This window comes from Scomber scombrus, chromosome 16, assembly GCF_963691925.1.
Source record: "Scomber scombrus chromosome 16, fScoSco1.1, whole genome shotgun sequence".
In the NCBI taxonomy this organism is placed as follows: Eukaryota; Metazoa; Chordata; class Actinopteri; order Scombriformes; family Scombridae; genus Scomber; species Scomber scombrus.
The window spans coordinates 16,450,754-16,512,926 of NC_084985.1; the positions used below are offsets into that span (position 1 = coordinate 16,450,754).

General features: G+C 41.5%; 3 protein-coding genes across 10 annotated transcripts; all 3 read left to right on the forward strand.

Annotated features, from left to right (window-relative positions):
• The first annotated feature begins 19,019 nt into the window (after positions 1-19,019).
• matn1 (matrilin 1) lies at positions 19,020-23,767 on the forward strand. 2 transcript variants are annotated; one of them, XM_062435912.1, is made up of 10 exons: positions 19,020-19,153; positions 20,662-20,846; positions 20,925-21,089; positions 21,180-21,402; positions 22,319-22,447; positions 22,573-22,745; positions 22,838-23,069; positions 23,177-23,329; positions 23,420-23,500; positions 23,609-23,767. In XM_062435912.1, the coding sequence occupies exons 1-10, from the start codon at positions 19,066-19,068 to the stop codon at positions 23,656-23,658; spliced, it is 1,479 nt and encodes a 492-aa protein (XP_062291896.1). In that variant the 5' UTR covers positions 19,020-19,065; the 3' UTR covers positions 23,659-23,767. The 2 variants fall into 2 exon arrangements, with proteins under 2 accessions (XP_062291896.1, XP_062291897.1); XM_062435913.1 differs by having other exon boundaries at positions 22,325-22,447.
• Positions 23,768-24,978: 1,211 nt separating this feature from the next.
• On the forward strand, positions 24,979-37,380 carry sesn2 (sestrin 2). Of its 3 annotated transcripts, none has more exons than XM_062436598.1 (11): positions 24,985-26,262; positions 27,908-27,973; positions 28,921-29,109; positions 32,074-32,256; positions 33,239-33,457; positions 33,639-33,771; positions 33,865-33,980; positions 34,115-34,198; positions 36,127-36,233; positions 36,317-36,461; positions 36,711-37,380. In XM_062436598.1, the coding sequence occupies exons 1-11, from the start codon at positions 25,921-25,923 to the stop codon at positions 36,795-36,797; spliced, it is 1,671 nt and encodes a 556-aa protein (XP_062292582.1). In that variant the 5' UTR covers positions 24,985-25,920; the 3' UTR covers positions 36,798-37,380. The 3 variants fall into 3 exon arrangements, with proteins under 3 accessions (XP_062292581.1, XP_062292582.1, XP_062292583.1); XM_062436599.1 differs by lacking the exon at positions 36,711-37,380 and adding an exon at positions 26,528-26,769 and having other exon boundaries at positions 26,133-26,262; positions 36,317-36,635; XM_062436597.1 differs by lacking the exon at positions 36,711-37,380 and having other exon boundaries at positions 24,979-26,262; positions 36,317-36,635.
• Positions 37,381-38,415: 1,035 nt separating this feature from the next.
• Positions 38,416-54,190, forward strand: yrk (Yes-related kinase). Of its 5 annotated transcripts, XM_062435345.1 has the most exons (14): positions 38,416-38,541; positions 44,217-44,260; positions 45,201-45,444; positions 46,119-46,221; positions 47,018-47,116; positions 47,398-47,501; positions 47,626-47,775; positions 48,380-48,544; positions 49,231-49,386; positions 50,071-50,250; positions 51,081-51,157; positions 51,290-51,443; positions 51,627-51,758; positions 52,877-54,190. In XM_062435345.1, the coding sequence occupies exons 3-14, from the start codon at positions 45,207-45,209 to the stop codon at positions 53,083-53,085; spliced, it is 1,767 nt and encodes a 588-aa protein (XP_062291329.1). In that variant the 5' UTR covers positions 38,416-38,541; positions 44,217-44,260; positions 45,201-45,206; the 3' UTR covers positions 53,086-54,190. The 5 variants fall into 5 exon arrangements, with proteins under 5 accessions (XP_062291329.1, XP_062291325.1, XP_062291327.1 ...); XM_062435341.1 differs by lacking the exon at positions 49,231-49,386; XM_062435343.1 differs by lacking the exon at positions 48,380-48,544.
• The last annotated feature ends 7,983 nt before the right edge of the window (positions 54,191-62,173 follow it).

Genomic DNA, 62,173 nt, shown 5'->3' on the forward strand with positions numbered 1-62,173 from the left:
GGATCCAGAGAGCACAACAAGCCCTCCCTGGCCTTGTATAGTGGGGCTGCTGATATGGATAATATGCCTCACACCGAGGCTGAAGGGGAAATTGTATATGAGCCGTCTTCTGTTCGGGAGGGGTGGGACATACAAGTAAAAGCTCCAGCAGCTGAACAGCAGAGTTGAGGTAGACAGAAGAAGGTTTTAGTGCCTGGGGTCCAGCCAGTACCCCATCTGGTGGGTGACAAAGGAACAACTGCAATTAAGATAAACTGACTGAAGACCTGCAGGCAATAAGCAGGTTTGGGAGCTCCATATAGTATATATATAACTGAATAAAAGATAGTGAGCTGGTATATATTTATTTCAATTTACTGAAGACTTTTTCACTTTTTTCGACCAACACCTGAACAGATAAAGAAGCTCAACGTCAGCATTTTTCACATTCCATAATTTCCATCACTTTTCTGCATGGTCATAGCAACCACTGAGGACACTAAGGTCATGTCCTCAGAGCTTCAGTGTATTTTATATGAATCTGAGCTTGTTTTACAATTAAAAACTCATCTGTACTTTATAGGCTCATTCCAGCATTTTGCAGACTAAATATGTTTATAATTGGACTACTTAGAGTGCTGGAATTAAATATATTTCTGAAAAATGTATTGTGTCTTTGTATGATTCAGTTTTCTAGCTTTTTAGCTCCTTATTTCTACTATTCCTTAATATCAGACATTGCATGTAGGGTTGCAACTAACAATAATCAAATTATTGATTAATATGTCCATTATTTTCTAGATTAATCGATTATTTGTTTGGTCTATAAAGGGACAAAAAAAAGTGAAAGATTGCAATTTCACAGAGCTCAAGGTGATATCTTTGAATGTCTTGCTTAGTCTGAGCTACAGAATAAACACTCAAAACAATGTTAATTATATATTTTATAGTCAATGATGATATAAAACAGAAACAGAGAGAGAAAAGAATAATCGACAACCTGGAGAAGCTGGATCCAGCAAATGTTTGATGATCGATTATCAAAACAGCTTCCAATTAATTTTCTGTTGATAGACTATTGTAAAATCAATTAATTGCTCTAATTTTATGTCAACCTCTTGACACAGGCTCTTGAACCAGGGACAATTAAGGAAATAAGTTTAGGACTTAATAATTGTCTGACAAAGTGTGGTATGTTATATTTGATTTAATGTACAAGAATATTTCCAACAAACCAAATATTAAACTCAACAGTTAACTAAGTAAATAAAATATGAAGGTCATCAATTTCAGGGGGAAGATACATCGAGAGAATTTGGACTCATGATCTGAGTATTTCTACTTAGCAGTTCGGCTTCTCTAATGTTTTAGGATATTAGGAAATATTAATTTCAGTATTGCAAAGAATAATCTGGAAACACTGCATCAGATTAGTGTTTAAAGGCTGAGTCATCCATCTCTGAAAACTCAAAACACATTATAATGGATCGAAAGCACTCAAGTTTTATAATAATTTGGTCTTTTAATAACCTTCAAATGTGATATTATGATAATAAGATTTACAAGAGTATGGTCATTTTTAATCAGAGTCCATACAGATTTTTCCTTTGCATACCCATCTTTAATGAAATAACTGCAATAATACAACAGATAGTGACAGATACTACACATATCATCAGGATTATTACCACTATTGCACAAATAGTTATGTCACAGAAGTTATGAAAAGATCATTTAGATTCACTTCTGACCATCACAGATGCACCATGAATATATATATTACAGTACGTGCTCTTCTTGCTTCGTACGGCATCTCTTATTTCTCTTATACACCACTGAATAAAATATGACAAGTTTACTGCAAGTAACCAACATTATAACTTGTATTTATAAACGTAACAGGCCTGCAAATGTTGTTTTTAACAGCCTTTTTGTTGGTAGATCCAAATATAGATTAAATCATTGTTTGACATAGATGATCAGCACAGACAAGTGTGTCTTCTTGCTTTTACATTTTGAATTATGAAAAACAAATAAGGTCAAAATAACACAAATTCATCAGGCAAAACAGCATTTTATATACAGTCTATGGGCAAAACTGAGAGACACAGAGTCAGGATTCAAAATCCAAACACATTTTTCCCCCTAAATGAATTAAACTGAAGGTACAGACGATAATCAATAAGTGGTGCCAGTGTGTCTGCGCCTTCAATCTGTATCTGGTCACTGATTGGCTGTTTCAGTCTCACCCTTCACGCGATAATTCTCATACTCTTCATACTGCAGAGGGAGGTTAATCAATCAATCAACCCCATGAGCAATTCGCCTCGTGACAGTGCTTGGCTTAATTGATTATTATCGCAAATTTGTTGGTTTTGACGACGGGCCGAGTCGCTATGGATGGAGATTGTGATTTAGCTGCAGATTTTGGTAAGGTCGTGTTGTCATGTAATTATTTGGCTTGTTATTGGCTTGTTTTGACTAATGAACAATGAATGGTAATTGTCACCTAGCAGCTCAACTAATGTGTCATTTGATAAACTTTGAAATACTTCTTAAAGTTTTTTTCTTTTTAATTATTTTTATTATTTTATTATTTTAAGCTCATAATCTTCCATGTGAGGTGCAGTTCCCTGTGCTGCGGGGCTCCACAGAGACCCTTGAAGAATTTAAAACTTGGTTATTAAAATTCACGACCCGGTGTTTGTACATGGGGGCAGGTTGGCTAGTCTTAGCTGCAGCTAGCCGGCCTGTGTTAATTAACAGCCAGATGAGTTGGCAAGAGGCGCTGCACAGCTGGGACACTAATTAAGTCACTGCAGGCAGCAGGTCCTCCTGAGCATGACTCTTATCAAGTTTTATTCAACCTGCAGGTCACCAGATGATTCATGAAATAGGAAAGAAATACTGTCATTCTTCTAATATTATGAAGTTATTTCTTAAAAATATTGACACTATTCTGGTAAAATAGAAAACCTCCAGAGGCCTTAATTTAGTCATTAAATTGAAATGGACAGTTATGAAATAAGATAACTATTATCCTGAAATATCAATATGTATAAAAACAGTTGCCAACAGACCCATAGCCAAGAGTCCAGATACTACTATACACCAAAGTCGTGGACCCCCTCAACATATAAACTACCACCACTCAGGAAATGTTGATCCATGAACGTTATGTCATCTGTCTAATATGGCTACTCCACTATGGCAAAAATCATCATCACAATTATTCTAGTCAATGTCATGTAGTCAAACATTATTTTTAAAAAAAAAAGTCAGTTCAAAAGTGGATTTTCTTGAAATTCAACTGAAAAACAAATTTAAAAATCTAATAATAATTATAATAATATAATAACTATAAAGACTTGCTTAATATATAAACTGTATTATAATGTTGTTTATATTTGGTATATAAAATGAGAGAAAGGATGGCTAAATGTGAATCTTTCATTGTTTTTGGCCACTCCAAGCACCAGTAGGCCTACTGTAACGGCACAGATAGACATTCACTTGACAGTAGTGAGCAGAACTGAATATCTAAGCAAGCTGCTGCCTGGCTGAGAGTGAGTTTGGGCTTTTAGGGATGAGACTAAAGGGATGGGGTGCTCTGGATTTATAATACAAGACAAAACCAAGGCCTAATGTCTAATGATATTTTCTGAATATGTTTAACAGTTGGACCCAACATTGTCTAAGTAGTAGTTCAGTGTAGAGCTGAACTTATTCTTGTTCAACCAATTTGTAACCAATATCTCCACACTAATATAATAAAATACTAATCCTTTATTTATTTATTTTGGTCTGTCTAAAACATATTAAATATTAAAAATATAGTCTTAACATATTCAGATGTGTCTTCCATAGTAATATATGATTACCCCAAGTTGTTTAAAAAAAATGCATTGAGTTGGTGCCACGTGATTGGCTTGCGTTAACGAGCAGATGAACAGGTGTATCTCCCAATAAAGTGGCCCCTGAGTATATACCTGTGCCACATTTTATCTTGGTGGTGGTGCAGACCTAAAGCGACCTGCACGAAAATAAAACTCAACTCAAACTCAATATGCTCTGTTGCAGACTGCCCAAGTCTACTGTGTGAGGAACTGGAAGATATGGAAACAAAAAAAGATCAAGGGAGGATGCAGATGAGGAGGAGTGATGGAGAGGAGGAAATGTTTAGTCAGGGTGAGGATGAAGAGCCAGGAGAAGAGACAGAGCGAGAAGGGAAGGAGGAGGAAGCGGAGGAAGAAAAGAAAGTTGTTGCGTCAGAAAGGGAAGTGATAGCGACAGAGGGAGAAGAGGAGGAGCAGGTGAAGCCCAAGAGTGGGCTGGAGGTGGAGGAGGTGCACATGGAAAGCAACACAGTCGGAAACAAGAATGAATCAATCGCTGATAAGCAAGAGGATAAAGAAATACGGAGTTTCGAAGAGAAAGATGAGCAGAAGAAGAACAGGAAAAGACGAGTTAAGAAGCAAACCGAGCGAGTGAGAAACAAGAGAGGTTTAAAATACGTGAGTGACAGGTTTGAGGAGGAGAAGAAGAGTCAGACACAGGAGGTGTCAGTGATGAGCTCAGAGGAGAGCTTGGCTCTGTCGGAGCCTCACATTGGACTGATGAACAGCTGCGACCTGTCTGACCCAATCTACCTGGGCTGTGGTGGGACAGGGCTGTGTTGCCCCCAAGTTCCCATCCCTCTGCTGTACTCTTCACAGCCCCCAGGCCCGATCCAACCTGCACCTCCTCAGCCCCGTGGGACAAAAAGGCCTCACAGCCCCCTTCTACCTCACAGTGTCCCCCAGCAGGGCCCACAGCCTCTCGAGGTGAGAATAGACTCTGTCATGGTTTACCATTCACTCGCTCACTTAATCACACTTGATGAGCTTCATTAGTAACTCCTCAATTCACACTGTTCTACTACTTCTTAAGTAGTTTCAAGGTTAGAAAAATCATTGTATTCCGCACTGTCTGGATGTGTAATATATGTTTTGCAGCTTAATTTGAGCTCCATGATTACACACTCATATTAAGTGAAATATTCACACCAAAGACTTCATGTTGTTTTGGCCGCACAATCCAATCTAATGACAATATTCCGCCTGTTTACTACTTAATTTTAGACAGGAAATCAAAAGTGAACTGAAGTGCGAGTTTGTTGCATTATGTTCGTCTACACTCTCTGGCTGATCAACCACTGGCTGATGCGAAAACGCGTCACTAACTGCGCTGCCTCTGTTTGAATGCATGGCAGGAGAGTACCCACCCTGACTCCCTGTTCATAATAATCATAATACTACAAATGTAAAGATTTCATCAGCGCGCCATGGGCTAAATCACCACTGTGTTTCCTCATTTGGAGATAGGTAGTGATTTAACAGACATTTATTTGAATGAAAATCTTCAAGATTATAAAGCAAATATATCAGTTTCAGTTCCTCAGATGTGATGATTTAATGCTTTTCTTTGTCGTACATGATAGCAAACATAATATCTTGTGGTTTTGGATTGTTTGTCAGACAAATCAAGACTTAAAGGACCAGTGTGAAAGATTTAGTGGCATCAAGCAGTGAGTTTTCAGATTGCAATCAACTGAAGACCCCTCCCTTCAAACCCTCCCTTTCAAGTGTGTAGGAGAAGTTACAGTGGCTGCAAAACTTGCAAAAAACATGAATGTCTCTCTCCTGAAGCAGTGTTCAGTTTGTCTGCTCTGGGCTAGCTTAGAAACATGGCAGTGCAAAATGGAGGAGGTCCTGCTCCCAATGTAGATATAAAGGGCTCATTCTAATGTAACTAAAACGCAACAATTGTTATTTTCAGGTGATTATACACTAATTAAGTCATTCTAACATACATTAGTTGAAGCCTTAAAATAAAGTTGTATGGATTCGAATCATTTTTGGTGGCAGATGAAGTTTAATCTTTTCAGCCCAATGGACACTTTTGCATGTTGTTATGAAGACCTCCAGGTTTCTAATAATAACTAATCTGTCATGTGTAATTACAGTCTAATGGGTATGAAATTATGAATACCTACACTTTTCTGCAATATTAATGATGCAACTGTGAAAATAGCATTCTGGGCCCTGTTCATCAAATGTGGCTTGACTAATTCAGGCTATCAGGCTCAAATAAACCTGTCAATTCACATCCAGCTAATTTGGCTCTTTGAAGGAAGTTTGAAGATTGATTTGTTGATCCTGGATGAAGTTGTCTTGAATAATGAGGGCAGAATGAGTAGAGTTGAAACCATGATCAGCATTCATGTGATTGCTGTTAAATGAGGTAAGTGTGTTGGTAACCCTCCCAGCATGCACTGGGGCAATAGTATTTAGAAGTCTGATTTTATCAACAACAGTCCAATCCGGAAAATGGTTACCCACCCCGTTTGGCAACTCATTTAATTGAACTGTTAAGCTATGTAATAGGAAATGGGGAAAATGTATTATTTCTCTCATTGATTTCCATAATGACATACTGTACCTAGACCATGATATTTGTTAATTATTTATACTTTTGAAGTGAAACCCTGTTTACTACCACAAGTTATTGAACTGCTGATAAAATCATGGGTCTAGCAATAGCATATTTCAGTTTCTGTGATTTCAGGCCTCAGTACCTCCAATAATTGTTTTCACAAGATAAAAGTGACTTTGAAACCAGGAAGGAAACCTAAACTTTAAATCACACAAAAAGCTTGCTTTTGCTTCAAGTACACCTGTGAGTGCATTATTTTGAATTTGAAGTGGTGAATAGTGATTGTCGATTGCTACTGATTAATTGTTTGTTAATTCTGTTTGAAAAATTACAAACATTTGATGCTTCTGTCTTCTCAAATAGAAAGATAGCTGTTTTTTTCTTATGGTAAATTGGTTGCTTTGATTTGAGACTGTTGGCAAGACAAAAGGAGCAATTTGAAGGCAACATTATGGGTTCTGGGAAATTGCGATTCTCATTGCAACTGTGGCAGAGCTTCTGACCTTCTATCACACAAACGATAAACCAATTAAGTATTTATCACAAAAATAAATTATTATTTAATGAAAATTATCATAGTTGCAGACCTGAAGTATAGATCAACACATCGGTATCACATATTATAATAAATACTGTAGATAAAACTGGAAATTAATTTATTTTCCTTGAAATTGACCAAACTAATAAATAAATAAAGTATAGTTTGATGCATTTTTTAAAGTTGGCCTTAAAACAATAGTCATGTTATTATGTGCAATAAATAGTCTTTACTTTCTATAATAACATCTCCTATTCATACTGGCCAGTGCTTTGCTGTGATGTGGGACTCAGCAGTCTTTGTTCTGCACAAAATGTCTTCCCATGTTTATTTACACCTGATAAGAAGTTTTAGCAGTCTGAGTAAGAGTGTATCATTTAGAGATGTCTTTTTTGTAAAAAAATGTGCAGTTTTTGTTTCTGTGCTAAGCTGCAGTGGAGGAATAGTAACACAATGAAGGATTTTCATTTTTAAAAGGCTGTCATTTTGATTTGTCTAACTCAGACTGGTGAGGGCTCATTTTAATTTCAGATCATGTTTTGAATGGATTTTTACACATTGATTGAGGATTGTGGATTGTTGTCCTCTGCTTAAAGAAAGAATCTTTTTTCAGGCCAGTAATAACCATACTAAATATTACAGCAAATAAAACCTGTTTCAATGTTCATATGGTAACTTATACAAAGTTGAAAAAAATGTGAACCTATCCTCAAACTTACCCATCTCTGTAAACCTCAGAGGTGTTTTGGCAAACATGCATCCCTTTTGGCTTTTAAAATGATGTTCACCTTGAACAAATTTGATCATTGACAACGTTTGGCCTTTTTAAAGGGAAATACAATCAAATAAATAATTGAATTAGACTGAGATGAATGCTGAGGCAATGTTTGACTGGTTCATGGCAGATGGAGATAACCCAGGTCTACTCCACCCGACGCTCTATCCGCTACAGCACCAGAGGCCGAGGCCAGGCCCTGAGCTTCCCTCTACTATCAGGGTTAGAGACTGTGGACAGCTGCCTGCTGCCACCTGCTCGCAAGAAGAAAGCACGGACACTCTACAGCACTGGTGAGGGACTTGTCTGTTTGTTCAGGTGTGCTGAGATTGAAATATTATGCAAATATTTGACCTGCATTGTGTGTTTGTGCACGTATGCATGCAGATCAGTTAGAGCACTTAGAGGCCCTGTTCCAGGAGGACCACTATCCTGATGCAGAGAAGAGGAAAGTCATTGCTGCATCAGTTGGTGTTACGCCTCAGAGAATCATGGTTAGACATCCATCTTCCTCATTTAACCCTATGACAAATTCCTCTTATGATGCATCGTTTGATGATCTATCTCCCTAGAAGAAGAATAACCTATTAGCAAACCGTGTGTGAATAAACTCTTCTCTTGCTTTTCTCCCGAATCACCTTCATCATCTCTCCTGATCTCTATTTATTGTCTCCCTCAATATGTGTCTTTCTCCCAGGTCTGGTTTCAGAACCGCAGGGCAAAGTGGAGAAAAGTGGAGCGCTCCACCACAGCCAAGGTTGAACACAGGCATATTAGAGCTGGATGCAGTATGAGCCCCCCACACCATCAAATCAACCCCACGCTGCCAAACCTGGCATCCAGCAAGTCAGTAAACTCTGCCTCTGTCTTTTTGTTGTTTATGTCCTGACATGGTGTCTTAATTTGATGTACTACCTGCTCTTAGTGGATGTTGGATAAAGTCTAAACTTTTTTCTTGGTTTTCAGTAAAGGAGCTCCCTCTTTTTCTGCTCACTTTGCAACCAAGCTGCCCGAGCTCACCCCTGCAGCACCGTCTTTCCCTCCCCTGTCCGGTCACACACCACCCTCGTACGGCAACCTGCTGGCCAGCCTCAACAGTCCAGGTTTTAAAATCCACATTGATGCGCACAATTTTCCAATATACTGCTCGAACTGCAGGTTAGATTATTATTATTATTATTATTGTTTAATTAATGAATGCCTATGTGATCAAATAGTAGGGAAATGGCCCCTTCTCCACAACCAAGAGTTTAATACTTTTTGCTTAGAAACCAAGCATTAACAATTTAACATTTTATAGTACAAAGTCCTAATAGTTACGCTATCTAATGGCTGTGAATGCTGTGGTGAATGGTCTCATTGCTTTGTTTTTGTTTGTATACAGCCAAAGACTACGTCCACACTAACATGTTTTCATTTTAAAACAGCATTTTATATTGAAGATGATCTCCATCCACACTAGCGCTGTTTCAGAAATAATATCCATCCATAATAACACGCATATCACATTAGTGCTGGACATGGGAACTGTTGCAGTAGTTACATTATAAAATGCAGAATTTAACTGCACCACAGCTGCTAGCATAGACAACAAGGTCAGCAACGTAATTTGTTATCCATGTGGAATAGTAGCCTTGACTACCTTGACTGGTAGGCAAGGCTGATATCATTTGTAATCTTCCAGAGAGAGGTCACGTAATAGGAGTATGACGAATCAGGGAAGGACATATTGTGACTGATAGGTTCTAATCAGGAAGCGAATGTGTGTGTCTGGGTATGCATTTTCAAAAGTCCCAGTTTTGGCCTGTCCAGACTACAACGTAATCCCAGAGTTTTCAAACTAAAATGAGATCTGCAGCGTTTTCAGATATCTGCATTTTGGGGGTTCAAAAACACTGGAGTAGTGTGGACGCTAGGCATAAACATAGTAAAAGTTATGCATTCTAAGACCAAAATGCACTAGTGTGGATGTAGCTGGCTGTTTAGCAAAAGACATGAGAATAAACGTCATATTAATTTGCAGCTTTAGCAAAAATAATTAAATAAAAAATGTTAACTCAATTTTTGCCCCACTAGCATAATGAGAAGTTGCTATATTGGCCAAACAAATATGTGTAATCACACATTCTTTGTAGATTTTATTCCGTGAAAACTGTTACTCCTATTTACCTGCCCTCCATCGCAAGAGAGAATAATCTTCCAGAGATATAAATTCAGTTTCATGGTATTATAATCTGTTAAAAATGGGGCTCCTTTTGTTCTGAGTGCCTATAAAAGGGGAAGTGATTATTGAGAGCCCCTACCAAGGGCTCAAAAGTCCCCTAAATATCATGTGTTTTTGCATAGTTACACCAAAAAGTTGCAAAGTTTGATTTCATTTTATGGTTAATACAGAAATTAGAGGCTTCATGACTACATGCCTTATAGATCATTGTGAGACCAGCCAGTCTTTTGTGTAGCTTTATATTTACATGAGGAGCTGTATCATGATGCTGCAGAAATCCATGAATTTAGTTGAGCTTGGTTCAGGTTCATTGCTCAGTAAACCTTTAAAGATCAAGATAGACTTTATTTTTCGCGATGGGAGATTTGTTTTGGACTCCGCACTGCAGATTAACAAATAAACAACACAGAGTAACAACACAGCACTCATCGTAAAAAAAAGATAAGAGATGCATGCAAGTCGAGACAGTAAAATTCCCTAGAAACCAAACGGCACTATCGCTTTAATCTCAGTGTTTAATCTGTATTTTATCTCCAAGGTCAATCCAGAGTGAGAGACGGGGGCCAGCACCAGCTTTCATCTCAGGGGGGGTTGGCAGAGTACCATCCTCGCCCCATGCACAGCCCTCCCCCACTGCGGAGAGCCAGCCTCCCCCTCTTCACAACGACCTACAACAACGCCAATCCCACTCCACCTCTCCTCAACACCCCGGCCCACACCCCACCTCTCTTCTTGGATGCTCTCGAGGGCAGCTCCTCCTTGGCCCACCGGGACACGCAGTCTCTTCAGACTGACACCAGGTCAGCACAGCTCACAGCCGACTGTTACATGAATACTAGAAGATGATTTTAACAGGGACAAAGAGAGTAAGGGACTGAGCAGAGCTGAGAAGGGAACATGTGAAATACTGATATTATATGATGGCTCGAACTGTGCCTGTGATAGTAGAAAGTCACTTACAGCTGACTCTGCTTTGTACAAAATTATGATTATTTGACAACAAAACTATGTATCACACCACTCAAAAATACAGCTATTAAGAAACTTTAAAAGGTCAATTTTCACAAATTACAAAAAAACATGTTTTCAGTGGAGCTACTTTCTACGATATTAATCCCTTTTGAATTGGCTGACAATATGTTGGAGTAATTGGGACTTTTCCCCCTCAAAATTATGCTTTTGAATGACTTAAATGTCACTTTAAATTGCTTTATTGAATGGCTAAAGACCAGTAAAATGAAAAAAAAGCTTGTTTTTTTTTGGTAATTTGGGTGAACCGACCTTTTAAGAGGGTGCCGCTATGACAGCAAGTTGATGTTAGTGATTTTAAAATATAATCAATCAGTGTTTATGTCAGTGGTTCCCAAACTTTTTCTGTCAAGGCTCCTCTTTCAGGAAATTGTTTTTTTTTTAGATATTTACAGTCCTTTTTACAAACTTTCACAAACCAAAATAAATATAGTAACTCTGCTCCCGTCAGTTTGGGAAAAGATAAATAAAAAGACAAATGCACAAGATCAGAGATGCTGTATGTGGAAGACTCTAGTCTTCAGTTTAAGAGATTATGTCCCTGGAGTTAACTGTATATGTGTCTGTTTGTGACTAAATTCATGTATTTTGCTTAGTTCTCTCTTTGATTTTGGGGAGAAGCTCGATTTCCTGACGTCCAGCCAGCAGAACAACACGGTCTCCTACCAGCTCCAGACCTCCTACCCCACCAGCCAGCCACAGCACCAACCTCAGGCATCCCTGCCCCACATGGCCTACCTCACTCCGTCTCCCTACCTCACTCCCAACCCTCCAGATTCCAACCCCACCTCCTACCTGACCTTTGGCCCCGGAGGAAACTCCACCGGTATGGTGACCTATTCCACTGGAGGCCACACCTACTTCCAGTCCCAGAGCTCAGGACAGATCCTGCTGCAGTCCACTGGACACCACAGTGAGTCACTGGGAGGAGAGGGAGAGTGATAGAGCTGTGAAGTATTTTTCACTGTAGATGTACATGTGAATGTTTTGTAATGGTAACATCATGTCCTTGAACATAGAAACACCGGAACCTACTGGATCATTTAACAGTAACATAGAATCATGTTCTGGCCCTAACTTTGAAATATTTCAGTTTAGTTTCTATGAAATCATGTTTTTTCTGTCTAAATACTAAACAAAATGTGCAAAGAAGCCAGTCAAAGGTGAGAATTGGAAATGTAGCAAATTCGGAAGCTTCAGTGTTTCAGTTGAGAACAAAATACTACTCCACCATCACCAAATTCATTTGGTGATGGTGGAGTAGGTGAGTTTGAAAGTGAATTAATATGCATATATTTATATTTAATCAGAATTTTAAGTTGGAACTTGTCTTTATCAGCGTGGGCAACATCATTTTTTAACAGTGATTTGAAAGGTGTTTTTTTATTTTTATACAGCCCCTTAGGAGCTGTAGTTGACTTACTCTGCAGGTTGTCATGTACAGAAAAGGTGCTGCTTGATTCTGTTCGTACCCATCCACAATGTCTACGCAGAAAATTAGGACTTTTACTTCTGGATGCCTTGAATTACTTGTCATACATCTACTTAATTATCAGTACAAAGACAAGGACAACATCAGCTGAGATGCAAATATAAGTGTCTACTTATTTTATTTATTTATTGATAGTTACATTAAAGCTGGACAGGAGACATGATTAGAAAAGGGGGGTGACCTTCAACAAAGGTCATTTGCCTGCATCAAATCAGGATCATTGCAATAACATTTAACCATAACATCTAACCAATTATCGTCTAGGACGCCCCAATAAATAATATCAATAAGTGTTTAAATATAAAAATGTATGAGTATGAGAGGGGATGGTGGTGGAGCAGGATGACAGCTGTGAGGTGGGAAATGCTTTGGAGAGGATTTACTATAGCCTGGGCTCAGTGGATGCCTCTGGGACCAATGAGAGATAAGGGATGAGAGCGAAAAAGACGTTAGGGAGGGTGGGGCACAAAAAAGAGAACAAACAGGCGCATATGGCAGGAAGGCATTTATAGATGTCTGATAAGAAGAGGAGCGTTATCTCAATCTCAACTGTCACACCTCTGTTTGAATCTGTGTGTTTCCATTCAGGTGGCATTACAGCGTACCAGTCTTACCCATGGGGTAACATGTACAGTCAGCCAACCATGCACCAGCGTGCTCAGTGTCCTGCGAATTACCCCCCAAACATGGGGGCTGCTCGAGACCACCAGCCACCTTCCTCCACCACCTTACCTCCCCCTCCTTCATTCTTCCCCCGGGGAGACCACGCACCCTCACATGCAAACCCACAGCGTTCATCACACACCCTGACACACACCACCACCAGCACCACCACCGTCCTCCCACCTGTGTCCACCCTGCGGCCCTCTCGCCTCAGAGCGGAGAGCGCTCCTACAAAGGTTGCACCTCTGCTGCCTTCTCAGGTCAGTCCTGCCTCTCCAGAAAGCCCTCCAGTGCCCCCTTGTGTCAAGATTGAGTATGACAGCCCCCAAGAGATTCACAGTCACTTCCACTGTGACTTCTCCCCCATACAATTTTGACTACATGTTTGAACTATATTATATGTAAGTGTGAATATTTCTATGTTTTCTATTTGAATAATTATGAGCATGTTTGCCAGTTCTCATTAGAAATATTATTGTCAGCAGGCTTGGCTGTGCTGCATTAACAAGGCTGTAATAAATGCTCATTGTTCTGTTCATCTTTATTTCTGCATTTAACTTGCTCAGTCAGCTTTTTCCACTCTGCCGAGTGTTTTCATTGAGAGAAAATTGAGACCAGAGGGAGAGGATTCTGGGATAATTCCCAAGTGTAATTGTTTTCCACGTCTGCATCAGCATATGCATGCACGTTCAAAAACCACTATGTTTTGGTTTAGGCGTGATCACCTCCCAACACACAAATAAGCCTTGACAGGAAATTAGAAAATGATAAAGAGACATGCAGAAGACACAGAGTAGGCAGGCATAAAAATTAAGCTAAATAGATATTCTTTCGTCTGTATTGTGTTTTTTTTACTTAATTAGAACAGTATATCAACCTATCAGGGGGTTGTAGCTTCACGCAGAGTTTCATGTTCTGCTGAATGTTGAACATCTGTGTTTATGTAATTATTATTCAGCCCTTTTTGCCAACGCACATGGTTCCTCACAGTTTGGTAGCAAATGTTCTGATTTAAATGAGATGTATTTCTTGCCTGGTTTATTTCAGATCTGTGTTTTGGCCACTAGGGGGTGATGTTCCTTTGTGCGAGGCGACCACATACTGGGATCTATTTAGCAGTGTGATATGTCTGACATCCCTCCATCAGAGGGGACATGTGACAGGCGCTAATCCAATGGAGGAGAATAAGGACACTGATGTCTGGGGTAGAGGTATCCCAGACAATCACTGTGACACCCCAAATCCTTAATCTGTGTTGCCATCTGCTGTGTTCTCACACTTACTGCACTTTCCGCTCTGTTTGTTCTTAGTATGCCAGTCAGTTGCTGGAGCTTGTGGAAACCAAATCCCTATATGAAACTCCGCCTATCAGAGCTGGAGGCATTTTCCTGAGACTAGAAAAGACATTTTGGACCAGCATGTCGTCGTCTTTTACTCTCAGCAGTGAAAGTAAAACAAAAAGTTTCTTGTTTTAACTCTAGTTAATATTCCTGGTTCGTAGTCCTGCTGTATGTAAAGTTTGAAGTGAAGCTCGGATGACGTGGGAGTAAGAGAAGGAAGTGTTTGATGAAGAGAGGAGGAGGTGGCAGGGACCAGGGGAGCAGATAAAGGAGAGGTGGGGGGAGAGAGATAGAGGAGTGAGGCAGTGTGATGGACTGGGAACAAGGGAGGTGAGCTGAAATGAGCTGTTGCTATGGGAGGAGAAGAGGATGATGGGTGGGCTCTGCCAGTAGGCGTGGGAGGGAGAAAAAGACGGGGATGAAGGAGGAGTGTGTTTGTAGTGCAGGGGGTTGTGGGATGAACAGAACTGTTGGTTATGCAACTGCTGTATTTGGGTTTTTAATGAACCTCTCTCTTCCTGCTAACTGGCTACTGAGCTGTTACTGTTGGCAGGAGGTGCGCAGCATAAATACACACACATACACACTCAAATACACATACATACACACACACACTTAATTTGCAGTGCAGAAAATTCTCCTCAAACTCTCTTGCATAAAGACGCACACACAACACCCTCATTTTAGGAATGAAGCCCAAAGTTTGAGAAGTCTATTCAAACTTTGTGCAGTCAGGTTTTAACTCTTAAACTTTTTTTATTTAGTGTATAGGTGAATCCTGCCAGTCTGTAAGTCTCTGTCTCTGTATAGTCCATGTGTCAGTGCAGATGGTTTCCTCGTATTTATGAGGCAGTGAGCCTGCATGTGTGACTGAGGAGGACTTCATGTAGGTTTAAGATTGTAATTATTTTTTCCATGACTTCCTTGGTGTGAACAGAGAGTGCTCAGAGCACAGCTGGAGGGCGTGTGTGTGTGTGTGTGTGTGTGTGTGTGTGTGTGTGTGTGTGTGTGTGTGTGTGTGTGTGTGTGTGTGTGTGTGTGTGTGTGTGTGTGTGTGTGTGTGTGTGTGTGTGTGTGTGTGTGTGTGTGTGTGTGTGTGTGTGTGTGTGTGTGTGAGCACAGGTATGGGATGCTCAGTCCACCCCGATCCCACCATGTCAATATTTACACAGTATTCTGAGATTGGAAGAAAGGGAACTTGTTTCAATATTTATGGATGTGGTCAAACACGAGATCCTCGCAGTCTTTCCAAACGCAGTGTCAGTACACACACACACCACACACACACTGACTGAAAACTGTGGACTTCTTGGATAAAGTCGTGTAATGTAGTTTATTGATATTACTGGATAGGGTTTATTGATATAACTGATTGAAAGTAATAACGTTAGTTGTGGAACAAAGCTGAAACCTGGTTTTGGAGATCCTCCAGTCCTGTGGCTCTCTGGTTCAAAGTACATCGGGGTGTTGATATTTAGTTTGTTTTGAAAAGATAGAACAAATAGACTTGTGTTGGACTTGGAAAAGGAGAGAACATGGGGCAAAGTGGTCTGAGAAAACAACAATAAAAAAAAGATTTGCATATTCAAATGTTGTACAAAAACAAAGATAAACTGTGGAAGATAAAATATATCTCACCCCACCATGTTTACAGTAAATAGTCACTAAAAGTAGTGTTATTTGATCGTGGTCTTGTATAAAAATGCCTAATGGTATGCAGAGTGGCTGAGATGGAGGAATTTGTTTATTTTAGACTTGTTTTCATTTACTCTATGGGTTTGGCAGTAGTATTGTGTTCAATATTGTCTAGATTTAACTTCCCATTGTGGTTGGGCTGTTGGCAGTGAAAAGGGACTTACAGGAACATTTCCTTTTTCAGTAAAAAAGCAAATATACTTTGTCTTTATAATAGATTTCTATTTTATTACTCGAAAGAAAATGGACGAGGAGGGAACGGGAAACAGGGTTACGTTAAATTTGGTTTGTGAATGTCATTACACAAACATGCCCTTGGAGTGATTGCTAATTATTAGAGTCAATCAATCAATACACTGACTCTCAACAAATCAACAAATTTGATGATTAATGAAGGGCTGCAATAAAGGATTATTTTTTCAATTAATATGCTAGTTATTTTCCTGATAAGTTTATGAAATGAGAGTGCCAGTCAGAATTTCTCACAGCCCAAAGATGTATTGAAAATTACTAATGTTCTCCAATCAACAGTTTTCAGTGAATTTTTGCCATTTTTACATTACATTACAATTTACATGACTGTGGCGAATAATATAGAGCAATAACAATTAATAATGATAAATAAGCCCATCGACAGAAAAGCTTGATAATGATTTGTCATCTTTAAAGCAACATGTCCAAATTCACTGGTTTCAGCTTCGCAAATGTGATGATTTGCTGCTTTTCTTAGTCCTCTAGGAAACGTTGGATACCTTTGGGAATTGATTGTAGATTGGAAAAAAGATGTCATTTTAGGACTTCATCTTCATCTTTGGGCTCTGGGAAATTCATTTTCACTCACTTCTTCCAAGATGTCTCCTTGGACTCTGGAAAAATGATAAATATTTCTAACTAGTTTGTAGTTTCAAGAGATTATGTGAATAATGGTTATTTGCAGTAATACTTTAAATGAACAAAGTGAAGTTTAAAGGTTTAAAAACATATATGTTTTAATTGGCAATATATCATGGTTATTTTTTTATATTAAGACCAATTTCAGGGCTTTTTTACTGTCCAAGTCTCAACAGTCCACGTCTTTTTTCTGTGTAACTTTACTCATGTTTAAACACAATGATAAATTACACGTAGTTTTGAAATACTGTAGTTCAGAAATGCTGAAGGATCCAGCTAGCTCCATCTACCTGCTTATGTTTGTTTGTGTTTTCCCCACTTGCCAAGCAGACCTTGTTACATAACTTGTGAGTGTATATGTGTGTGTGTGTGTACTGTATATGTTTGTGTGTTGTGTCTTCCTTATATGCCAAATAACCCTTTCCCAGAGATGACACACTGTCCAGGAATAACATCTCTGCTCTTTCATCTCCAACTCATCACAACCCTAACCCACACACGCACACACACACACACACACACACGCACACACACACACACGCACACCCTCTGTTGATTTTACAGCATGTTCATTTCAGTAGGAAATCTGTCTGGCTTGTTACTGTACAGCCTGAGCCCCAACTCCTCTTCCCCTCCCAGACTAACCCCTCAATTGCGGCTTGTTCAGGTCGTGTGTGGATGATGGAGGTGTGTGAGGAGGAGGGGAGGTGCAGAGGAATGCAGGGTTGGGTCGGGTAGATTGGGATGTTGAAGGGAAAAGAGGGGTCTCTGTTTAATGTGTATGTGGGCTCTATAGAAAGATTAAAGATGTGTATGTGAGCTTATTGATGAAAGAGTGTTTTCTTACAGTGTTTACTTCACGGGGGCCCACTGCCTACCTGACAGTGGAGAGGAGAGTGATGGAGAAATAGGTGGGAAGAGGAGTTGGGGTGGAAGGTGAATCTTTTGATATGGTTGCAAATCAGGGAATCTCTACTTTTGATTTATATGTTCGTGTGATCTGTTCTGTTGTAAAAATGACCTCAAAATATAATAAAATTCAAGCTGTGTCTTAACAAATCTTCAAAGATGTGAGAAAGAAAAAGAATGAGAGGAGAAATGGATGAGAAAAGGACCCATGGAGTGTTAAAAATACAAAATGTGCAGGAATTCAGGGCATTGAACTGAATTGAACTTAAGAAACCAGGTATTTGCTTGTAGACTTAAATTTATACAGAAACGCTTATAAAGACACACACACACACACACACACACACACACACACACACACACACACACACACACACACACACACACACACACACACACACACACACACACACACACACACACCCAATGTGCAGACTAGCAGGAACACTGTAGGCTGTGTATGGTGGCTCTCCTTCACTTCCGCACCATAAATGTGTTTGCTATACGAGGGAACACGGGGAGAAAAGAGGAATTCATGTTGGTGTTTATTTGAGCTTTGGCCAAATCCAACCTGGGGCGGCTGCGCTGGTGCGCACACTGCACCAAACCCCAGCCGCTCCTGTACCCCCAGCCAGACACACTCATACTGTACACACTCAGGGACTCAAGCGCACACACAACACAAATTTTACTACACACACACACACACATACACATACCTGTCCATCCTACCCCATCAAGGTGTGTTTGTCTTTCCCTGCCCACCGTTTTAGGTCCTCCCAGGGCAGGTATTTCCCTCTCTTCCCCACAGACACACACATACACACACACACAACCACACACACACACACTGGAGCTAAAGAGGGGGGCTGTCTGTGTGTGTGAAGCACTTGCATTGATAACCTGCAGCTCAGAGTCACTCAGTCTCACTTTGTGGCCGTGCCCCTTGCCTGGAACTCCCTTCGCCCTGCTCCATCTCCCCTCCGGCTTTTCACTCTTAGGACCATCTGCGGACGTGCTCGGACCCCCGCGTTTAGCTGTCTCCCCTCTGTCACCATGTCGCCTAACCTGCCGTTGTTCCTGCTGCTCCTTGGCCTCATAGGAACTCAAGCCACCGTGGACCTCCGCACAGCTGCTGCCATGGGTAAGAATGATGACCTTTAACCCCTTAAGTTGATTAGCCCCGGTGAGGACTCAGAGGCTGCTGATGGTGTGATTCCTGACATCTAACACTGATTTTCACTCCTTATACTTAACATCTTAGACATAAAACCCCAGGTTAGACATTACTGTGATGACACTTAACTGATCTCAACAGGTGCCTGAGGCAGAAGTGCTGTGAAGGAGGTCTATCTATGTAGTTAGATCCATCTTCATTCTTGTAATGGGTATCCATCTAGTCTGAGTTCTGGTGTTTGAAGTTACGCTCAAAATGTGTACACCAGAGAGTGAAACAAACTCCCAGAGGTAGTAAAATTATAGGAGGGGAATGGAAACAGTTTAGTTGGAACCTGTGTCATATTGAAATGGTTTAAATAATTGTTTCAATGCTTTTTTTTATTTGAAAAAACTGCATAAATCCACAGTGATTAGTGTCTTTTGTAATAGAAGAATTATAAGTAATGTATTTGGATTGGATTGTCAATATTGGAGACAGATGTAGTTTCATCTTGTTTCTGATGGTTGAATGGCTGGCTTAAAATACTATGCGAGCACAGTTTGGATGGCGGTTTCAGGGTGGACTTGGTGCTCTGGGCTTACGTAAGTGTGTGTGTGTGTGTCTGTGAGATGGAGAAATTGCTAGGAGGAAAAACTGGAAGGAGGGAGAGAGGTGAAGGGTGAGAAGGGAGATCAGTGATTATTCATAGACACTGGAGGTTTCAGGGAGCAGACAATTCATTTAATGAGGCCAGAAATGCCAGGACCCACACTTAAAACCCACTCAGCCTTTCTACAACAAAGCTCGTATAGATTTATTATCATCAGACACTGTGGCAGAATCAGTTTTCTGTCTCTGGAATACATAAAGTTGCTCCAATGTGTGATTTCAACTGAGCAGTTGGAGCTTGTTTAGTAAAAATGTGTGCATCCATATAACAAATAATTAAAAATTAAGTCAAGGTCTACTTTTTCTGAGCTTTAGCAGTGATTATGCCCTGTATTGATTTTAATATCCAAGAGGCACCTCAAAGACAAAACTTTTGAATATATTTAAAGCGGTTGGCTTCTTATTTGACCTTTCCTTCTTCTGGCCAAACATTGCTCCATCTCGCCCACCACCTTTCCCACCCTCCCCTGTTGCCTCCTTGCATCCTGTTTTTCTGTTTCGTCCCACTTTCTCACACACACACACACACACACACACACACACACACACACACACACACACACACACACACACACACACACACACACACACACACACACACACACACACACACACACACATATGTATATATCACCAGCCTCCATCCCTTCTGACCTCCCCTTTCCTTTCACTACCTCCTTTCTCCAAATTCCCCCCTCTTTTCTTCCTCATTCATCAACTTATTTTCTTCATATTCATCTCCATTTCCGGACAATTTTGTGGATGTAAAATTACATAAGCTATAAAATAATGATAACTTAATAATCACCTTTCTCACCCTACAGCAGCAGGTTTGTGCAAAACCCGGCCCACAGACATTGTGTTCATCGTCGACAGCAGTCGGAGTGTTCGCCCATCAGAGTTTGAGCAGGTCAAAGTCTTCCTGGCCAAGGTCATCGAGGGGCTGGATGTTGGACCTAATGCCACCCGTGTGGGAGTCGTCAACTACGCCAGCCGTGTGAAGAATGAGGCATGTGGCTCAAGCAAAGTGTTTGTTATGTCTCGAGCTGTTTCATATATCGCTGATTTTGCTATTGCTCCTCTATAGGTGTCTCTGAAAACACACCGCACCAAAGCTGGGCTGATCAAGGCTGTGACCAAGATTGAGCCCCTGTCCACTGGAACAATGACAGGTCTGGCCATCCAGTTTGCTCTAAACGTGGCCTTCAGTGAGGGCGAGGGTGCTCGTGTCAAGTCGCCTGATATCAGCAAGGTCAAACACACATTTTACACGCAGTTCCACATGCAGTTCACCATATCCCATAATGACTTTGCATCTAATTTTGCACCTGTTCCAACACAGGTTGCCATTATCGTGACCGACGGGCGTCCCCAGGACAACGTGAAGGAAATAGCTCAGCGTGCTCGAGATGCCGGCATTGAGATTTTCGCTATTGGTGTGGGACGTGTGGACATGAGCACCCTGAAGCAGATGGCCAGTGACACCCTAGATGAACATGTGGACTACGTTGAGAGCTACAGCGTAATTGAGAAGCTGACCAAGAAGTTCCAGGAAGCCTTCTGTGGTAAGATGGGAGGAGAGGGAAGAGGAAGAGGGACAGATAAGGGATGTTGTCTGGATTAATTGTTTACAGTTTCAGAGGACAAGGATCAGTTGTTAGTGATAGAAATAGACTAACTGAAAAGAAATACCCTTAGGATGAGTCATCATCATTATCCACACCTTCATACCTGTGGAGAGAGCTGTCTATTGCACCCCCCCATACTGAGGGTAAGGTGTCAGGGCTTTTATCTTTTCATTCCAATTTATTGTTCCCTCCCTTTTGTCCTCCACTCCTCCTCAACAAGATTCATTCAGCTTTTAAGACTCATTAACAAAATCCCAGTGTGTGAGGGCATTAGGGCAGGAACAACCTTTTGGAATGAAATTCCCTCCTGTTCCCCAGTCACTCTCAAACAACTGAGAGGCGAGACTGATCTATCTGTAATTACCGATCCATTAGTGACAATCATTAAATGTCTAATTAGTGATGCCCTTCGGCACTCCCAGTCTGCAGCACTTTTGACTGCTGCCTGCCACTCACTTTGCAGCAGCTAGTCTTACTGCAGATGTTTTGCCCAAGGGCAAAACTGCATGTTGGCAGTGTTGGATTGTTATTGGATAAGCCTGTGTGTCACATTTAAAAGCAGAAATAAAAACAACACATTTTGTTCATTTAAGGCTACTCCAATCTTTTCCACCTGTTTGTTTTAAGGATCCACTTGATGCATGCATCATCCACATATGATAAAAAAACTGTTTAGGTTGACTGATTGAAAGCAGCGGGTCACAGTGGATCATTAAAAATAAATGCTACATTTTCCCATTTTCAAACTGACATAGTTTCATTGTCTCCTCCTAACCCCATTGACCCCCTCCCCCCTTTGTGTGTGTTTGCCACCACACATATTGTGTGTGTGTACAATGTTCTGCATGCACACACACAGTGTCGGACCTGTGTGCCACTGGGGATCATGACTGTGAGCAGGTATGCATCAGCAGCCCCGGATCATACAAGTGTGCCTGCAAAGATGGCTTTACCCTCATGGATGATGGTCGCAGCTGCAGTGGTGAGTGTGTGTATGTTTATGTGCGTGCGTGTGTGAGTGTGTGAAGGTAGTGGTCCAACTACAGTCACTGTGCTACCATGAATAACATGGTCTGTTGCATATATGTGTGTGTCTGACATCACCAGCTTGCAGCAACTCAGCAACAGATGTGGTGTTCCTGATCGATGGCTCTAAGAGCGTGCGTCCTGAGAACTTTGAGTTGGTCAAGAAGTGGATCAACCAGATCATCGACAAACTGGATGTTTCTGAAAGCAAGGCTCATGTTGGACTGGTGCAGTACTCGAGCTTAGTCAGACAGGTATGTGTTTGTTTGGCATGTATTATCACCCAGTAATCATATTCCTTCCTTCCCTCCCTTGAACAAGTCATGTTTTAATTTCCTTCCTGCAGGAGTTCCCCTTGGGCCGCTTCAACAATAAGAAAGATCTGAAGGATGCTGTGAAGAAGATGGCCTATATGGAGAGGGGAACCATGACAGGCCAGGCCCTCCGCTATCTGTCAGACAGCAGCTTCAGCCCCAGTCAGGGCGCACGGCCTGGAGTCACCAAGGTGGGCATCGTCTTTACAGACGGACGCAGCCAGGACTACATCGGAGATGCCGCCAAGAAGGCCAAGGAGCATGGTGAGAAGATACTTCTCAATGCATGGGTGTAGTATGAGTAACCTGATATAATACCTATTTACACCAGAGAACTGTGTGTGTTTGGTGTGTGTGTATGTATGTTACAGGTTTCAAGATGTATGCTGTTGGAGTGGGCAATGCAGTGGAGGATGAGCTGAAAGAGATCGCCTCTGAGCCAACTGGAGAGCACTACTTCTACACTGCTGACTTCAAGACAATGACCCAGATTGCCAAGAAGCTGCAGATTAACATCTGTCAAGGTCACTCATTGTAGCATAAACACTTCAAATATCACTTCTTATATATACTCACATGAACAACAGCTAAACTTTTGCTTTCTCTTCCCACAGAGGAGGACCCTTGTGAATGCGACTCCCTCGTAAAGTTCCAAAAGAAAGTAGAAGATGCCCTACAGGCACTAACAAAAAAATATATCCTTTACAAGACGTGAAATGGTCTGAGAATATGATGTTGGGAGGTTTTTGATGTCTTTGTCATATTTTCTGTCTTATGGTTTCTGTCCTTAACAAATATCTTACTAGAGAGCATGTCGAAGAGGATCGCTTTGCTGGAGAACAAAATCGTCTGAGGACTCACATCCCACTCTTCCCTATACATATGCACACCCACCTTCATACACACACAAACAATTTTTACTTCCTATAAAATACTGTAGAGGAACTTGTGTGTGCGTGTACACCCTGACCTCTGCTGGTAGCCTGAGCTCTCCCAAACCACCTCTGCCTCCTCCTCTCTCGGTCTTACCTCTTCCACCCTTGGTTTCCTGGGACACGAAGCGCCAGTTGCCATGGGGACAACGCCTTTGTGTGTGTGTGTGTGTGTGTGTGTGTGTGTGTGTGTGTGTGTGTGTCTGTGTGTGTGTGCGCTCCGAAGGTCATCCTCCATAGCCAGCCTGTGTGTTTGTTAATAAAAGTCTTCCCTCATAGGGAAACAGTGACGGTACACTGAAAGGTTTTTCTTTGTTGCTGCCTGTGTGCACACAATGTTGAATCTCCCCCAAAGCCCCCAGAGAGCCTGTGTCTCGTCATGTCAAACGGAGCAGCACATCACCCTCATTTGTTTGTCTCTTTAAATCTGTCACTGTCATGTTTCCCTCTCTCTCTCCCCTCATATGTGAAGACTCCAACTTCCTTCTCTTACCCCCACACAAAGGTATCTAATATTATGTATGGTATATATGAAGGTAAATTAATGTAAGATATATGTCTGATAATAAGGGTACACCATTGATGTTTTTTTATTTTCCTAAATAAAGGTGATTCAGGAAGTACATATTATAAAATTGTGAAACTATTGAATGCGAAAATAACATTATTGACACAAATGCGCACACAGACTCAAATTATTTGTTTAGTTTTACACAGTTAATTACAATTAAGCTTAAAAAGTATGCAGAATATTCTCATGTTGGCTACATGATATGGTCTCCGAGGACCACAAGGGCTTTTTGCAGAAAGTCTTTGAAGTACTAATATACTCCCCAAATGGTAGTTGTGAGGACAAAATCAAAGTTGGATCTGTTGTCCAATGAGGATATCTGGATTTTGGAAACTCCTTGCAGCCATTACGGTAATGTAATGCTAAAATAAACAGTAATGACATCAGTTTATTTGGCTTACATAGAGGATAAAACAAGTCATCAAATGCATTGCTCTTTACAGCATCATTGTAGGCTTTTTAGCAGTTGTTGGATTATACCATTTTAAGACAGTGTGTGATGGGTATTTGCCATCAGTTTTAACATTTAAACATGATAAACATTTAGGTATACTTACAACTGTTTTATTTATTTTTTCCCACAAATTTTTAAAATGTGTTTTAGTATTACATATGGTAACAAGGAAACATTTATGTGCAGTTCATAAAAAAACTGGTGTAGGCCAGCTTGCCTCCAGAAACCAGCACAATTCTCACAATTTCTTTAAAAAAAAGAAGAAAAAAAGAGATACTCCTTTATCAGTCCCACAATGGGGGAATTTACATTATTGCAGCAGCAACGTGGACAGTAAAAATAGAAGAGCGGCAATAAGAAAGAATAAAAAACAATAAACAATAAGTAAGTAGTAAGAAGTATTGGAAAATAATAAGAGTAAAATTGGTGTTGAGTGATAATATACCCGAGTTTGATATCGTTATTGCACAACTAGCAGTATTAAAAAATGAGCTTAAACAGTTATTTAAACACATTAAAACGAAAACGTAAGTTACCATTTATTTTATTTTTTCCAAACAGCGTTATCTAAATGTAAGACAAATATTTAAAACTGTAAGTGAGTGCCTCCTCCTCCTCTTCGTCCTCTCTGTTTGCAGTCATTAGTGGAAAGTTTCAGTCACGTCACTGTGACGTCACGCATCTGCCCAGCTCTGAACAGCTGAACGAAACCGGCGACTTAAACTCTCGCTGCTACAAAAATACGCCTTTAAATATCTCATGTACGCTGATTTTTAAACTTAAATTATATTATGTGCAAGTCGGGGAGTTCAGTCTAAACACAAACTATTGGTTCTCAGTGTTTCTTTTTATTATAACCGTTAAGTGCGTTGTTAAACAGTTTGCAGCATCTGCTAGCAGCAGCTAGGCTAACAGGTAGCAGCTATGAAAAGAGGAATATGTGATGAGAGCTTTGAAGGTTGACCGTCAGCGTTAATGATTTGTGGAGCTGATGATTGCGCAGTTAACAAAGATAAGACAGGCAGCGGACATCTCAAGTATTTGGCATTTAAGTAAACTAATCTTTGGGTGTAGCTAGCGGTTAGTTAATACTTCAGCTAACTAGCAGCGGTGAACTAATCGAGGTGCTTTGAAGGTGCTGAGGAACCAGGGCAAGAGATGGCGAGTGACCCCGCGACGGGCTTAACATGCCGGGCTAACGGAGATAAAGCACCGGGGCGAGGGTCCGCTTCTGGCCGCTCATGTCGCCACCTGTCCGAGTCAGAGACTGACGGTGGCCCGACCGTGAGGAGCTTAGCGCGGCTGTGCAGCAGGGACGAGGAGGAGCGGGCAGCGGCTCTGGAGGAGCTGAGCCAGGGGGTCCTGGTGGGCTTGGGTCTGGACCGGCCTGGTTCGGCGCGGCTGAGCAAACCAACGCTTCTGCATCTTCTCCGGCTCTCCGGGTCGTGTCCACTGCAGGAGGTGCGGGAGAGAGCCACTGAGCTGCTGCGGACTGCGCAGGTAATGTTGACATAACATAGTATACAGTCCTCTCATATTGATTGTGCACCAGCAGGAGCACGGGGGTGGATACACAGGGGAAAATATCCATCAAAAACTGTGAACATTCGATAGTAATAAGCAGAATTTGTTCTTATTTTACGAGCATTGGGCCATCTTGCTTCTTATCATATTAGAACATACTAAGATTAGCTGGCTGGTTGATTAATCATCACCTAACATCTGATTGGTCAACGCTATGGGCTGATTTCCATTTTCTATCAAGATTGCTGCTGGTTTCATCAGACATTGAACTACAGGAGGTGATGCAAGACTCAGCTGCGGTGTGCACAAACAAGCAGGCCGGGCACGCCCCCTCCCGGTGCCCTGAAAAACACAGCTGACACACCCCCTTCAGCGTCACGGGCACAGCCAGCATAGCTTCGAGAAATAAAAAGTCAGACTAATCTGTTGGAAATAACAAGCGGTCATTTGTGGTAATCTGCCTGTGGGGTTTCGATGATGTCGGTGAGTTTTAAACGCAGGCTGTGATAGGAAGAGTTTATGGAGAGCAGGTTATGAAACGGCTCTCTCCAGTTATACAATACAGCAGCTGCAGCCCATTTAGGTCTAGTCAAGTTCAGGGTGGTTGAAACTCAACTACATATATGCTCATTCGTTTTAAATATTTTCTTTATTTTATTACAACCATATTAACAATCTGGATTAAGTTTTTAAGAAGATCCAGTCTAACCTTTTAGTTCAGTTTGTTGTGTAAAAATGTTTGTTGCTCAAAAAAATGTTTACATTTTGATATGGGGTAATGTATAGACCCAGAACGTGTAGTAAACACGCACTATGTATGTGTTGTTTTTGAATTATACAGTCTCACACTAAGGGCTCTGAATGAGGACTTTATTATCAGACATTTCCTGTGGATGTTTAGTCATTGCTGCCATGTTCTTGTCAGGTAGAATTAATTCCTGTGTTGTTTATTAATATCTAGTAATTTTTGTCATATTAAAAACATCTGAAGGTTTTACATTGTAAACTATTCAAATAATAAGAAAATGAGGGACACGTTTTTAGAATATAGAAGCACCTCTATTTTAAATCTAGCTATATTTAAGATATGACAGATACTGAACTGATATGTTTCTGCTCTAAGGGTCCTTTTTATATTTCTTTGTATTACATAGTTCTAAAATATATGTGTGTGTGTATATATATATATATATATTTACATGTGTGAATTGGTACTTGTATATAGTATGTTAATCAGTGATAGATTGGGTTTTGCACATATATCATGTGACAAGAGCCTTTGATCTATTCATGACAGGACTATATATTTTGAGATGTAAGGGAGCTACAGTGTACGAAGCTTTACCTTTGTTTTTTTGTAATGTATAGGCCCAATATAATCAGCAACTATATTGTGTCGATTGATTAACCACCTGTCATTTTTCAAGCAAAAATGCCCAACATCCTCGAGTCTCAGCTGTGAGAATTTGCTGTTTTTCTTTACTAAATATTATTATGTTTGCCGGTTGATCAGACAAAAGAAACAACTGATCACATCTTGCTTGGGAGATTTGTGATGAGCATTTTTCTCTCTTGTGTACTTCTGTCTTTTAACTGTCTGTGTCTTTCTCATCACCATTAGGAACAAGGAGTTGAAGTACCACGTGCTCTGGCCTCAGGCCCAAGTGCCTTTATTCCAGCAAAACAGGTGTGTATGTGTAACTTTTAACATTTAAATACCTTAATATAACATGGCACAGTGTGTAACTAAAATAAAAAAAGTTTATTTATTTTAGATATTATAGGGGCTTAATTATATAAGTATTTATTGTTAAAAGTGTCATCTTCTCTTTTTAAAATTTGTTTCCCACTATTGCTAAGTATTGTAATGTGAAGTCAGAAGGAAAGCAACACTGGTAACCAGGTTTTCCTTTTTGTCACTGATAAAACATCACATAATCGTCTCATAATCAGTGTGACGTGTGTGTGTGGTGTGTGTGGTGTGTGTACAGCTGTCCTGTATTTCTATGATACTGGATGTCTCACAGGCTGGCATCATGATAAACAATCAAATCAGTGTGTGTGTTTCTGCCAGTTGAAACTACAAATAACCTTATCTTAGAAACCTAATTTAAATAAATAGACATGATAAGGTTGCTAACAGTCACCAAATTCAGTGCTAGTATTCTTATTTTGTTCCACTTTGGCTCAGATTTCTTGTTATTATTAGTAAAATCACTGGTAACACAAAGACATCCTTCCTTTATTGAGTTTTTATGGTTAAAAGGAAGTTTTATTACCAAGTAGCTGTGTACGTGGTGTGGCTGCTGCAATACTGCAGTGCTTGTTGCTTCATGTCATCAAGAAACGCAACACTTAAAATGTGTTGCCAAAGCTGATGACTGAAAATGCTGACTTGATGTGTGACTCACTCCAAGCTTTCCATTGAGACGAGTGGGAGTGTTGAATCAGCTCTGGACGTTTTCTGCCTTACAGGCTGCTCGTTTCTGGCTTTGAGATAAATTTATTACTTTCAAGTGAATTAAAGCCCAAAAGTGTCCGTATTAAAGAAAAAGAAAAAAATGAATGTGACTTCAGTAGAACTTAAGGGAATCAGCTGTCAGACTTTAACATGAATGTTATCTTTTTCTTTAGACATTGAGAGAAGGAACGGACCAGAACATCCTGATTGAATCTTTTCTTTCATTGGGTCGTGTGGACCACATCACCATGGTAATGGCGCTGCACCCTGCTTACCTCAGCTGCTTCCTGAGGACCCAACATGCTTTGTTGGAGCTGGATGGCCCCTTGCCCCACCATTGGAGACATTACATCGCTGCCATGGTAAGAAAACCACAATATATGATTATTAACCCCATGGCACCTGTCAAATCCAACACCAGCAAATGCAGTTATGGCCTGATGTACACTTAAGTAAGACCTAAAAATATTTCGATTGAAGACACTTCAATAATATTTAGGAAAAAAAATACTATTTTACAATCAAGATAATATAAAATTGAGTCAGCTTTTCAAAAAGATATATGTTAAACTCCCATTCAGCACCTGCAAAGATAATGAAACATGATGATACATCAACTGTGGACATTAAAGTTGCTGACCTACTTTAGGTAAGTGGTTGTCCTTTTACAGCCGATATAGCACAAAACAACAATAAACTACAACTAAGTGCAATTAACAGTAGTTGAATACATGAATAGGACCAGTAGACTTTGAAATTAAATATTATTCTTACAAAGGCAGCTTTTGAGCACATAACTGTTTTCTTTCTTTTCTTCACCGTTTAAAATAATGTGTCACCATGTTTTTTTATAAAAACAAACTGTGCACATTAAAACAGACCCTTTTCAGTCCCCCGTTTTCTTTTTCAAATGTCTGCTGTGAAAATAGTCTATTGTTCTTAACTCTAAACAGGACTGCTGTCCGTTGAAATTTTTAGCATAACTGTGCAGTGTCACTGCGGGTTAAATCATATTATCAACACAGTCTGTCTGATAAAGCCCACATGATCATTTGAACGGACATTTTTAAAGCGGTACTGACCGTGTGTTTACTGTTATTTTATTTGCATCTTCATTTAGTTTTTAGTGTCAAATGAGGCAAAACTAAAAAGACCCTCTCAGTTATTCTGCCTGAGCCATTTATGATTTGTTTCTTCTTACACACACATATCTAATCATTTTGGCTTTATTCCTGTCTTGGCACAATTATATCAATATTGCAGTAATGCTCTTTTCGGCATGCTGCCTCTTTTACAGTCAGATCAGCTGTAGTAACCATAAATAAATAGATTCAGAAAGGCTGCAGGGGTAAGAATGTGAGGAAGCACAGTGCATTAATTAGAAAGAAGAGCATTTTTACTCTCTGACTGAAGTTACATCACTACATATCAGCTTCAGCTGCACATCTCCAAAAACAAACCTTTCACTGTGTCATAGCTGGGGGAACAGCTGCAGCTAATAAAATTAATGGAGGTAGGTGTGATTTTGGTGTGAGCACCATGAGGTTAGCAAGCGCTGTTAATAATGACTATTATCAGCTCTTGATCTATGGCACCACCACCAAAGTCCTCAATAAACTCCAATACGTCCAGAACTCTGTTGCACGCCTCCTCACCGGTACCCGCTCCAGAGAACACATCACACCTGTCCTCCGTGAACTTCACTGGCTTTCAATCAAACATAGAATCAACTTTAAAATCCTCCTCACCACCTACAAGGCCCTCAACAACTTAGCACCCCCCTACCTTGCTGACCTCCTTCATCACCACGCCCCCTCCCGATCCCTGAGGTCCGTCTCTGCCAACCTGCTACAAGTCCCCCGGACTAAGTGCCGGACCTGGGGTGATCGGGCCTTCTCTGTTGCTGCCCCCACCCTATGGAATTCACTCCCCCCTCACATCAAAATCTCCCCAACCCTCTCCTCTTTCAAATCTGCACTAAAAACACACCTTTTCATACTAGCCTTCAACTCCTAGCTCCCACTGGACTCGTCATGTTTTAACCTTTGTTTTTGTCTTCTTTTGTTTGTTTGTTTTTTAACCTTTTATAATTTATAAACATTTGTTTCATAGTTTTAAATAGGGAAATAGGGAAATTGTAAAGCGTCTTTGAGCACCGCATAAAGCGCTATATAAGTTTGATTTATTATTATTATTATTATTATTATTATTATTATTATTAACCTTAATCAAATCTCTCGTTAATTTTATTAGCTTCAGTTTTAAAACGCATCACTTGACAAACAAGTGAAACTGTTACAGCTGCATATGTTTAAAGTTTGTACTGTTCATTCTTTATTTTTCAAAATATGTTAAACTTTATCCTACATAAGCTCAGCCAGATGTTTTTGATATAATTATGATGCTCCACCTTGGAGTTGTGTCACAAGTCATTGACTCATGTGTGTTTGTGATAACAATGTCTGAAAACCAGTGTCTGATTACCTACTGAACCAAGGAGGATTTGAGACTTAATCTTACATATCAAATGATTAAAATGTCTAGAAAACTTCAAAGAAACACAACAAATATTCTTCATTATAATTGTTTTTCATTTGGACCTGTCTTTTTTTTGGGTCAAGTTTGCTGGTAGATCATTGAAGGAACTAGTAGTGTATAAAAATATATTTTGACAGAGATCCCAGTTGGGTTGAAGGTCAATTTAAAAAAAAAAGTGAATTCTGACAGTCAGAAAAAAATAATGTTATGTTGTAATGTAATGTTGCAGGAACACAAAAACATGAAGAAATGAAATAATTTTGATCTCAAGAGAAAGTTAACATGTATTATGCCGCCACTAATAGGTCTGCTGAAGACCCTCTCATAAATATTTATGACTCTCCTCACTCATCGAAACATCACATTAGCCGCACTTTCACCTGATCTAGAAGAAGTTTAGTCGTGTTGCTTTAACCTGTGAGTCTTTGACATTTATGAGCACAGACTGATCTTAACAGGGATTTTACACATCAAAGTCTGTTTACAGGTGTTGGGGAGAGCAGCTTCATAAATGAAAAAAAGCTGAATCCTGAGACCTCTGTAACCCGCTCCTCATCTCTGCATGAGGCTAGTGACTCCAGGCTACATTACCCACTACTAGCATAAAAACCACAACCCGTTCAGTCCATAAATCAAGACAGGTTGCATTGTGGGTAATCTAGGTGCTGAGTTTTGATAAGGAAGAGGAATACATAGAACAGTAATACACAGATTAGTAATTAAGCTTTGTTTTTAATGTACGTAATGGTCAAGAGTCTACAACTTTGACTCTACGTCGTGTTTCACAGGCTGCAGCTCGACACCACTGCTCGTACCTGGTGCAGCAGCACAGCGCAGGATTCCTGGATGCTGGCGGGGAGGAGAGCTGGCTGAGCAGCCTGGAGCACGCTCCCACCAAACTCCGCAGCCTGCAAACGCTCAACAAGCTGCTGGCACACAGACCCTGGCTCATCACACAGCAGCACATCCAGGTCAGACACAGCACCCACTCAGACACTCTCAGTCTCTCTGCTTGTAGCAGATTGTAGAGACTGATTGTTGTAATGGAGAAAAACAAGAGTTTTCCATGTGTTTTCCAATTTCTTATGTTACAGTGCTTTATATTTTCACTAAAGAAAATATACAGTATGTAATGCCAGCGGTTCTCCACAATCAAAGGATGATTAAACCAGGTGCACAGAATAACATGAATGCCTTCTATATATTCTACTTTAATACAAAAAATCTGCAATAAATATTGACGCTTGATGGTTCATTCTTGACCTTCTGAAATAGACTTTTGACCAAAATTCTTAGCCCAATGCCCACTTTCTTGGTTTTTTCAAAGCTTTCAGCCACATTTTCCTGGCCTTCCTCAGCAGATGGAGTTTGCTCCATGGCCTATGGAGGTGTTTTACTTGTTATTAACTCTCTCATACTAAGTCTCTACACCAATTCACATTCATGAATTCCTCCATCAGTCATTAATAAATGTTTGATTAATCCTTCTGTTTGATTAATCAAATGGAAAAAAGACTTTCACAATCACTATTTTATTGTCCACGAGAACATTTTAAAGAATATGTTTGAAAGCTGGTTTTGGAATTTTTTAAATAAACACATTTCAAACATTTGTATAAATAAGAATGTGTATCAACGACACAAAAAAAGCATTTTATTAAGATTTTTGTATACTGTGCGTCACATTAAAGCTAAAAGAAATATGAATGTGGTGTTTTTACAGCTCTCAATTGTAAAAGTGGGTCAAATTTGACCATAAAACAATGTGTAAGGGTTAAGTGAGCTCAGCAAAAAGGAAAAACTAATAAGTGGACCTTTTGATGAGAGTCTTCTATGAGGCCCTCTTTTGTGTTTTGGCATACTTTTTTGGACTAAATTGGCGGGGATTAATGTTATTTTGTTCATCGCTGTGTTTGGTGGTACAGCAGTTGTAAAATGTGGTCTGTCCTGCAGGAACTGGTGTGTCCTGGAGCAGATCCTCGCTGGTCATTGGCTGAACTTATTCATGCTGTGGTCCTTATGGCACAAGCTCATTCTCTCTGTTCATTCGTCTGGGGCTGCGGCTTAAATCCTGAACCTGACCACATCGGAGGTTATACCTTCCAGCCTCCTTCACCCAGTCACTTCCCTCGCAGCCCGAATAGTCCCGCTCATGAGGATGGTAGACAAGAGGTGAGTCTAGTGATCATTTTTCACCACAGCTGTGACAAGCCTGAACTTAAGTGACAGCAGGACGCGGACAGAGATGTATTTGTTTCATCAGTCACACTGGTTTAATAACAGTGGTAGAAACGGCTCATTTGACAGTTCCTAAAGCCCCACCCCCACACACTTTTCTTCTTTTCTCCCCCAGTTGGTTGATGGAGCAATGGAGGTGGAGGTGTTGATGCAGAGGATGGTGGAGCTACAGCAGCAGGAGGAGGAGTGCACACAGGAAGAGATGGTCACTCGCTTTGAGAAGGAAAGGAGCGAGAGCATACCAACAGGTACAAATCTGCCCGCTCATCCGTGCATCACTCTGCCATTTACTCAGTTCGCTTTTGTTTACTCACCGCTTCCTCTTTGTTGTGTTTGTTTAGCTGTGGTGCGGGGCGCTCCACCTGACCTGGTGCTTTGTCTGGTGGAGGATCAAGAGTTCAGATATGAGGACTTTGCCCCTAGAGGAGAACAGTCACCAGCCACCATGAGAGCCCAGGTAATTTGGAACATTTCTGTGTGTATTTTGCCTTCCCAATTTATTTATTGACATGTTTACATGTGTACATGTTGATTGTCTGTGCTTAGTTTCTCAGAGCTGTGTTTGTAACTGTTGATGTCTGATGTGTGCAGGACTATTCATGGGAGGACCACGGCTACTCTCTGGTCAACAGATTACTGCCAGACATGGGCCAGCTCCTGGATGAGAAATTCCAGGTACTCTCAACTTTCAACTTATACACATAAACACCAATAAGCAGTTATAAAAACAGGATAAGACATGACAGATTAAGGAGTTTTAATGCAATAAGATGCAATAAGAAACTAAGATGTGGAGGAGATGGTGTGGGCCTACATGCTTGTTACAACTCCTGCAGTAAAACCACTTGGTGTCAGCAAAACAAGACATTGGTGACAACTTAATAGTAGAACAGTGTTTCCCAACCTGTGGGTCAAGGCTCTCACAAGGGAGAAGTACAGAAAATATCAGTTTCTATAGGCGTTTGTTCGCTTTGTTCCCACCTCCTTTACATGCAGTGATGTGATAGCTGGAGCGCATTCTCTGAAACAGCACAGTGTCCTTGGTTAGAAGAGAAAGCTTGATAATAGAGCACAAAACAATTCAGACTGTCTTTGCCCTCTGTGATCATAATTTTATTGTAGCGCTTTCAAATTAAACACATTGATTATGAAACACAGCTGTCCTGTGCTGGCTAACTCACTACAGACCAGGAATTTTGACTTTGACTAACATTATCTGTACTTCTTCTCATGTTGGTGTTAATACTTGTTGGACAAACAAAAGGAGCATTATTAATTCTTCCAGGATTGCAAGTTTACTATTTTGTTTTTCCAACAGTTTCAAATCCTATCTGTGTGGCTACAGAGTTACTGTAACTTTTACCTTTTTTTCTGATTGAACCTTCTACAATATTTCCTCTTAAGTTATTTTTCTTGGTAAGTGGAAGTAGCTGCTGCATAGAGTAAAAGGCTGAGTAAGCTCGCTTTACATCTATCAGCAAATAACATTTGCTGGTAATCACATGCTTGGTCAGTTAACTTTACAGGACTTCTATACTTTTTTTTTTTTTTTTTAATAACTTTATTCTCAATAAAGACACCAGAGAGACACAAAAAAGAGAGTGAAAGCCCAGGCAAGGAAAGAAAAGAGAAGTAAATGGCTAAAAAATTGCACTATGAGCTGTAATAGAGATAGAGCGCAAGGCGTCACGCTCTGTAAACCACAACCACCAGAGAGAAAAACAACAGCACCATAATGTGCAACAAAGGGCTGAAGCGCTTACAAAAACCCTGCAGATTTCATCACGTCGAAGGATTATTTTAGCACCCTATGTCTACCAGAGAGGAAAAGGTAGTTTAGAGCATATACTGAAACCTGTTACATTGTGTATGCAATACATGAATGCAAGGGCTGACATCACATCCACAGTAGAGAGCACAATTATACAACAAACTCTACCATATAACAGGATGGCATGACACTTTTCACAGCTGATGTGGCGTCTACAGTTTTTAAACAGCAGAAGAAATTACACACACAGACATGTAATCATTTCCCATTCAGGCCCAGTTACCTTTCTTTAGTTCCCCTTTTACAGTTAGCATTGCAGCTGTATGCAGATTAACTGAGTTTCAGGCTGTTTGTGCAGCTCAGGTCGGGTCTTTCTCTTCTTCTGCACGGCACAAAGCCTGTAACATTATCCACTTTTGTCTTCTTAAAGGCTCAGTTTTTCAGTTCAGCAGCTCATAAAAACTTAGTTCTAGGTTCTTTACCTTGTTGGTAGTGCATCCTACCACACAGCAGCTTTTAGCCATTTTTCTGTTGCTGACACACAGAAGTGACAAGGAAGGCACCTTGAATTGTTTCCCTTCTGGGGTAGCCAGGATTTCATTGTGCTGTATCTCTGTGTTACCTTAAAGAGCACATCCTTCTGATCTGAGCATTATTTAAACCAGTTTTACCATCGCTCATTTTAAGTACATGAAGTCAATTTAAGTCCATGAGTGGCCTTTCTTTAGTTTTTTTCCAGACCTCCTGCCAAATTTATGTCCCCACCACTTTTCAAATCAAACCTTAACCCTTCCATAGTCCTATTATTAATGGTTAAACGGTCCCATTGCAGGTTGTTAGCAACTTAACCTACAACAGGATGGCCATGCATGAAGGTGTGGACACTCACACTCTGAGGAAAGCCCTATGGAACTACATCCACTGCCTCTATGGGATACGGTCAGTAAACTAAATTACTTAAAATAAAACGTTTTTTTCCTCTGTTGTCACTAACTTTTTTTTCTGCCACTGCATGTATGCAGATACGACGATTACGACTATGGAAGTGTGAATGAGTTGCTGGAGCGCTCTTTGAAGGTGTTTGTCAAAACCATGGCCTGTCATCCTGAGCAGACCACAGCACACGTTTACCACTCCTTCTGGAGACACTTCAGACACTCTGAAAAGGTACGGACCAGTTCAAACACTCACCTGACCTGCACTCACCAGTCACAACAGCTGGATCATCTGACATTTTACGCATGTCATCCCTCTTTGCCAGCTACTCAGCACAGAACGAATCATTTGACATTTCATCTTTTCTGTTCTTTTTTCCTGTATTTTTAAATGTCATTAGAGAAGGGAAGCCTCACAGTCAGGACTTGAAAGTGTGTCACCCAGTAACCTGAAAGTAATGACACGGATCTCTTTTTGCAGGTTCATGCAAACCTTATAGTGATGGAGGCCCGACTACAAGCAGCCCTTCTGTACACCTTACGAGCCATCACACACTACATGAGATGACACACACGCAGACACGTGTTTTTGCAGATGCTGAGCCAGCTGTGTTGTACCACAGCCCAATGCATATCACGACATGGATAGACAATCTCACACACGCACACACACACACAAACACGCACACACACATACACAGACACACACTACAGTGAATGCTTGTATATGCATATCTTATGTTTCAGTGTTAATGTTTTGGTGCTGCTTTTTGTGACAGGGATATTTAAAGTTTGTTACTTATTTTGCACTGAAATTTGTCAGGTTTTGTTTCCCCACTTGAGCCTCAACAGTTTTTTCCCCCCAGAATATCTTGCACATGTTTCTGTCAATCACAAGCATATCTAGGTGCTACATGGCAGTTATAAGAGTGGAATAAGGAACAGCATTACTAAATCATCATGATTCAAGTGTTTCCTTTTCAGAAATGTTTTTGATATGACTGTACAGGCCAACTTCTATCAACCAGACAACAAAATGACTACTCATGCCTCAGTCCTCTCTCTCTGCAGCACGCAGAGGCTGAGTTAAAAAAAAGGCAAAATAACTTGTATTTTTATATACAATAAAAAGTTAATTTGTTATCAAAATGGCAACAGTGTTGCGTGCTTCTCTGAACATACTCTATAGTTTAAGGTTGTATTTAAAGCACAGTGAAGTCTCTAGTATATCTTGTATCAGGAAGCAGCTCTTGTATTTTTGACATCCAATTCAAAGCGTTACATAAGAGATATGTATTTTGAGAGTTGAGTTTCTTAATTGTTTCCCCCCCAAAGAAACCCAAGCCAGCTGGAAATGAGCCCGAACTTCTGGATGTGTTTCTGCAGGAGTTGCATGGACACACCAGACGATGGCGACAAAGACTACAGTTCACTTTGAGTCAGTGACTATTAGTATAATGTTAACAACACATAAAGGCTTGTTCTGCTTTTCAGTTACAGCTGAAAGTGCATGTGGTGGCTGTTGTTGCTGTTGATGATGGTAGCTTATGTGGTAACACACCTTATCTGTCATATCAACATGACATCAAATGTGACATGGCCTTTAGGAGCAGTTGGATACTTTCTGACAGTTATGCTCTCATGTAGCACGACTAATACGCGGATGTCACACATATGATGATACGGTCTTCCTGTAGTTCACAACTAAATGCATCGCATCTCACCCTGCACTTGCACTTCAGTCAGGCACCACAAACTCATCAAGACTGCACCAGTATGTAGACTGAAGTTGTGTTTCAAGTAAGTACACTACTGACTACTAAGGTGAATTCAGTACACCTGTTTTTATGTGCTCTTGTGTAAGGTTGTATAATAACATTGACTTTAAAATTGGTAACTCCAACCTACTCTACCCGTGTGACCCGGTTTCCTAAATTGTGGGGGACTCTTAAATACATGTAAGTAAAGCTTCAGGATCTTAACTGTTGCTGCTGCGTTCCTCGTAAATAATGTGCAACAGCGTCATTTTGTGCCCATTTAAGAGAAGCAGATAAATTAGCCAGCCTATTAAATTGAATAGGTCTTCTCTGCGCGCTCGCGTCCCTCTGGGGTGGACCTCGTCGTGCGCGCCATTCGTCCACTCGCCAAGGTTTCCGGACGAGGCGCGCGCTCACATCTCATTTGCTCTGCTGAGCAGCGCGTAGCTTTTCTCCTGTGCGCCCCGCGAGCCACCGGACTCCTCAGATACTGGTCCCGGTCTCCGCGCGCCTGCTAGCACTGACAGGGATAACGACGATTGATTTTCACGCCCGGTAAGTTTTACTCTGTTTATCACTTACTAACTGAAAAATGGAATATTGAAGTGTTAAAATGAGCAAAGATATGGGTTAGTTTGTTGTTTTTTTTAGGAACAGCTGATGATTCACTCAGCTGACAGTGGGACTCTTCTGAATAATACATGAAATATGGGAAACTATTATTCCTACAATGTCTGTTAGATAAAAAAAATAAACTTTTTCAATCTTTGGGTATGGGTGGAGGAAGTTGCCCACAGGCACCATCTCTGTAGCAGGGTCTAGACTATAGAATGAATAGAGTAGTAAAGGGACACTGAAAGTAACAATAAAATAATAACCATTACCTAATATAGGTAAGGGTTTTTTTTAGCAGCCCACAACCACCTCAGTGCCTCCTGCACCATTTTTTCAGTTAAACGATGAGAGCTCTATTGATTTCAGTGTTTGTGATAATTGGGTAACTTTGGAGTGCACAGTTAAAATAAAAGGAAGTTTGTTGCAGTTGCTTCTGAGAAGTGGTTAATCAAGTGTGGCATCTAATACTTCCACTCTTTTGCTGGACGGGGACCAGAAATGCTGATGTTTGGTGATCAAAATACCAATATTGCAATATCGAAAGTGTAGAAACCATGAGATGAGATGCGATTTCCTCAAATGAAAGACTTTTGTTATTGACATGGCTATTATTTGTACAGTTTTTGTAACAGAACGACTATGTGTCATCCAGAAAGTCAAAAGGTCAAAGAGTGGCCTAAATTATAGGGTCTGGATTTGTTGATTGTATGGTGTGGGGTCAAGTGTTGTGTCTGTGCTGCACACTTTTCAAATATGTGATGGATTTTCACTGTGGATGAAGATCTCATCTCTGTCAGACTATGTAAGATATTTGCCTCAGAAAAATCTTATTCTTTTATTTAATGTGACTGAGTTATCTGGCAGTACGCCTGCAGGAAGCCACCTTGAGGAAAAGGCAAGGCTGCATGTATCCTCAACATGTCCGTCTGTCTGAGTCTGTGGCTCTGGCTGGTGTAGGTGTTTACTCCATCATGATTGTCTGTATAGGTGGAGGTTGTGTAATGACACCTCCATCCTCTATGATCAGAATAGATTGTTTGTTCCACCACTTGTTTCAAGGCAAGGGAGGCTTGTGTGTTTGTGTTAAGACTTAGTTGTCGTGGAATTTTGAGAATAGGATAGGGGAAAAAACGCGATTAGGCTGTCCAAGGCCGGACTTCATCACTTCCTGTTTCTTTACGAGGTCAGTTCCTGTCTTTAGCCTCGGGGCTAGGCAGGAAGGAAGGAGGCGTGGTTAGTTTTTTTAGTGGGGGGGGGGGGAATCTAGTAATGGCGGTTACCGTCACACAGCCTTCCCACCAAGCAGCTGAGGGCTGTGACAGTTGAATGTTTGACCAAGATGAGCAGCAGCCTTAGAAAGCCTGATGTTGGGACGCTCGGCCACCTCTGGATGGGCTGGTCTGATGAATCTGTCATGTTCTGTTTTGTAGCTTGACTTCTGCTTCTTGTTGGTCCCTTAACCCCCAAACGCTTCAGAAAGTGTCTGTAACTCACTTCATGTACAAGTTGATGAATGCATTCCTTAAAGCCTCCTTAGTCTGTATCTGGAGGACATGACGACATCATGTGGAAACAGGATGTCCTGATGACCGAGCCACCTTACTTTTCCACCCCCCCCCCACCCCCCCCCCCACCCCCCCCCATCCCCCCTCCAGTTTTCTCCCTCTCATTTCTGTGTATGTTATGTGTGTGAGGGTTTGGTGACAGCCTGCTTCCCATTGTCCTATCATCCCTGCCCCACTCACACTCTGCATCCTGTGGGGCTTCCTGCAAATGCGGGAGTCAGAGTCAGGCAGAAAGACAGGGGAGTAAGGCCAGAAAAGAAAGGTAAGAACTGAAGAAATGAAGAGATGAGAAGAAGGAGGAGAGGAAACCTGATTTGGAGTGAAAGCACAGAAACTCTCCAGATCTGAACAATTGTGTGTATGTGTGTGTATTTGTGTTTCAATGTGTTCTCGCGGTGAATTCCCTCACTGGGACCGCTTATCTGCTGTCCACTGTGCAGGAAAGGGTGTGTCACTTGGATTCGGGTGTTTGTGAGTGTGACGACGGTGAGGGTGATGTTATTGTAATTTTGCACAGAAAGCAAGCTGATGCTTTGTAGGCCAGAATGTCTTTGCTTCCTTATATTGTGTACAAAATATCCTTCAATTTAGTCTTCTGTGATTTTTTTTTATAAGACGGTCACCCAAATCTCAAAAGAGCATATTTTCTCACCTCTAGTAAAACTGATAGTTGAGCAGATAGTTTGAGTTTCATTTGTCCAGATTTTTGACACATTCATCTCAAAGATTTCTGCCTTCACTTAAATACGATGGAGGCAAAGTAAATTTCATTTGTGGTACTTAAAGTATTAACACATTACATCTCAGAATTTCAATTTTATTACAGCTACTCTATCTGTGCTGAAATGAATTATACCAAACTAGCAGTGTGGTAAATAAAATATATTTGAACTTGTCTTCGGTTCAAGTGTCTATGTTACTCTGGACCTTTCACAGAAATTATTTCCTCACTATAAAGAAATTCCAGTGAATACTATTGACAGCTATGTCGCCATTGGGGTGGAAGAGGACATTACAAAACCAGCGTAAATAAAACCAAAACTATTTGCATGACTTCATACAACCGGTGATAGAAGAGAAAATAACTTGTTGTCTTAAAAAAACAAACACAAAGTCATTAACACTAATGCTTAGCCAATATCTACTGAATACCAAGTGCTAGTCTGTGGTATAAAAGAGCTCTTGTTGTAGACAGTTATCGCAAACGAGCACCGCACTTCTCCTCACCAGAGGAAGCCACTTCTGTTTCACAGTGTATTAAAATTATTTCTTTGTGAGCGCTTGCCAGACAGCTAATAAAAGTCTGTTGTGACGGTCAGCAGTCAGCCAGTGAAGAGAAGTTTAGTTTTCACACAGCAAACAGGGGAAATACTTTTGTCAGGGTTGTTGAACCACATGCAGATTTGAAGATATTGACAGACAAATACAGTTGTGACAGTCACTGTATAAGTTACACACCATATACACACCTTTATGTCTCACTAAAGGATATCATTTCAAACTTGCGCCCTTTAAAATAAGGAATTTCTGGTTTAATTCTTCCTAAACGGAACGCTATATCTGTGTACATCTCATTTTCGTTACTTGGTTTCAGGTGGCAAAGAGGAACTTAGTAGGTCCTTAAATTACTCTGCGTGATAAGCATTGGTGCAGTAAAGTAGCAAGTTTTATACCAGTTTTTTTTAGCTCGCTGTGCATACGTGCATGGTGAGACCTTTGTCCAGAGGCCTAAATGTTAAAATGTTCTTTGTTTTTGCGTATGTGAACACCTCAGTTCAACTCAATTATGCTGTGCTATTTATGTTGCATCACAGTTTTTGTGTGCAGAGAAGTAGACAGGCAAGTGAGAGAGAACAGGGACCCAATGAAGCAACAGTGACTGTACGTCTGTGTGTCTGAATACATATCCTTGTTATTGCGCTGATCCTGTCTGTGGTCATCTGCCAATCTTAGAAACGCAAAGAGAGGGAAGAGATGAGAGAAAAGGGCAGATGACAGATTAGGTTGAAAGGAAAGAGGCCTTCTTCACACCCTGTCACTTCTCTTTTTTGAGGTTTATCACAGAGAGAAAGAAAGCAGCAGATCAGGTGCAGCGGACGGGTGGACAGAGGGAATACGAAAGGTTATTGTTGGAGGGGTGCAGGCAGGGAGGAGGGAGAACACGAGAAGAGAAAAACAGCAACAGAGAGGAAAGAGTAGTGTGTGTTGGAGTGTTTGCGGCACTGCAGCTGCTTCGGGCATGTGTGTCTGTGTGTGCGTGTGTATGTATGGATGGACTCTGTCCTCAGTTTCCAGGAAAAGGGGGGAGCCATCAGAAGGGTGGACAGGAAACTCTAACAGTGCTAACTTCCTGTAGCTCTCCTGATGGCTGACCTGATAGTGAATGAGTGTGTGTGTGCGTGCGAGCTTCTGCGCGCGTTACATTTTTGCATATTTTGCTCTGGGTGAGCAACAGACTCTCCTGGACGAGGCTCATAATAGCTTGTGTTGCTTTAAAGCTTGAGAGGAATTTCTGGGAATTTGTGGTTTCGATGGAACAAACTTGAATCTGCTCATAAGGAGCACTGTTTTTTTTTTTTTCATAATGCAAGTGAATTACATTTGTTTTTTGTCGCTTGCTGCCATAACCTGTATTGTTCTTCCTGTGTGTGACTTCCCTCACATTCCTCAGTAGGTGGGGTGGCTGCAGGCTGGAGTTTAGTCAGCTTGAAAGGTTGCCAGTTTGAATCCCAGGGCCAATGTAACTACACTCAGTTGTTCGATACACCAAGCTAAGGCCATCTAATTCTACAGCCCTGCAATGAATGCTGCTGTCATGAGGTTATAATGTTAAATGAGGCTGAAACTGTTTTAGAGAGTTGTTGATTCAACATCATGGTTGTTCTGGAGTCCGTGGGGATGTTCGCTTTTATTTTATTAAAATTAAAGGTGTTTCTAATATTTTGTCCACTCTAATTCTGCATCTTGTAAGTATTTGAATTGTCCATTAATTCTGTTTGGTCTACAAAATAAAAATAGTGAAACTTCTCCTAATAATTTCCAGGTCAAATTACTGACAGATTTCAGTTAACTATCACATATGACAAAGAAAAGCAGAAATACCTCACAGTTTTAGAGCTCCTGGAGCCTTAATTTTTGCTAGAAAAATGACTTTAACAATGAATCAATCAGCAACAACAATTATTTTTCTGTCGAGCGACTAATTGATGAATTGGCTTGTCCTTGGTTCCAGTTGAATCATCACCTTTCAAAAATGGCTTCAACAACAACTAAACATAATAACATTCATGAAGATATGCTCTAGTATTTAACCTTTGCCCTGAAGGGTGCTGTTGAGTAAGGAAGGCACTTAGCAGGAGAGTTTTTGATTTCTATGAAGAAATAAGTTTGCAAAAAAAAGTGACGGATCGCCTCGATTGCATTGATGGATCGCGTGCCGACATTTCTGCACACAATTAAAATGTTTTACAGTCTTGTCTGTATGTTATTTCCTCTTGATGTCCTTGTCCCCGGCATTTGCTTTGTCAACACACGTTCTATTGAAACAATGCGGTTCGCTCAAAACTGGAAGTCAGGATTGCGTACATGTGTGCACATCGACACACTGATCTCTGTGAAATGCATTTCACATTGTCAGTGACTGTCACTTAGAGTCAGTTACCCCTGTCTAATGATGACATTTATGATCTATTTCACCACAAACCCAAACTCACACACACACACACACAGCTGTTGACCAAAGAGAGTGACTGAGCACCCCCTCTCGAAACTGTAAAGCAAAAGGGAAGTGGCTAACCTCACATCTCTCTGTCTTTCCTTATTTCGAGCTGTCTCTTTTTTTTTCTTCGAACTCCTCTGTCTCCTCGCGTCTCCCTTCACGCGTCTCTTTATTCACGCTTTACTGCTCTTGAGCCCTTCTCTCACATTCTTCACCACCTTTTCCCTCTCTGGTTCTCTGTCACTCATTCCTCTCTTGCCCCGCTCTCTTGTTCCAACCCTTGTCACTCACCTCTTCCCTCTCTTTCCCTCTTTTTGTTTTTATTCTTCTAGTGGCGATGGTGATTGACAGATGATCTGACAGAGGAAGACATCAGGTGAGGAAAAAGTTAACTTCTCCTGCTGTGTTCTCCACCTTCCTGCCTTTGCGTTCACCACCACCCCCACCCCCACCTCCCTTTCGCTCCTCCGCCTCCCCCTCCTGTTTCAGGGAAGTTATGTTCTTTATTTAAAGTTTCTAACTTCTCTCTTCACAGTTCTCTCTATTTTTTTCCACCACAGTGACCTCCTGCATGCTGTTAATGCGTGTCACTTTCATTTTCTATCAGGTTCTGTTTGAAGTCTCAGGTTTTGCTCACGTAGGCAGCAATTAAGGCAGATCAATTACTTTTAGTAACCTCAATTTGTTTATTCCACCAGATTTAGTTCTGTATTTAATTAAGTAGTTCAGTAATTGCAGTAATTAAAGGGTTACTCCACCAATTTTACACATATGGTTCCGTTTACCCGTCACAAGGAGCACTTAGCCAGTGAAATGTAATGTCTCTGTGGCTTTTAATAATTTGAAAAAATAGGTCGGGTGATGTAAATTTTTAAAGGAAAGCTTGCATTTCAAACTGTGAATGTGGAGTTTGAAAGAGGGTTTTAAAATTATCATTATGGGAAATTTAGGATGTGATGTTTTTGTTTTTGGACTCAATCTAGCGCATAAAAGTCAGAGCACCTTGGCCTCTTCTTCAATGTTGACCATTAAAAAAAGTCTCTTTTTTAGCACCCCTACTTTATGGATGTGAAATACTAAATGACTTTAAACAGACTGTGCTTTTTTAGTTTTTTATATTCCATCCTTTTTTTTATTCCAAACTAACCTTTGTTGTTATCTAAAAACAAGTACATTAAAAATAGGCTTTTAGGAAGTGTGCACTCAGCTTGAATCACTATTATTGCAGCAGAGAGAAGAAAACTGACATTAACACATTGGAAGCTTTGGTGTGTACCTTTACTGCTGCAGTTTTCACAGATGCTGTCTCTGTACAGGTTATTATGGGGTGTGCCTGTTGCAAGCAGAAGAAGTCCGCCAAAGCAGCAGCAACATCATCAGCAGCAGTAGACATTACAGATCTGAATCTTAACAACGCGGGTGGAGGGTTGTCTGCAGGCTTGACTCAAGGCCGTTACTGTCCTGACCCCACTCAGACCATCCCAGACTTCAACAAGGGTTTCTCAGCCAGTAGCATCTTCCCAAATGCCAACACGCAGCAGCGGCCTGGAGGTGTAACAAGTAGGACATTGAGTCTGTTTGTGGACGTATGTGTGTGTGTGTGTGTGTGTATATGTGTGTGTACAAGAGATCCAAGTAAAATGGTCTTGATATCCTCTTATATTAATTTTACAATATACCTTTAGTATAATACAATATACCTTACATGCAGGTTAAGTGTCTTGAAATGTGTCATTAAAATAAGAAAAAAAACATTATTGTAATTTTGTGTGTTTTCACTTGTTCTGGCTAATTAGACCTCTGGTCAGGTTTAAGTTGGGCAGAGCAAACCTCATGAACAAGTAAGAATGATAAAGGTGTAACTTCACCCAACCTAACATGTACGACAACAGTAATAAGAGGATAAGGCAAATGTCAATTAAGCATTGTCTGCACACACGAACACAGTCCTCTGTCCAAGGCAAAAGAAGTGAAAAAACAACAAAACCACATATATTAATATAAAGTCAAATATTGTTTGGACATGAAGCATTTTTCTCTTTAGTTGGCCTTCTTGAGTTGTTGTATTTAAGCATTAAAACATTTTAAACCCTCTTAAAACAGCAACACCTCTAGGTGATTGTTAACATTCAGTGATATGAATTGAAATGTATTACTGGAAACTGATTCCTCTTTTTCTTGTTTTATGTGTGTGTGTTTGGGTGTGTCTGTGTGTTTTTCATATTCATGCACAGGTGGCGGAGTCACACTCTTCATAGCTCTGTATGATTATGATGCTCGCACAGAAGATGACCTCACTTTCCAGAAAGGAGAGAAATTTCAGATCATCAACAACACGTGAGTACAAATGGATATTAACACAGCTATATTATAATCACATCTGTTTACAGATGGTGAAAACAACCACAAAATGTATATATGATCAGTGTTAAATGAGTTCAGTTATGACTCCCAAAGGTAATTATTTTTGTTTGCATACATTAAATTTTAGAGGCTGCAATTAAATGTCATCCATTAACACTGTGAACTGTCGGAGGTCTCATTTGCTGCCTGGTGATATTGACAAGCATACAGTCTTTAATCCTGTCTTACGCTGAAAACCAAAAATCAGTTTGTATGAAAATGTTTGAATTTGGGTTTGTGGCAAACTGTTGTGGCGATGTGTTTACACTGAAGTCAGCTCAATTTAAATAACTTTTTTTTATCTACGAGCAGCAGAGCACACACAAACACATACATCTCAACAAAACACACAGAATAGAATGACAAGTTTAATAATTACAATCCTAAAAATTAAAAAGTATGGCGTATGATGGAATACATAAGTGATGACAATCCGCTTGTTAAAAAAGTGCTTTAAAAAACCCCCAACAACTTATACATTTACAAATGAGATTATTTTTAGACTGGTCAGCAATTTATGTCAAATTTCTGGCCTTTTTGTGCTGTTATAGTTTATTTTCTAACTTTAAATAAAAAAAAGTGAAGTATTAAATCTTGTATTGTGTAATATATTGGACTGTGTGCTGACTGTCCACTTACCCCAGATGTTCCAAAACACAGTATATGTGACCTGCTCTGTGTCTACAAGAAAATGCCATCATGCATGTTATTTGCTATTTGTGTGTTTCAGAGAGGGCGACTGGTGGGAGGCTCGGTCTTTGGACACTGGCAACTCAGGTTATATCCCCTCCAACTATGTAGCTCCTGTTGACTCCATACAAGCCGAGGAGTGAGTGCACAAACACACACACACACACACATCACACATCACACACACACACACACACACACACACACACACACACACACACACACACACACACACACACACACACACACACACACACACACACACACAGAAGAGAAAGCTATGCTGCTCTCGTGTTAGAGTTCATATGTTAAAAAAAAAAGAAGACATTTATACTCTCAGTGTTTGACACGTGGTCATGTGGGGTGGAGGTCAAAGTATGTGCTGCAGTGGTGACCTGGGTGTTGTTGTCATGGTGACAGGTGGTATTTTGGGAAGATGGGGAGGAAGGATGCGGAAAGACAGCTGCTGGGCCATGGCAACCAGAGGGGAACTTTTCTCATACGAGAAAGTGAGACCACAAAAGGTGAGGAGACCACACATACGCGTACATAGACACACAAACACTGAACAGAGGCTTACCGCTCTACATATGTAAAAGCTTTTAATTTTTCTCTCTTTTTGACTCTCTCCTCCTTCCCTCCCATCAGGTGCTTACTCTCTTTCTATCCGTGACTGGGACGACGCCAAGGGAGAGCACGTCAAGCACTATAAGATCCGCAAACTGGACAATGGTGGCTACTATATAACCACGAGATCACAGTTTGATACCGTGCAGCAGCTGGTGGAGCACTACACAGGTAAAACATGTAAACACACACACAAGAACACAGATTCATACTTTTTCTTCTCCTTCTACAGAGTAAAGAAACTGTTTTGCCAATGTATCTTCATTTTTCAAAGTTTGCCCTTCTTCTTAAATGTATTTACATTTGTTATCATTCTCTGCTCAACTGCAAGAGAAAATTCAAGTCTCATTCTGTCTCTTCTTAATTAATACTTTGACTCAGTGACTTCAAGCTTTGCTCAGAGTTGGTCAAACAAACAGGGTTAACACCCTTCACTTCCTCTGCTCTCTGTCAGTGTAAATCTGACCTCTAGTGGCTTGTGCTGATATAGCAAAGCTGTTCTGACACATTGATTGATAATGCTTTTTTGCTGCTGTATATCACTGCTTTTTTTGTATCTGTACATGATACTGCTGCTCAGAATGTGTGTTTTAAAGTCTGTTTTGCTGAATCTTCCTTGTGCATTTGTGCCTCCGTTTTTGGATTACCTGTCAGTTGCAGAAGCACATGAGCAACCTGTCTTGTTCTTTCTTAATCGCATTTGCTGCCTTTTTCTTTGTTTTCTTGTTTTTCTTTTTCCCCTTCGCCTGCCTGTTGTCTTTCCTCTCTCTCTCAGAGAGAGCAGCGGGACTGTGCTGCCGTTTGATTGGCAGCTGTAAGCGGGGCATGCCTAAGCTGGCTGATTTATCTGTGAAGACCAAGGATATGTGGGAGATTCCCCGTGAATCCCTCCAGCTGATTAAGAAACTGGGCAATGGCCAGTTTGGAGAAGTCTGGATGGGTAGGACTGGTGGGACTGTTTCGCAGGGGGGAAGGTGACAGCAGGAGCAAACCTGGATTTAAAAAAAGGATTAAAACAGGAGCAGATACATCCTGTATAGTATACCTCAGTCTAGGCTGTGTTCAGTTGACAAGAACATCAGTAAGGATTTCTGGTGTATTTCCGGTGGATTTCTGGTGACACTTGTGTGCTCACATACAGATACACTGTAAATATCTGTTTATCTGTCTGTATTGTTCAGAGTGTCTGCCTTTAGCTGCAACAAAAAGTACCTGTGGATTGGACCCCACAGTCATAGACAACACACACATATAGTTAGCTGTTGTCTGGACAAGTTTTTAAAATGTATGCGTTGAATAAATAATGTGGCCAAGAAACAAATCCATAAAAAAAATTCTTGAATACAATAAAATTACACAGAGGCAGCGGCTGATAAATTAAAATATAATAGGTTGTGTTTTACATCCAGGTGTGCAGAGTTGTGCCCCTCCTTCCCTGCTGTTGCATGTGCATGTTTCATCATCTCAACCTATCTTTTTGTCACCCCCAACCCATCTTTCTTCCATCTTTTCACCCATTACCACACCTTTTTACTCCCATTATCCATTACCCGCTCCTCCCTCCTCACTTCTTTTTTCCTACATCTTCACCCTCCTTTACTCCTCCCTCCCTCCCCTGCCTAACAGGCTCTAATGATGGGCTGTGTTATTTCCTGACCAAGCCCTGCCCCAACTCCACCCCGCTCACCATGGGTCTTGGGCGGGATGCCTGGGAGGTGTCCAGGGAAACGCTGTCCATGCAAAGGAAGCTGGGTCAGGGCTGTTTCGGGGACGTGTGGATGGGTGAGACTGACACCTCTGACCTGTGACGCCCTCTGCAGGCTCAGAGGGAAAACTGTCTGTCCAGCATTGTCCTCTGCAGTGTCTGTTACTGTCCTGTAGCAAAGACTGTTAATAGTGCTCTGGCTGTGGCTATCCTATCTATGTCAGGTAATCTAAGGATGTGCATATTTACAGTTACACCTAATGCCATTTTATTGCCAAAGTGGTAATACAATTTCCCTGACTAAATCTCAGTGTGAGTTTCTGAGTCATACAGAGTTTCTCCCTGAAGCCAGCAGAGCTCTGTGCCTGTCCATGTAACTCAGGTACTGCTGGTGTTGACGTAAGACCAGTAAACCTCCCTATATCCCTCCCATCTAACATCACCCTGTCTCATGTCATGCATGCACTCCAAAATAATAATCGTTTGCATGCATCAGGATTTTTATAGTGTGTATGTGTGTGTGTGCTAATTACAGCCGTGTGCCTGTGCTTGGGCATGCGTAGTTCCTTGTTTTACTGTGTTTTTTTTAATATTTACAGCATACATGTCTGTGTGGGTGTTTGTGTCCCTGTATATGTACTGTATATAAAGCCATTCCCTTGTGTGTATGCCAGAGAAATAGGTGTGTTTGCTTGCACAGTATGTGTTTGTGTGTGTCCACGTACTGTCTGTGTATTAACTTGTTCTTGTATGTATGCTAGGCATGTGGAACGGCACCACCAAGGTAGCGGTGAAGACTCTGAAGCCGGGAACCATGTCCCCTGAGGCCTTCCTGGAGGAGGCTCAGATCATGAAGAGACTCCGCCACGACAAGCTGGTGCAGCTTTACGCCGTCGTGTCTGAGGAGCCCATCTACATTATCACCGAGTTCATGAGCCAAGGTATCAGGCTGTGTAAACTGTCACACCTGTGACATACTGTAGGTACAGTGTGAGTTACTGCAGTTAGGTGGAGACCTTACTGACTCTGAAAAGAGAGCTCCACGGAAATTGGACATTAAGTGTGTCTTTTTTAAAGTGTAGTTTGATGAAATGATGAAAATATAAATCAGAGAGAGCACATCTCTACTGTCATCCTGATTTGTTATTTTAATAATAGAATATCTTCATTCTTTTTTAAATCTTCATTTGCATCCTCGCATGTAAAAAATTGTTAACACAGTTTTCAGAAGTCAGCCTGGATGCAGACCTGCACCAAGAAATAATCACTTGTTCTTTTCCCTGTGGCATAACTTTCTACCATTTAAAAAACTGTGCAAATTAGAGATATCCTGCTCAGCACAGAGCAGACAAACAGTTGATAATGAACACATCAACTCCTTGGCAGGGATAACAAATATTAATATTGAAAATTAAGAAAAAAAAGGCAAGAGAAAATTTGGCAGAAGGGTGATGTTGTGACCAGAGAGATTTGTTTTAAATATGAAGTCAGTTTTAAAGCATAGGGCCTTTGACCTCCCTGTGGAGGTGGCCAGGAGCAGGCAAAATATTCGCCACATACAATTTCTTTAATATTCAAATGATACAAAAGTTGGAATTTGGATGTGTCTATGCTAAAGGGAATACAATCATTTACTAAGCATCTTTAGCCTAATAGGAGGGTAACTATTACATACTGTATTTTGTTCATGCTGCGATACACAGTGCGGTATCTGGTAGACAATAGTTAACCACAGGAAGTGTAAGAGATCAGTCATCTATCTCATTTCCAGGAAGTTTGCTGGACTTTCTAAAAGATGGGGAGGGGCAGGGTCTGAAACTGCCTCAGCTGGTGGACATGGCTGCCCAGGTTAGTTTAACACACACACACACACACACACACACACACACAAATAAAGACACACACGGATAAAGACACAAAATGACTAGACGGACACATATACTTGCCCTCCCTTCAGCTCTTTTTTTGTTTATACTGTAGATTGCAGCTGGAATGGCGTACATCGAGAGGATGAATTACATCCACCGTGACCTGCGAGCAGCCAACATCCTGGTTGGAGACAATCTGGTGTGCAAGATCGCTGACTTTGGCCTGGCTAGGCTCATTGAGGACAATGAGTACACAGCCAGACAAGGTAACAGGATGTGATAGTAACTCAGCTGTGTATGTATGTGTGCATGAGAGACACAGGCAGAGAGCCACGCTTCTTCATTGCAATGATTAAGAGTGTTTGCCTCTGCCTCCATACCTATATTTTTATATATAACCTATCCTAATTATATGATTATGCATCTTCACTGTGTTGCCATGGTTTCAGGGGCGAAGTTCCCCATCAAGTGGACGGCTCCAGAAGCTGCACTGTATGGACGCTTTACCATCAAGTCAGATGTCTGGAGCTTTGGCATCCTACTAACCGAGTTAATCACGAAGGGACGTGTGCCGTACCCAGGTACCAGATGATTCTTGCCTGTTTAAAAATATGTTTATTTAGTTGCAACTGGTTTATTACTTTAGGCAGTAACATTTCTCCAGGATTATGTATTTTGTCGCTATTCAACATCAAAACATGTTGCAGATGACAACAGAGAGTGTTCACTTACATTCTCACCCAGAACAAACTGCATCACAGCGCTGTTGGTCACTGAGCAGCTCCACTGGAGACTTTATGGCAGCAGTACTTCAAAAGTAGATGGAGAGGGAGGGGAGCATATTTCTTATTCCCTGTCTTAAGCGCCTGCCACCCTGCTGTGCAAATTAGCACACAGATCATGCCGTTTCCCCGCCCAAACATTCCTGGTTTAACTGTAAGGCCTTAAGAATTGATTTGAATACTTAACTGATGCTGCAGTAAATCACAATAGTTTAATTTAATATAATATTGATACACTGACATCAATCATTACTGTTTGAACAAAATATATGGATTAATGAATAGTATTTTTTATTTTGAATTTTTTGAAGATATTTTAGGTAGGAGTTTTTCATTCCTTTACGTCAGATGTTTTAAATGTGGAGTTGTCGCCTATTATAATGTCATAATATAACTTTATTCATTTAAAAAGATCTTTATTCACTGAGATTAAGCAGCTCTTTTACAGAACAATCCTGCTCAATATAGCAGCACCTCACACAACATAAAACAGTTTACAGAGTCTACAAAACATATTAGACAGACTTATAACAAATTACATAAATTATGAGGCGAATAATCAAGGATCGCAAAACACATAAGATTAGAAGCATATTTAAGATTGTTACAATAACTGAAACAACAATGCCATGATAAGGAATATTAAAAACAGACATGTTGTAGTAAAAATAAACACATAAAATAAAATCCTAAAACAGATGTTCAGGCATGTCGCCATTACGGCTGTTCAGTGTTTGAATGATGTCAACATGTTGCTCAGTGTTCTTATAAGACTTCACACTTTATTACATATTTTTGATTATATTCTTTGATCATAAAGCGGTTTAAATGTTATTTAGAGATTATTCCTGTTTTTAATCGAACCCTCTTTCTCTGAACACCCCTCACTCTCTCCCCTCCCTTCTCCATTCCTTTAGGCATGAACAACCGAGAGGTGTTGGAGCAGGTGGAAAGGGGCTACCGAATGCCCTGTGCCCCAGGCTGCCCCTCCTCACTCCATGAACTGATGCTGCAGTGCTGGAGGCGGGAGGCCGATGAGAGGCACACTTTCGAGTACCTGCAGTCCTTCCTGGAGGATTACTTCACTGCCACAGAGCCGCAGTACCAGCCTGGAGAAAACCTGTGAAAAGTGCACACACATCGGAGAGATGTGAAGCAATAACCGGACAAACAGAGAAAGACAGAGACATAGAAACATACACATGAACATGCCGACTGGCATATTGTGACTTACATGTACATGCTTTTTATTGTGACACACACACACACACACACACACACACACACAAATATAAAGAAACATATGATTGCCTTGTTTAATTTTTTAAAGACAAGTTCCTCTTTTTGTTCATGATCACTGCAGCCCATTTGGGACAGATCAGTCAACCATGTTGAAGAGCAGAGTCGGAGCTCTGCTGCTCAGGCCTTGCAGTAATGTTGCTTTACTCTGTAACCATGACAACAAGGAACTGAAAGAAGATGTAGATGGTTGTGTTGGGGTGGGGGCAGTCGAGTTGGTACATGATCTATTCAGCTGCCATATATGTTCAGGTCCTTTGATTCCTCTTTCTAAGAAGAGCGCTTTAGTGGGTCAAATCTGACATAAATATGTTCTATATGAAAGGATCACAGGCGCAACAGGTTGTCAGACAACAGTTGGAAAATGTTTAAATGAACCTCATGAACCTGTGTGGTGTCTGAATAGATCATGTTCAGGCACTCCACAAACGTCTGTGTGGGATTTAAGAAGATGGCTGCTCCTATTTTACCTGAACATTTTCAACCTTTTCAGGGTATTTTAAATAAAAAAGGCTGTTGAACTGATCCCAAATCCATGTCTAAACTATCAACATGTGTCCAATTATGTTCAAAATAAGGTTTTTTTAGATTTAAGTGCCTTTAATACTATTTTAGCCAGTCAGAGAGATGGTGAGGAATGCTCTTTGTTTGTCTGATAAATTGTATGAAATTTTTAAATGAACCGTCTTTTTTGTTGTTAATTTAACTTGGATATATCTGCATCACAAAGACTTCTATATTTAGTTAACATGTATACAGTTTTCATCCATTGGGAGGGCAGGGTGAAATGTTACACATAAAGGAGGAAAGTCAGTGTCAGTATGGTCTTCGGAAAGATAGTGTTTTTATTGTATTTCCTTGACAAGAATGTAACCTTTATGCTGAAATTCCCCTGACATGTTATTGCAATAAAGATCAGATATCTTTGTTTAAGACAAGTCTCTTATTCTATGTGTATGTTTTTTTTTTAATGTAACGTAATGACAAAACCAATCACATACTCAATCTACTGTATCTCTCATTGTTATTATTTTACTTTAAGTGAACACTATTTCCAGTTAGTCTAAAGAAAAGGAGTAGAAAAAGTGAGCGGTTGGTTAAAAAAAAAAATCTTTGACTGCAAATTCAGTATAGCTGTTTTGCCCTCTGCACTATTATATTATATATACTTTTACCTAAATAGAAATGACTTGCTTTAGAACAGGCCTGAACATTTACCAAATATGATGTAAATATTATGTATATATATATATTTGTATCCTTAGATTTTACCATATAAATCGTTTCATATTATTAGTGTAATGGGCATCCCTGGCAACTATTGTCTGTCCTCCCACTCCCTGCCTGCCTATCTTCTTCCTTCACACTCGCCCTCTCTTTCTGTTCTCGGCAAACTACGGTTCCCATAATTCCAGAGGTGTAAAGTGAGGCCAGCTACGGGTGCCCGGATGGCTTTGACAACCAGGCACGTTGGAGAGGCACAGCGGAGAGACTAGGGCGCACCAGAGACAGAGAGCTGGAAATGCAGAGGCAGAGACGCACGGGCGCACAGTCGATTTTTGCCTCCCGCATATTGGGGAGTCCCGTGCCTGTCACCAAAACCGGAGACCAGCGCTCGAGCGCAGTTATGTCAGCGCCTTGACTGAGGAGAAGACTGTGAACCAACGTCTCTTCTCCCTATTTTCAAAAATTCTCCTCCTTTTGATTTTTTTTTTTTTTTTTTTTTTGCTTTCCCATCTTTGTGGGTGCAGATATTAATGTGAGCCAGAGGAGCGGGGTTTTTTTCCGTTGGCGGCACGATACGGTGACGCGCGACGGCAGGAGGACACAACGTTTACATTAATGTGGGAAGACTATCTCCTTCCTACTCGGGCAGCCCAGATGAGAGGGAGCTCCGTGACCCGGGCGAGGAGAGGAGTGAAGCCCCGCCACTGACAGCTTCGCGGACCGCCAGCCCCGCGAGCCAGCGTTGACACCGCAGCAGCTCCAGCAGCGCGAGACCCCAGACTCTCTTTCCATTTCTTGGTGAGTGCGCTTGCAGCGTCTTGTGTACACAACACCAAAAATGTTGCTTACTGTCCGCTCAGCCAGTTGTGTTGCGCACCTCTGGCTACGTTTCTTTTTTAGTTTTTTTTTATGTTAACCTCGTCAGTGCCGTTAACTGAGGAGGGTCTGCATGCATACCGCTTGTGCTGCTGGGTCATCGGGGCTTTTCTGTGGGCGTGCAGTGTGTGGCAAGTGATGATGTTCAAACACACACACACGCAATATGATTGAATGTGTTCGCAATGAACTCTGTGTACCCACACCTGTTTTTCTGGGAATTATCAATATCCTCATCTAATAACCTCATTATCACTGTATATAGCTTACATACAGTGTAGGCAGGGCAACAGTATACAGTACCTCTTCTGGTACTGTCATGCTGCTGACACACACGCACACACACACACACACACACACACACACACACACACACACACACACACACACACACACACACACACACACACACACACACACATCCTGTCTTGTTTATTTGCTGTATCCACAGGCTGTACCTCTGTGGCTGAGTTTAATGGTTCTTTTCTAATAATGAATATACATACCAGTGGCACATATATCATGGGTCTGATGATGTTGACAGATGTTTGCTTTACATATGAACAGCAGACACTGAGAGCCCCGGCGAGCGTCCGTCCAGCTCCCGGGGTTTCCATCCCAGCAGCTGTCAGGCCACTTAGACAGGACACAGCAGCGACACATCCTGCAGTGGCAACAGGGCCGGCGCATGTGCCTAGCTGGAGAGACGCACCATGCTCATGGTGGTGATTATCAGCTCTTGTCTGTGGTTTACAGAGGAGGAGGAGGAGGAGGAAGAGGTGGGGGGGTTGGGGTGGGGGTGGGGGGGGGGGTGTACAAAGGAAGAAAGAGTGCCTAAGAAACTGAAAGAGAGGAGAGGGAGAGAAGATGAGAGGGAGAGAGAAGTCAATGTCAGTGTCTGGGCAGTGACAGTTCGTTATTTAAGGGCCCCTCAGAGACGTGCACAGGCTGCCCTAGTGCAGGTACAGTTAGTATGCAGAGTGATGCTCTGCCTGCCTGCCTGTCTGTCTCTCTGTCTCTGTCTCACAGTCACACAGTCTCACTCTCTCAGTTGTTGGTTGAAAAGAGAGTTCTCTTATTGGCGGGTCCTCTTGGACATAATGAATAATTTCAACCCTGAATGCTGGAATGAAAAGGAAATGGCCTCACCTTGGCATGCAGCCGCTGTCTGTCAGACTTGTCTTGAGTGCACGGCCTTGTGTGTGTGTGACAAACAGAGAGAATGTGAACATATAACAGCTTAGGCCTATTGTGCTTCCTACCTGTATGAGCGGGGCTAGTTGTCATAGCAACGGCCTTTTAGCTCCGTTGGTGTTCCTCCTGTCCTCATTGGCAGGGTCAGCGCACCTAACACACCACATCTCATCTCAAAGCTGTGTGTGTGTGTGTGTGTGTGTGTGTGTGTGTGCGCGCGTGTGAATGTATGCACATGTGTACTTCAAACTGTGTGTGTGTGTGTGTGTGCTGTAGAAGTACCTTTTGTTTGCGCCTTGCTGCAGTTTGTAGGTGTGTGGGTTGATGGCACAGACAAGCCATAGTGTGTGTGCGTGAGTGTGTGTGCGCACAGGTGTGTGTGTGTGTGTGTGTGTGTGGTGCAGTGTCACAAAGATATACCCTGCTGATATGACAGCCGACAGCTCAACCAATCACCTGTTTTCTCTCTCTGCCTATCAGCATGTGAGGTTGCCTTAGTCAGACGTCCTCTTGATATGGAGGTCGTCATGGAGATGGAGAAGACAGAATGGACACACATATTCATGTTTGAGCATACACACACATGCACAAACACACATAGACACATAAAACACTGAGCTGTGAGGTATATTTAATGGCTTCTATTGGTTTTCTGGTGTTTTCGGAAGTTTTGAGTCATGTTCAGGATGGTGCAACCTGTTGAATGGTTAATATTTGTTTAGAGGAACCTTACATTAGCACAAGAAGCTATATATGGTCTGTTTGGATCTTATCATTAACCTTTTACATCATGGTACAGACCACATCACACAAACCATCACCACCAGTAATCAGAATCAACACCCTATCAGCGATTGAGTTTGTTCAAATGCTGATTCTCAAAAAACAATCTCAGGCTTCTTCTTAGAACTACAAAGCATCTCATTTCATGATATTGGTTTCTAGCTGTGTGCAAGATTTGTCAAATGCAATAAAGAGCTTTTTTTGTATTTTGGATACAGATGTTTTGTGAAAGTCATCTGAAGATCATTCTGGTAACTCCTCTTTGAACTCTTCACAACAGATATATTACTGCCATTCAGAAAAAAGGCAATTTACACCAGCGTTGTGAATGAGTCAGGCCATTATTACTCAGCACTTGAAATGCATCCCAAAATACACAAGAAATTGATTCTAGGGCACGGATTCACATACACAATTCGCAGTGACAGAATCTGGATGAATTGAGTTTAAAGTTGTCTTCTGATAGCTTTGATTTATCAGAGGATACCTGGAAGCCTAAACCTGAGATGCAAATGATAAATGTTTCTTCTGATGTTTCCAAATCTGAGATGTTATATTGTACTCATGCATGCTTTCCACTGCCTTCTCTTTAAAAAACTACTTTATATCCTATAAAACCTCTTATTTTTAATATTTAGTGAGAGGACTTTTTCAGAATATTTTACAACTTTTAATATTTCACACTATTCAGCAGGCTACTAAATAATTATACATTACTTTGTCCTTGGAGTGAAGGGTCCTATCTTTTACGACTCCTATTAATCTAATCGTCACCTGAAGTGAAAGAGCTCTCGCCACAGGCAGGTAAACACGGTTCAACTCCCACACACACACACACACACACACACACACACACACACACACACACACACACACACACACACACACACACACACACACACACACACACACACACACACACACACACACGCATGCACCCACACACACAGCAACCATTTAGCATTAGTGTAAGCAGTGTTTGTATGCTCCATTCTGTCACCTCCCACACAATACATTCATAAAACGGCTCCTCCACGCCAAAGGCACTGACTCAATAGAAGACATCTCCTTTTCTCTTTTTTTTCTCGCCTCCATCCCTCTTTTAAACCCTCCCTCCACCACCACCACCACCTCATGTTTCTCTGCCTCTTCTTATCTCTTGTCCCTTCCTCTGCTTCTTTTTCTTCCACTTATCTCCCTGTTTCATTCTCTCCTTCCTTCCTTACATATCCTTACTCACTTACCTCCTCATTCTCCTTGTCTCTCTAACACCCTCCCCCCTGCAGGGCTGGTTGCAGCCGGTTTGAGTCTGACAGTGAAGAGGAAGCTTCGACCTCTCACCTCCAGAGGATGGAGGGAGGGAGGCAAGAGGAGAGGGATGAAGGAGGGCACAGAGTTAGAGGAGAAGGGAGAGAGGGGGGAGGGTGAGGGGGGGGGGGGGGGGGGGCTGCAAGAGGCGATGAAGAGGTCAAAGAACGAGGGATTTGCGAAGAGAGAGGAGAGCTGGGGGAAGGGACAGAGAGAGATAGGACGGAGGGGTCAGAAAGGAAAACGCAAGATAAATGAAGGGAGAGCGGCAAGATGGAAGGATGAGGAGGGAGCGATAGAGAGCGTGAGGGGATGAGAAAGAGAGAGACAGAGTGTGAAACTCTTGTGTACCTCCCTAACAAGCTGGACAGAATCAGCTCAATTATTAAAGAGGAGCGAGAGATGGGGAAAACACGCAGACACACAGACATAGACACACACACACTCACGCAGAAAAGCATCTCTCGGTGTCTGGCACAAAACTTGTACTCGCCGTCTCTCACACACAAATGCAGAGTTACACACACAGACACACACACACACACACACACACACACACACACACACACACACACACACACACACACACACACACACACACACACACACACACATCGATCTGCAGTTTGACATCCACATACTTACAATTCAACAGACTTTATTGGCATGACATTAGACATGTGCTGTCAAAGCACAATTACGATTATGAAAGACTGTTAAAGAATGAAATGAACAAGTTAATGTGGATTACAATATTAGTTTATAGGGTAAATGATTAAATATAATATGTATATGAGTAATCAACTTACAGATGTACAGTATTGAGCATCAAAGAGTCGGAGACTTAGTTATCTTTGTTTTTAGTGGCGTATACATGTGTCTGGGTATGGGTGTTAAAAACAGTGAGTCAGAGGATAAGCAGAGACTTGTTAGTGATTCTCCTCAACACCCCCGACCCCCTCCCCGCCACCACCACCAACAATACCCAATTTGGCTTCAGTGCAGTCTCAACGTTCCACCAGCGTGACTTCAATGTCGTCCCATCAATATGAACAGATAATCAGAGCACTAAGGGGTCTGTCTATAAATCCCCATCATGAATATAGTTTTCTCCCTCCCTTCCTCTCCTCCTCCTCCTCTTCCTCTCTTGCCCGTTCCACCCTTGTTTCTAGTTCTCTTTCTTCTTTCCCTTTTCCCTCCGTCTCTGAGGAAGTGTATGCCCCCAAGGGACGAAAAGATTTGCTACCTTCCAGGAGAGAAAGAGATTGTGTGTGTGCATATGTGTGTCTCTTGCTATGTGTGTGTGTGTGTGTGTGTGATTGTGTGTGTGTGTCCTCCATATGTGTGGATGATTGCGTGTGTGCGCGTGAGAGTGAGAACACACACTTCCTGAGACAGAGAGGGAGAGAGAGGCAGGGATGAGCAAGTGAAGAGAGAGTGAAAGCAGGAGGCTGTGGAGGGGGAGGAGAGAGAAAGAGATAAGAGAGAAAAGACAGAGAGTAGTCGGGGAGAAGGGGGAAGATGGATGAATGCACTGCGCACTGAGTGTATGTGTGTGTGCTTGTGTGTGTGTGTGTGTGTGTGTGTGTGTGTGTGTGTGTGTGTGTGTGTGTGTGTGTGTGTGTGTGTGTGTGAGAAAGAGAGATGGTGGAGAGATGCAGGTAGACAGAGAGGGACGGAAGGGCTTCTTATCCTCTCAGCAGAAGTCATAATTTCTTAGAGCGTGCACAGATGTGTGTGTACATGCCTGATTGTGTTTGTGTCTGAGTGTGTTACCTTGCTCAGGCTTGAGGCCAAGAACCAAAGAGGTACAGTGGGGTAGCGTTGGTGTGCAGTTTGAGCAGCATGTGTGTGACTGTGCGTGCTTTTTGAGCGGTGTGTATGTTGAGGCTGTGGCTGATGAGCTGTCAGTACCTACAGTTGGAATGTTCACAAGGCGGCCATTGTTGTTCAAACAGCCAGCAGCCTTCTCCTTGGCAACGGGCTCTGCAGCAGCGTCTCCCACAGCAACTGTGGAACAGGAGTATGGAAGGAGGAGGAGGAGTCAGGAAGTCAGGGCCGCAGCACAGAGGCCCCTCTCCAAAACTCTGGCCTCAAGGTCTGACTGTGTGTCAGGGTCCAAGCATCTGGTTTGTGTGTCCTCTGTGTGTGAGGTAGATGTGCGTGACTGTTTTTATGTGTGTTGGTATGTGTGGTTTTTAAGTTTCTCCGTGAGTTCTCGCCAGCGTGACTATGTGGAGTGTCAGTGAATGTGCATCTTTGCTTGCATTTGTGTGCCTCTGCATACGTGTGTATGTGCTTGTGTGTTTCTCCCTGTTTGTGTGTACATGTCAGCTCAGCGTGTGCGTGCACCTGCATGAACTGTAAGTAGGAGCGTTTCTGTGTTTGCACCTAAGTGGTTGGTTTCGTATTCCTGTATTTGCATGTGTTTCCCGACATATCCCTGTGTGTTGGTGTTTTTTTGTGTGCACATGTGCACACTCTTGGCTGTTCCCAAGCGGTCGGTCACATGACCCAACTGAGGGGCGGCCATCAGCAGCGCCATGAAACTGCCTGCAGGAGAGAGAGAGACAGAGAGGAGAGAGTGTCAGGCTGAGTTGAAGATGAGGGAGGGGTGTTGGGGAGTGGGTGTGTGTGTTGTGAGAGAGACTGGGAATGGGAGGAGGGGAGGTGGTGGTGGTGGTGGGTGCTAGAAAGATGAGAGAGGGAACAGTGAAGAGAAGTGAGGAGGGGGGTATAGGAGGAAGAGGAAGGGGTAATACAGTCCTCCTTGTCTTAAAATAACTACACCATGTGCTGTAGGTTTCTACAGAAACAACAGGAGAGAGACAGTCAGATAGTGAGACAGTCAGAGGGGGGTGGGGGGTCCTGGTTTTGTGTTGTCTAGTGTTTCTAGCTATTTCTCCGGTCCCCTGTGTGCATCCTTGGCTGAGCTGCAACTGTATCTGGTTTGAAGTCTGTTTACGTTAGATTTCTGTCTCTGTCTAAACGTCTGTCTGCCTTTTTGTTGGTCCGCACATATGGTTTATGTGTTGGTCTCTGTTCATTTATATGCTTTGTGTGCCTATTTGTTGTGTGTGTGCGTGCACATGCTTGCTCTTGGCAGTAGATACAGCGCGCACACTGATGATGAGGATCATTAGGAATTTCCTGCAGCTGGGGAGGTGGTGGTGGTGGTGGTGGGGTGTCAGTGGGATGGGTGGGATGTGAGTGGGTGAGAAAGAGAGGAGAGGTCAGTTTGAATGAAATCGGGGTGGGGGGGATGCGTTTGTTGGACTGTCTCAGTTTGACTGACATATATGTGCATGAAGCAGCAGCCCACCAAAGTCCAAAGTTCAGCTCTGTACTGAAGGGACTCTGATGGTAATTCTGTGCAGGGCATATCGGCCCCAGAAGTATGATATGTGTGTATAACACTGCTTGCCTCCTTGGCACACTTACACACACCGTTAGCTCTCATACGACCCAGGCCTGTTGATTGGAAGGTTTGGATGTGCTTGAATTTTAGCTGTTCAGAGTTGGTACCC

What these genes read in the sequence shown, in the direction of transcription:
- matn1 (XM_062435912.1), top strand. Translation starts at nt 19,066, where the DNA reads ATGTCGCCTAACCTGCCGTTGTTCCTGCTGCTCCTTGGCCTCATAGGA. An exon ending in GTTCCAGGAAGCCTTCTGTG is followed by an intron (nt 21,403 to 22,318) that starts GTAAGATGGGAG and finishes CTGCATGCACAC; the next exon opens with ACACAGTGTCGGACCTGTGT. An exon ending in ACAGGCACTAACAAAAAAAT is followed by an intron (nt 23,501 to 23,608) that starts ATATCCTTTACA and finishes CAAATATCTTAC; the next exon opens with TAGAGAGCATGTCGAAGAGG.
- sesn2 (XM_062436597.1), top strand. Translation starts at nt 25,921, where the DNA reads ATGGCGAGTGACCCCGCGACGGGCTTAACATGCCGGGCTAACGGAGAT. An exon ending in GACATTACATCGCTGCCATG is followed by an intron (nt 29,110 to 32,073) that starts GTAAGAAAACCA and finishes CGTGTTTCACAG; the next exon opens with GCTGCAGCTCGACACCACTG. An exon ending in TCCTGGATGAGAAATTCCAG is followed by an intron (nt 34,199 to 36,126) that starts GTACTCTCAACT and finishes GTCCCATTGCAG; the next exon opens with GTTGTTAGCAACTTAACCTA.
- yrk (XM_062435345.1), top strand. Translation starts at nt 45,207, where the DNA reads ATGGGGTGTGCCTGTTGCAAGCAGAAGAAGTCCGCCAAAGCAGCAGCA. An exon ending in TGAGTACACAGCCAGACAAG is followed by an intron (nt 51,444 to 51,626) that starts GTAACAGGATGT and finishes CCATGGTTTCAG; the next exon opens with GGGCGAAGTTCCCCATCAAG. An exon ending in GGGACGTGTGCCGTACCCAG is followed by an intron (nt 51,759 to 52,876) that starts GTACCAGATGAT and finishes CCATTCCTTTAG; the next exon opens with GCATGAACAACCGAGAGGTG.